At 35.0% G+C, this 72089-nt stretch overlaps 4 protein-coding genes across 7 annotated transcripts; 3 read left to right on the plus strand and 1 right to left on the minus strand.

Annotated features, from left to right (window-relative positions):
• Positions 1-6: 6 nt before the first annotated feature.
• On the minus strand, positions 7-15089 carry LOC110113906 (UPF0676 protein C1494.01-like). Its single transcript, XM_020846624.2, has 5 exons — positions 14936-15089; positions 14548-14740; positions 5633-5713; positions 5378-5429; positions 7-4138 (listed from the first exon to the last, which is right to left on the minus strand). Exons 1-5 carry the CDS (start codon positions 15011-15013, stop codon positions 4087-4089), a joined length of 456 nt encoding a protein of 151 aa, XP_020702283.1. The 5' UTR covers positions 15014-15089; the 3' UTR covers positions 7-4086.
• Positions 15090-26246: 11157 nt separating this feature from the next.
• LOC110113904 (phenylalanine ammonia-lyase) lies at positions 26247-29345 on the plus strand. Its single transcript, XM_020846621.2, has 2 exons — positions 26247-26735; positions 27363-29345. The coding sequence occupies exons 1-2, from the start codon at positions 26338-26340 to the stop codon at positions 29104-29106; spliced, it is 2142 nt and encodes a 713-aa protein (XP_020702280.1). The 5' UTR covers positions 26247-26337; the 3' UTR covers positions 29107-29345.
• A 21181-nt stretch (positions 29346-50526) lies between these two features.
• Positions 50527-54428, plus strand: LOC110113917 (coatomer subunit zeta-2-like). 2 transcript variants are annotated; one of them, XM_020846639.2, is made up of 6 exons: positions 50527-50622; positions 51734-51893; positions 53374-53521; positions 53628-53705; positions 54067-54151; positions 54285-54428. In XM_020846639.2, exons 1-6 carry the CDS (start codon positions 50611-50613, stop codon positions 54342-54344), a joined length of 543 nt encoding a protein of 180 aa, XP_020702298.1. In that variant the 5' UTR covers positions 50527-50610; the 3' UTR covers positions 54345-54428. The 2 variants fall into 2 exon arrangements, with proteins under 2 accessions (XP_020702298.1, XP_020702297.1); XM_020846638.2 differs by lacking the exon at positions 50527-50622 and adding an exon at positions 50675-50971.
• LOC110113918 (ras-related protein RABE1c) lies at positions 54373-61260 on the plus strand. 3 transcript variants are annotated; one of them, XM_028699799.1, is made up of 8 exons: positions 54373-54435; positions 59694-59766; positions 59882-60012; positions 60086-60151; positions 60236-60333; positions 60505-60567; positions 60721-60813; positions 60914-61260. In XM_028699799.1, the coding sequence occupies exons 4-8, from the start codon at positions 60103-60105 to the stop codon at positions 60995-60997; spliced, it is 387 nt and encodes a 128-aa protein (XP_028555632.1). In that variant the 5' UTR covers positions 54373-54435; positions 59694-59766; positions 59882-60012; positions 60086-60102; the 3' UTR covers positions 60998-61260. The 3 variants fall into 3 exon arrangements, with proteins under 3 accessions (XP_028555632.1, XP_028555631.1, XP_020702300.1); XM_028699798.1 differs by lacking the exon at positions 54373-54435 and having other exon boundaries at positions 57898-59766; positions 59882-59996; XM_020846641.2 differs by lacking the exon at positions 54373-54435 and having other exon boundaries at positions 57898-59766; positions 59882-59952.
• Positions 61261-72089: the final 10829 nt, after the last annotated feature.

Genomic DNA, 72089 nt, shown 5'->3' on the forward strand with positions numbered 1-72089 from the left:
CGGCCCTCCCTCTGCCGGTCGGCGGCGGCCCGCATCAGATTACAATAGAATTTTTTGTCCTAGATCTTAGCTTGTTAACAATTGCTATTTGAAATTGACCAAATGGTCTCCTTTATATGATGTTGGTGTTGAGTCCCCGGTCATCCCCATCTGGATTTCCTTCTCGAACCTTTATCCCCACCTCTTCTCCCCCCGCATCCTTCATGGCTTGGGTTTAATTTTTGGCAGGTCGTTAAAGGTTGATAATACTACTTATGTTGGCTCTCATCCTTCAGTGGCTCGGGTTTTGATTGAGCTTGACATAACAAAAACTTATCCTTATAAAGTTTTACTAGGGCCAGAGAAATTTGGATATATTCAGCAAGTTGTGACAGAAGTTTTTCCCCCATTTTGTGCTTCCTATAAGTGTATTGGGCATTTGATTGGGAATTGCCGCCCTCATCCTTCTTCTACCCCACATATTGGTCCTACTAATGACACTAAACATGTTAATATTAATACATATTGTGATGGTGTTTAAGGTAATTTAGATATTCCTTCTATCCCTTCCTTGTCCGCTCATCCGCCTTTTATTAACGAGTTGAATAATGTGAATTTTTTTTGTGATGAAATTGATAAGGTTTTGGTGTTGGGTCCTACTGATGCTGATGCGGGTTATGGTGTTGAGGTGGAAGTTGCTTCTTTGGGAGTCGATGAACAACCGACTTCTGCTTTTCCTTTGGGTAGTCATGTTGATGTTGAGGGGGAAGTGTCTGATTTGGTTTTGACTATCACTGGCGATAACAAGGAAGGTGGGAATGAGAGAGTTGATGATAATAATTGTCTCATTAACCTCATTGCTAGTCCCATTAGTTTGGCCTTGGATAGCTGGTAACCTTGGTGGTATAATATTGCCTTGTGGGTTGATGATTCTTTCTTGTGCGATATTCGGCTGGTTGCCTTGTGGCTTGCTATCTCCAATGGATGGTCCCTCCTTGGCGGATCAGTGGTTGCAGGATTTCCATTACTAAGACCGTCTAGGTTGTGGTATTTGATTTTTTGTTCGGATCATTTCTTCTTGGATGTTTTGTAGGCTTTCATATTCTCATCTTAGCTATTTTCTTTTGGAGATTTGGTTCACAATCGTTGTATTGTAATTTGGTGTTTATGCTCTCAAACGCTATAATTGGGTCGTTGTATTTCCCTTTCTATTGAATACAATTTGGGCTTGTCCCTTAAAAAAAACTATTTTTCAAACATACAATCTAGCAAATCTATTTCAAGCATGATGTTAAACTTTTGTAAACTCATTGAAATCTTTCCACGGAAGTTGTCATGAAACTTTACACTGCATATAAGAAATTTGTGTCCAACACAAAACATAAGTTTGAAAGAAAATCTGAAATTTTATTGAACTATGGAATGAAATTTACATGCATAGAGTCCTATTTATAGTCAAATCTAAACCCACAATTGATAGTTTCCCAAAATCCCAAAATGTGGCAAAAAACAGCAACTCTCAATTTCAACGAACACCAAAATAAGTTTAAATTTCAAAAATCAGAAAATAAGGAAGGCCAAAAGCCGAATACAAGTGAAGGACCAACAATAGCTACAATAAGTCAATAACAACAGGGAATTGACCCTAGAACAAGCTGCTAAAAGAATCAATAGCAACAGTTCATCAAACATCAACTTCCTGAATTTGCTTCAGAATAAAATAGAAACATCACTAACTTACTTTCTTTGCTACAATAGATATCACATATAGAAGGAAACAGGAGATTGAAAGCAGGGACTCCAAAAGAAATAACTTCAATGAACAATAAGCGGTCCGAAGACTTGGTTAGAAAATATTAAAAAAGATCTTTATTTTTTAGATTTAAACGAGAATTTGACTTTTAACATGATACAATAGACAAAAAGGATTCATGTAGCCGACCCCACGTAGTGGGCAAAGGCTTGATGTTGTTGTTGAACAATAAGGGGTCCGAAGACTTGTAGAGCAAAACATTTTTAGAACAAATGTTTGAACTAGTAGCTAGAGACTCAAATCAACCTATGGAATCAAACGAAACCAACAAGGATTTTAGATAATTCAACATGTTCTGATGTGATACCAAATGCAAGGAGCTTCGTAAGAAATTATAATTGAGTTGGCAAAGAAATTACAACTAATAACTTATGGCGATAGCAAGAAAATCATTAAAGTTTCGTAGTTATCAACTAGCTTAGGCGAAGAAGTATGTAGATTAGCCAAAACTTTCAGACAACCAAAAATAGTAGCAACACTAAAAGCTATTACAACAATCCGCCATTTAATAACGAGAAGTTCACCTTGGGGAAATAATCACTCAACTAGACTAGGCTTTGCGGGAGAGGAATTTCAGCATACCAAACGATGCTACGAGGAAGGGTGCAACGCCAATGGTCTTGAACCACGGAAAGGTTGCCGGCGGTGGATGACACACGGACGTCTTGCTTTCAATAGTCCACTCGTAGTCTTCAAATCGCTCGTCTATGATGTCGATGAGTGTGGGTAGGATGCGGTTCAAATAATCCTCCAATGTTTCGTCGTACCCGAATGCGACGTCAAAGAAGGGGAGCGGGTGGGGTGCATATGTCCTTCGTCGTCAAGCACCAATCCATTGTCAACTTCGGGATCCTCTATGCATAGTGGCGTGAGAGGATCTTACTCCGGAAGATGAAGAATATCGAGGAGAGGAGAAAACTTGAAGATGTGAAGGTGAGAATGAGGGAGGAGGCCGGCGGGATTCCAAGGGGAGAGGGAGGGGGTTGGCGGGTGCAAGGGGGGAGAGCTTAGGGTTTGAAAGTTTCAATCCTAATTAGTCCCTAATCAAATCTGAAATAAATTTCAGATTTAATTAAATGTGGAGGGAAATTAATTAGGAATTGAATTAGAATTCAAATTGATGGAGCCTTAAAAGGAAAGAACAAGGGGGAAGCCAAAGAGAGGGGCCGGCGGTCAATAGAGGGGAGAGGGATTTGAAAACTTAAAACTGAAATTAGATTTCAGTTTTAAGTAAATTAGGAGGGAAAATTAAGTGGAGTTAATTCCTAATTCAAGAGGATTCAATGCCTTAATGGAGCCTTAATGGGGCTCCACCCAAGCATGTGGCCGGCGGTTTCTAGAAGGAGGGATTTGGTGTGGGTGCTAGTGGGTGGCTTCCAAAATTGCTTGCATGAGATTTGAAAAGAACTAAAACAAAATCCATTTGAAATTTGGAATTTGTCATGAAACGAATTCAAAACTTTCCTAATTTGGAATTTCTAAAAAAGGAAAGATTTTGAAATTCAAATTTTGAATTTTCAAAAATCTGAATTTGAAGGGGACGGGGATTAAACCGATGATTGAAAAGTCACCATCGGATGATGGTGGTGGAGGGAGGCCGGCGGCTATGGGAAGTGGGAGGCCGGCGGGTTGGGGAGGAAGAGGGGAAATCGGATGCGGGATATAGACCACGAGCCACGGACTCTTCCAATGACTGGTGGGTGTTGCGTTTCGCCCTCACCTTGGGCTTTCACTCTCCTCTCTAACTCTCCACAATGAGAAAAAGAAGAAGACAAGGGAAATCAAAACAAAATTTCATAATCTTCATTAGCCTCATACAATGATACATGACCCCTATATATAGGTCATGAGGTACAAGAAAATAAAAGCATAAATAATGACTACATCGCCCTCGGGGCCCCAACATGACTCACTCACACACAAGGGTAAAACAGGAATACCGAAAACTGAAAATGCATGAATAACTAAAAATATAAGCTCTGAATCGTGGCCATCGATCGGCGATGCTTCCGGCGATACACGTGTCTGAACCGTTGATCGATGACCTCATCACGTTCTCAATAGGATCATCAAGGCATATTTTATCCAAAAAAAAAAAGAAGAAAAAGAAAAACATAAGCTATGTAATAGAGGCAACTAAATCAATATCCATGCACAGGATTTGTGTACTAATGAATGTAGACTCGTAGATATGCATCATTCTACCCTAGCTGAAAAAAATTCAATTCCAACGAATTAAGAATTTAACATTTTGTCAAAAAATCAAAAGCTAAAACAACTATACCTCCTGTAAATTAATCTAAGAATGGTCTAAGTGCATTTGTCTCACTAATGAACAAGAAACATCTGCAATGCAGTATCAAAAATGGATTTAAACTTAGTCAGTTAAAATAACTTTTAGAATAAGATGCATGTAATAATTGCCTAACAAAGTATCGAATGTGAATTCACATATTTATGAAAAGAGAGAAGAATAAAAAACATTGGGAGCATGTTCATGAAATAAAGTCAAATCAAATACATTAAAGACAAAACTAAAGCTAAAACTCTTGAAAATTTTGCATCAAAAGAAAACAATTTTTACTTTAATTAGTGATTTATTAACACCAAATCATGTATTTGCATGCTTAAATCAAATCATTATATCATTTAGTTGCACTAGCAAGCCCTTGACCCCAAGATGTTTTGAATCAAGAACTATCATTTCCACAGAAAATCCGCCCAAGGAAAAATGACAAGTGATTTTAATAGTTAAATCACATCGCTGAATTGGATGGTGATACGCAGTATACGGTTTCAATATTTCTCAAGCATTGGATATGTTAATACATAATTTATCTTAATGCTCAAATGTCAAATCCTTTATTGATGTTGATAACATTACAAATGAAAATGATTTACTTCAGCAGAGACCTAGATGCTTTAATCCAATTGGAAGGAAAATGAATAATTCATGTTTAATCCCATGGAGCATGTTTTGTAGAAAGAGAAGTTTTGCAAGTAAAATTCATGGAAAAATCTGTCAATAATATGAATACTGACATAGGTGCAAATGCTACAATATCATGCTTTAAGGAAGCAATCAATTTCTATTTAGTAAAAATATCTATTTTTTCTATGCAGAAGACAGAACTCAAACTAGGACATTTATGTTATTTGAATTATAAAATTTGATTGTGCAAGTACTATTCATATTTCAACCATGCAAGTAAATTGAACATGTTGACATGTGGCAATGCAGACGTCTCAAGAAGCACATCATTTGTAGCTGTTCCAGCACGAATGAAAAGCTATAACTCAGCTCATCAAAGTTTCCAGTTACATTAACGATTGCTTAAGCATTGCATAAAAAAACAAATTTGTAAGTCTTCAACTGTCTCATAAGTTTTGAAATAAGAAGCATATAAGCAAAGTAATCATTCGAAATCTTATAAATTTTGCAAGTGAACATCTGCCGTTATATGGTTACTAAATATGTTACCAAGTGCAATATACATCGATGCTAGAAGAGAAAATATTCCAAGAAGATCGTAATATGAATTATGAAGAATAGTGACAGGTAAGGGAGGTCTAAAAGTTACTTACAGGACTTTTTCATGGTAAGAAACCATTGTAGCTCTCCATAATGGCAGGCTCGCTAAAATTTCCAGACAACGTTTATTCAGATATATTAAAAAGAAATCAAAAAGCTCGAGCAAGCAAGAAAGGTAAGCTTTACAATAAAAATGATATAATATTACTACTGAAAAAGAATACATGAAAGCATAAGTAACAATTATTGTACGAACTCCTGATCCACTAGGCATATGAGAAAGGTTAAGGATGAGAATTATTTTTTACCTTCGGAAGGCCACTGATTTGACTCGAGAATAGATTTGCAGCTTTTGGCTGGACCTATGTAGAAACTCTCCTTCAAATCTCCTTATTTTCAATAAAATAAACTATATCAGTTTAGTTGCATGCCATTTATCAATTAAGATGGAAAAATAAAGCTTAAAATGGAACTTAAATTAATACCACAAGTTTTAGGAAAAACAGATAGTAAGAAAACGTAAGATTTGCAAAAGTTTCTAGCAAAACAAGCACAGAAACTGTCTTTTCGACAAAAAAAGACCTATCATGTTTTTCTTCTTGGTTCATATAGGATGCGTACAGGAACCAACATGAAATGACAATGGAGAGCTTATCGTTTAGAGGAACAGAAGTCAAACGTATAACCTTTTCTGAGCATACATTTGTTGATAATAGTCCCACCACAAATATCCATCTTGTTCCTGCTTTTTTTATTAATGAAGAATGATGAATAGCTACCAAGCACAGTAGGCAGTGGCTTTATTTTTAGTAAAATGAAATTGAAAAGTTGATGCTGTATAGATATTGTGCCCATAATACCCATACCCACTGTTGTGTCTAGGAAACAGCCTATGAACGTTGGGAGAGACATTGAAGGTAAGTCAGTCATCTCGAGCCTGATAACATACCTTACACAATCAAGAAAACAAGAGATCAATAAGTTAACCCAAGTATTTTATCCCCAATAAGACCCTTAAACACCTAAGTCAAGGATTTAGCTCGAAGGTGAAGAAAAATTGGAATTAATTTACATTTTTTTTTCCTTGAGGATAAAAGAGCGGACTCAAAAGAGCGTGCTCCTCCTTTTGAAGGCAAGAATGAGAGTTAGAAATCATTTATCTTCCTTGAAAGGTATATAGAGATGAGGATGGAGATTAGTGATTTTGCTGAGATGATTAGTTTACTGCACGTTGTCCTTGAACTCCATGCTAGATAAAAAAATGCCCTTAGCTTAAGGAGATTTTGGTCTTCCAAGTGATCTTAAAGATAAGAAGCGAGATCCCTCCCTTCCAAGATCTCTATCAGACCATTTTGCCCCAGAAGATGGTGGACGGATAAATGAGGAATTTATGTTTTAAGTCTTGTGTTATGAATAAATGAAATTAGTTTGATTTAGGCTAGAAAGTCCGATCTTGGTTGACGCCACAAGATTTGCTCTTAAGTATATGTATTTGATGGAAGGGCCTTTGAGCATATCGAGTGATCTGATGGATGGAATTATCCTATCCATATTACACGCAGACTGCAAAAGCAGACATCTTGATGGCATTTTCTGAATAACCAGAATTAAATGGTTCTCATATTTTTGTAAGGACAAATCAATTTCCAGCTTATTTTCAGGTTTCTTGAAATAAAACACAAAAATATTTTATCATAGTGAGTCATTTTATAACTCGAGTAGTAATCGAGGGGGAGTTTAACTACTATCTTTCCAATCCAAAGCCATTCTTAGGATATCAATATGGACATCCTCTTAGAGTTGCATATTGAGATAGCATGAGTAAACAAAGTGAATGTGAAGATTTTGCATATGATATTTGGAGAATTGCTTTCATTATCCTAGATTGTGGGAAGTTTATTTTAAAGTCAAACAGGAGATGGTCATTTATATTTGCATAAATCAACCTAAGTGGATTGGACTTTAGGTACTGCCCATTGAACACATTTCTTCAAAGATGGAGCCTAGGCCTAAACTAAACTTTGAAGTGAGTCAATCATCTAAGTTTGCATGGATCGGGCCATATATTTCATGGATCACACTTCATGGGTCATGCTGTAAGCAAGGTCCAAGAAGATGGCAATCTTGAGATTATTCAGCCATGATTCAAGCCCCTTTTTAGTCAATAATTGTAGTTGAAGTTGATTGCTGCCAACTCTTGTCCAAATATATAAAGTATGAGTAAGGCAGTCAACATGGTACGTGATGATGACTTCTATAAAATTCATTGTTGTGCAAAACACTCCTCCAAATAGTTAATGAGGTGTTTGCGTACTTGGAGGATGTGGTGGTGGCAACATAAGTTCATGTATCTCTCTAAGCACACTTAGAAGAAGATAGACATTCTAGTCTAAAGCTTATGAAAATGATCGGTAACCATCATAAGAGACTAGTAGAGCTATCAATGACTGATGTGGGCTTTGAAAATTCCGCACACCTACTCTCCGCGCCACTCTCTTTTCTTTTTGGCGGGGAGATTTTTAAAAGGTTTAGGTTTTGGGGTAAATTTTTAGAAGAAAGATTGGGTTTTAGATAAGACACTAGCCAAAGATTTCATCCTCATTTTGCGAGGACTTTATGATCTGAGTTCTGGTTTCCTATAAGCGCAAGCCCCTATAGTCAATTACCCCTCCCAATAACGAGAGAAAACTTTCGATTAAGGCTAGTCGTATAAATTGCAAACCCAGTATATAATAGCAATAATTTTAGAGTTCGAATTTTTAAGTTATCACCATAAACTTAAACATGGTGATGGGAGAACGAAGATGAGCCCAATCAAGATCCAATGGTCCCTTCGTCCCAGGCCGTCATGATCCCTGGTTAGTCAAAGGAGGTAGTCGGCCCAACCTTATATAAGGAACCTTGTCGGCAGCCATGGATTGCTTCGGTCAAGAATACCTTGTAGACCTGGGATGGTGTTTGTCTAAGGAGATAAATCAAAATCCACCTTAGCTGATGGACTTATGCCTATCGAATATACCCTACGATTAATTACTCAAGGGATTAATGTCATTAGATAACATACAAGCTTTGGCCATGATCGTAATATAAGGGTGCCATTTTTTGGCAAAACCACCTGATCAAAGGGCACGTGTCACGTCTCTGCTAGTAAGAGATTATTGAGATTAAATCTTCATGATACACCTGACATGACATTCGCACTTTGTGAGCTAAGATTAATTTCAAATTTATTATACCCAACAAACGGTTGCGGGATGTGGATATATTTTAGTTTTAAGTTTTGATGATTAGATTTTGAAATTCTCATAGGCTTTTGAGAATTGACCCCTCCTGTTAAAATTTACTGTCAATACGATCATCATCGGGGTGACTTCAAAGTCACTTGTATTTTCAAAAGAATTTGGGTGACATTTTAAATGTTTGGGATCCCCTCCGATTAAGATTTCCTGTTAACGTGACCATCATCAGGGTGACATCAAAATCACTTTTTATGATTTAGATGTTAAATTCAAGTTGTGTTAACTCCAGTTCTTTCAAGGAGGATGAAACTTGAATATTTGATCCATGCAGCATTCTCAGATTGTTAGATTTAGAAATCATAAGTGACGATCGGAGCACATACGAGATGTGTTTTCAGCATATAGATTGGAGCTATTATACAAGTATTGCCATCTGTCCGCTTGTGCGAATATTGTGGATCAGGTGGCATCTTCAAATATGGCATTTCGAAGCTTTGGCATAAAGAATGGAGCATATATGGAGCCTAATATAGCTTCAAGTGATATGGGTGAAAACTTACTTTCACAGTCCCATAATTTAATGGAACCCCTTTGAATATTTTCTCTAATAACTTACTGACGACGGCTCAAGACTCTTTAAAGAGAAGATATATGCAAAGTCGAATTAGTTTGATTCAAAACTATTTGAATATTTTGATACATCTTTCATGTTGCCAAAGTATGTCTTTTACATTAAACTCTATGTTACGATGATATCAATTAGCCTGTTGTTTCATTTGATTTTGCATAGAGTTCAAATTTTACTTAAATTGTTGTTGGATGGTGATAGGAAACACTTATGGATTTCAAGTGAATCATAGCAAGAAAGACAAAAACAATCAAATAGATCGGAAAACAACAAGATACAAGTGATCCTCTATTCGAGAGGAGGATCGATCTCTCTCAATCTCTAGACGAATCTAGAGCCCAAAACCTAAACCTAAGAGATCCCAAAATCAGCCAAATTTAAGATGCCCTACCTAACCCTAGGAGAACAATCTATTTAATGCATACAAATCAAAAGCAAAATCCCTAAACAATCCCCACATTCAAATTCCCCTCTCAAATCCCTCAAAATTCCTTCCAAATCTGCTCTTTGGACTCGGCGGCTTGCGCACTGCGTACAGGAGAGGCGGACTTCTCTGCCTATTTTGCATGTAAGCCGGTCTCGCCTGGACCAGCTGGACATGTCCAGTGGACCGGTGTAACAATACTCCCCTCCCAAAGATCCACCTTGTCCTCAAGGTGGAAATATACTCATGTTCCGTGGAGGTGGCCATCCATGAGATGACTGAAAAACCTTACCAAATTCCATAATCAATGGCTGCACTGAAAGAGAAACATTCCTTCTCTCCTCAAGTCTGATCACCTCCAACCTATGTAGTCCCACCAAATAATCTTCCCCCGCCTCTTGTATGCTCCTAACCATGGTCTTAAGTGATACCATGGATTTGGATAGTCTTGCATCTCCCCTTATAACCATCTTTCTCCCATCCACTATTAATTCCATCATGAGTGCTCCCTAATTGTCCATGGTTTCCCCAAGGTTTACAACCACTTCATCCCAGGACGACATCAGTACTTCCTAACTCTAGTGGGAGAAAATCATCCCTTACTTGAATCCCCAAGATGGTTAACAACACTTCTCTATAGATCCCCTGGCCTTTTTTTACCTTCCATGTACCAATCATCACCCCATAATAATTGGTGTCCACCAATTTCACTCCAATTGGTTGACGACCTAAGTGGAAATGAAATTATGGGTAGCCTCATTGTCAATCAATACTACCACCTCCATGCCTGTTATTTCCCCCTTCACCTTCATCATATGATTTGAAGTTACCTTCATCGTATGATTTGAAGTTAATCCTACTACTGATTTCAGGGAAACCTCCATCACATCCAGATGCAACTTGTCATCCATCTCTCGCTCACCTCCCTTTTCAGTTTCCTCGTCATCACAGACGTGAGAACCTAAAGAGTTCGATCCCTACACCTATTCCCTAGAGTATACTTCTCGTCACACCGGAAATATAACCCATTTGTCCTCTTCTCCTGCATCTCATTCTCTGCCAGCCTCTTGAAATTTTTCCCACTCCCTCCTCCTATTGGCTTTTCTCTGGTTGTCTCATTAATGTTGCCTGATGCAGGCTCCTTGGGTGCTAAAAGAGTGGTCGTCGTCCTATAATAGCCTCCTAAACTGTTGCTCCTGGCTACCTTCTCTAGATTTTTCTGATTTTCAACCAGCTGTGCTAACTTCATGGCCTCCTTAAAGTCCCGCGGCATCAGGACTTTCAGTGCCGCTCTGATTTTTGCCTTTAGCCCCTTCATGAAGTTCCCCTCGAGTACAGTATCTGATAATCGCTCCACCCTACTGGCCAAGTGCTCAAATCGCTCCCGATAATCCGCTGCTAATCCCTCTTGCACTAAAGCAAAAAAATTGCTTACAGAAATCTCCTCCCTGGTCGATTTGAAAATGTTCTATTAAGCGGTCCTTCAATTCTCCCCAGCTCTAGATGGGCCTCCTCTAATCTCTCCACTGATACCATGACAGCGCCTTTCCTTCCAGGCATAAGCTTGCAGCTGTTAATTTCTCATCATCTGTCAAGCCATTGACGGCAAAGTACCTTTCCACCTTATAAATCCACCCATAAGCATCCTCCCCTTCGAATATAGGCATCTTCAGTTTCCTCACCCTCTGATCTCCACCATTCCCCCTTATTCCTCCATAGCTTTCCCTCTCCCAAGTGCTCGACCCACCCCACGTCTCCCAATCTTCCCTTGCCCTACCATAGCCCAAACCCCCATTCGAATTACCCTCTTCTTCCTTCAAAATCAATACCTCGGTGACCATAATGTCCCTTCCGACATTCCCAATCAGCACCCCTTTGCATCGCCTCTCCATACCCATGCCTTTCCCCATACCTGCCTCCTTTATCCTCCCTCTAGAAAGGCTCCATATAGGGTTTCCTACTTTCTCCCTTGACGATTTCCACCTCATCTTCCTCCTTACGAATTTCAAAATTCGTGTTTTTTCCTTCCTCCACTTTTGCCACAGAAGCCTCCATTTGGTTGTGAATTTTCAATAATTTCTTCATCATATCCCAGAGATCAGCTACTTATCCTTCCATGGAGGAAATCCATTCCTCCACCGTTGTCTTAATTCGGTTCATCTCCCCTTCAAGCCTTTCTTCTAGCGCATCAACTTTTTTGGCCCGCCCTCTCGATCCGGAATTTCATAAATCCAAAAACTCTGGATTTGGATTACAAAAACAGCAACTTTCTCCCTTACCGACCAAAACTCAGCCACTGAAATTTGCCAAATCAGCCCACGAACGGTTCCAAGACTTACTCTGATACCAATTTGATAGGAAACACTTATAGATTTCAAGTGAATATAGCAAGAAAGACAAAAACAGCGAGAAAACTCTTCCAAACTCCAATGAAAACCAGAAAAAATAGTAATTTTATTGCAAAAATCAAATATATCGGAAGAAAGCAACAAGATACTCCTGTATTCGAGAGGAGGATCAGTCTTTCCCAATCTCTAGACGAATCTAGAGCCCAAAACCTAAACCTAAGATATCCCAAAATCAGTCAGATTCAAGATGCCCTAATCCTAGGAAAACAAGTTATTTAATGCATACAAATCAAAAGGAAATTCCTAAACAGTCCCTACATTCAAATTCTCCTCTCAAATCCCTCAAAATTCCTTCCAAATCTGACTCTTTGGACTCGGTGGCTTGCGCGCTGCGTACAGGCGAGGCGGACTTCTCCGCCTGTTTCGCATGTAAGCCGGTCTCGCCTGGACCAGTTGGACCAGTCTAACAGATGGTATCATTTTCCAACAAAAGGGTGTTGATAATTTCTTTTGGTGAAGAATATGACAAGTAGCAATAAGGGGGCATTCTACCATAGATAGTTTGAAATAGAGTCATTCCCAAATCTTATAGAGATTACCATCATCACCAAAATACATGAGATTGCTAATTTCATTAGCAAAAATCACTATATTCACATCAAATTAAAAAGATTTATTTAAGGACTTTTCAATAATGATGTGTATACAATGATTCATATGAACAAGTTTGATACCCTTATCAAATTCTTAGCTTTAGCTTATATTCATTGGAACTAATATAAACATCTACAATGAGCTTCCAATAGATGTTGTGATTCCCTTGGCTTTAAATTTGTGGCACCATTGACACCTATACTACCACAATCAAAGCCTTTGTTTTTATATCAAAACATAACTCCCATCTTGAAGCCATATTACATGGGAATATTATCCATACTATTACTTAGGAAACTCTAAAGTTACCTTGTCAATTAAAAGGCTAATCGCCATTTGACAACCTTGGTTATCTATGAAGGAATCTCAATATCTTAAACCAAAGAAGATGCTAAAGAAGACTAATTTGAACGTTGAATTATACTTTATTTTCTTATTCCAGCATAGTGCAATTTATGTGGGTTTAATGACATGATGATATTTAACATACAGCAGATAATTGGAGAATTACATTATTTCAATTTGACTTTTAAAAGAGTTTTTGTATATCATTCAATTACAATCATTTAAGAAAACCATTTTTAATTTAATCATGTGAAAGCATTTTTTGCTTCGTTCAAAATTTCGGCAGCCTTCCAATGTCCCCTCCCCACAAAGGGAGATTGGGGAGGCACTTGCCTTTCAATCATCTCGTCCGGATCTAAGATATAACGACGCGAGCTCTTCACATTTGCAACCATCTCGCCAAGATCTGAGATACAACTGCACCGGGCCTTCAAATTTAAAATTATTCACTCGGATCAAAGATCACAGCATAGATCTTCGAATTTAAGAATCATCCCAGCCAGATCTAAGATCAACGACGCGAGGTCTTCAACTTCTATTTAAATTTTTTTTATTATCTCTTTCATCTTCTTTTTTTCTTAATTACATATCAATGTATTATATATAAACACAAACAGAGAGAGAAAGGGAGACGGCTCAGACTCGGTAGCTAGGATTAGTGAACGGGAGCGAAGTCCGCGTCGGAGTCATGCACGATAGCGACAAGAGCAGGATTGACGTACGGGATGTCGGAGTCGAAGGTCGGGGGCTTAGCCAAGGGTGCTTGTGTATGCGGATGAAGGTCTAGAGGTCGGCGGGCTTCAGCGGTGCAGAGAGACGAACGAGATCATTGGTAAGGGGCTTCGGTTTCCTCTGTGTGTGTTCGGATGCTTTCCTTCTGTGTGTATTTTTGGTTTTGAAGAAATGAACAGCAGTTGGAGGGAGTTACGTGAGAGGCAGTCTGTGAGATCGTGGGGGAAGTGGAGTATTGGATCGTGGGTGGTTGAAGCCAGCCGACAGTTAGAGGTCAACAACTGATCAACTTGTGAATACTTTAGCTAAATGCTAATATATATCATGAATCAAATTAGTAACATAGACAATACTCTTATGACAATAAGGCTATAATGGTGATTGCAGTATGAGGTTGATTTATAATAGTGAGGAAACATATATTAATATAAAAAAATTAGTAATATTATGAATCAAATCTGCACACCTCCATATATTATGTTCCTATGTATGAGCAAGCACCTATATGATAGTTTGATGATGAAAGCTATGGAAAGTTAATGTTTACTTGTAATGGAGCCGGCAATAGCACAAAAACTAGAAAACACTTTTATCTCCATCTATAGAGCCTTGATAAGATCTACAAGAGTAAGCAAAGTGATTTGGACAACATGGAGGGTCGTTTCAACAATTGGAGAATGCATGAACATCAAATCCGATACCAAACAGCCCCTTAAAGTATCTCTTCACTAAAATACCATTTAACTGACAGTTGTCTAATTTATGGTCGTCGACATAAGAGTTGCACAAATAAAATGTTAAATATCTACTTCAGCTAGAAGTAAAATTCAAGCTTAATAAACAAAAGATTAACCTTTGGATTTAGAGGATGGGTCCAGATTCTCAGCATAAGGAGGAGTATATCCTCTGTGATCATCGTTGCGTTGAAGCTTCATCTTCTCATCAAAAGGCAAAGAAAAAAATTTCTCGCTCTCGCGAAAGACCAGCTGGATCTCCCTATCGATTCCATGATTTTTTATGTAGAAAAAACCATATTCCAAGCAAGCCTGAGGTTTTCAATAATTAAAATCTAAAACACTCGATCAAACTCTCAGAACTTCGATGGAAGAACAAAAAGGTTGCAGAGAATCTAAAATATTTGAGTAATCAATGAGTAGTACGCTGATAAACAAAGAAGCAAAGTTGTTTTCAAGGGTTTTTTTACAAATGATTATAGGTAAATGGATTCGAGAAATCAGAACCTCACGGATTGATTGGACGGCAGCAGCACGGTCGGCTGAGAACAAGTCAACCAAAGGGAGCTGCAAGCTTCCGGCCATTCGCTTTGCCGTTCATGCTGGAGGAACGGCAACATAGTTTTTATGCAGGGAAAAAATATAAATATAAATATAAATAAAAAAACAGAATTTTGTTTATAAGAAAATATGCCGAAAACTTCCTCTTAAACTAAATTATATCTTTTGAATAATTGGAATCGGATCGGTTGGTTCAATCAGTTGAACGGTAAATTGGTTGGCCAGTTTAATTCTTAAAACATGTTTCGAATCGAGTTGGTCGAAAACAGCCTTCCTGGCTGATCGGACAAGCAAACTATCAAACTTCCGCCTGTTCTTAAGAACCGCGTGGTTCTAAAAAAGTGGATTTTCAGCCATCGATTTTAGATCCAACGACTAAGGAGTATGGGGTCATGAAATTAAATAGCCTAATCCCTTTCATTCCCCTCCCGTAATTCATTTTGATTGAGAGTCTTGTGTACTTCTTTTCGTCTCCCGCTCGCCTAACTCTTCGTTGTTGATTCGTGAACTCGACAACGACCTTAAAGCATTTATGTTCACGTTTGTAAGAGTTTGATAAGTTGAGCAACTATTCTGTTCATTTTGTTGTCATCTTGGACTCGGGCATTTTTTAACTTTTAGGTTATGCTTATCTTACCATGCTTATATATATATAGTTGTATGAATGCTGGGGTATGTTAAGTTGGGAGGAGAAGCTAATAGAAGGTTGGGATGATTTTGAAATGCTCAGAAGTGATTAAATGGGCATCATATGGTAGGGAACTAGAATTTATATTAAAAAGGTGGTTCATGTGGTTTGACAACAATGTATTTTTTTTTTTATTTGACAACTACATTCAATCTCTACAATTATTCTCGATTGGGTAAATTTATATTAATAAGTTCTCTCATTTGGCATAAGATAATTAGAGCTTAGTTGTGTTTAAAATTTGTTTTGTTGTTGATATTAAAATGGAAGCTCCGACTGCTAAGCTCGTAACATTAGATCATAGTGTGCACGAAAAAATGGGTATTATTTGAAATCATTTCACTAAAATATGAGAGATTGATGGAAAGAAACAATTTAAATGCTTGCATTGTGGTACTGCATATAAGAAAGGTGGCATAAACATCATGAAACAACATTTAGCATGAATTAATCAGGGATATAGCTTACTATAAAAAGGTGTCACATTATGTTCTTTACCAAATGCAGGAAAATTTAAAGGATGCATTAAAAAACAAACAACATGAATAGGAGCTGGAGAGTGCACTATTCATATAGATGACATAGTAAAGGAAGGAATGGATTCTTCTTCTCTACCAAAATCACAAACATTTGAAGTACATTGAGCTAGAGCTGACAAAGGTAAAAGAAAACTTGATGACATAGAGGTTTTATTTGCTCCCAAAACTAAGCCTGAATCTCAACCCTCGCTTAAAAATGTCATAGCATCCAAGGAAGTAATACATCGTGCAAATATGGTTGTAGCAAGGTGGTTCTTTGATTTTTATATCTCATTCAATGCCTTAAATTCAATATATACATAGAAAGTTAATGATGTCATCACAGCCATAAGTTCAACTTACAAAGTTACATTGTATTATAAAATGAGAGTTAATCTTCTTAGAGAATGCAAAGAGGAGAGCAGGTTACTTATTGATTCATACATAGAATCTTGGAAGGTGGTACAATCATGGCTGATGGTTAGATTGATAATAGGAGCATAACACTTATAAATTTTATTATTTACAGTCCACAAGTTACATAATTTTAAAAAATCAGTTGATGCATCTACTCTCACCAAGATGCTACAACCTTTTGTGCTATGTTCACTGAGTTAGTTGAATGGCAGGCCTGAAGAATATAGTTCAAGTAATAGCTGATAATGCAACTATAAGAAAACTAGTGAGATGTTATATGAAAGATTGAGTAGCATTTACTAGTTACCTTGTGCAGCACACTATTTGAATTTGATATTGAAGGATATAGGTAGCATGGCCCACATATAAAGGCTTGCTAGAAAAGCATCAAATGTGATGATCTTTATTTTTAATAATGTATTTATACTTGCATGGCTTAGAAAAAGATCATATTGAAATGATTACCAAGAGCTACAAGATTTTCTAATACCTTCATTACTTTAAGAAGTGTATGTGATCACATGCATAACATGCAAGCTTTAGTCACTAGTAAATTCTGCACATATTCAAAGTTATCAAAAATAACTAAAGGAAAGAGATTGTCTCTATTATGTTGGATATGACTTTTTGGAATGAGTGTCTTGTTATCTAAACAATATCTAGTCCATTGATTAGATTGATCTATATAGTTGATTCAGATGAGAAACCCTCACTAGGATATTTATATGATGGTATGTACAGGGTATGAAAGGTAATATAAGGCCATCTTAAAAAATGTGAAAAGATTGTATAAGATATATGCCACTATCATTAAGAGAAGATGAGATTCTCAACTTAGGAAAGGTATCCACTCAGCTACATATTTCTTGAATCCTTATTTTCATTATGATAAAGAGAATTATTGTTATAAGCTAAAAATTATGCAAGGCCTTGTTCAGTTGATTATGAATAAAATTATTTGTTTCAAGCTTAAATTTTTAATGAATGATATCATAATTTTTTGTGATGCCTTGAAATGTTTTTGAAAGTTGGTCTCTCTCACAATGACAAAAAAAAAATATAACATGGTAAATTTCTTTTTAATGTCAACATATACAAATATTTTAATGTTTAAAAAATAATAATTCATTAAGATCTCTCTCTTGATATTTTGTAGATGAGTGGTGGAAGATGTTTAGATCAAGTGCTCCAAACTTGCAAAAATTAGCAATAAGAATTCTAAGTCTAACATCACCCTCCTTAGGCTATGAAAAAATTGGAATATTTTTTAACAAATTCACTCAAATAGGCACAACCATTTGGAGCATCAATGGTTTAACAATTTATTATATGTTCGATATAATCTCAATTTGAGGAATAGGTATAGCTTTTAAGTATATTTATATAAAATAAATTTGTTTATATCATATGACAATACATTAACTAAAACAACACCTCCACTTTTAAGGTTTATACATATAAAAAGAAATTATGTCCTCTAAATTACACATTTGTTAAGTTGGTTAATTTCTGGATATTTGATGATGAGCCAACTCCAGAGATTGTCTTAGAAGTAGATAATAAGCTCTATTCAAGGGATGTAACTCCACCTGTTGAAGAACAAAACATATATTTGACTCAACAAATATATAGTAATTTGATATTTAAAATTAAAATATTATTGGATAAATTCAAAATTGAAGTCTTATTTTATGTTTCTTATTTTCTAATGAAGTGGTATTGATAATGAAGGGGATGGAGAAGATATAATCGGGTTTGATGCTATAGAAACATTTGGAGCAGGAGATTTTGGAGGTGTGACTTGGAGAGTCAATCTTTGGGGCTAGTTTTTATTATACAAATTTACCTAATTTTGTATTAGCCACTTGTAAAATTATTTGAACTAGTTAACTTAGAAATGTTGTTATTTGTTATTATTATCTATATATCATTAATGTATTTTAATGTTTTCTTTATGTTAATAGATAGTATAACACGCACAAGCCTTTATATAAATTATGTTGTTTTCATGTTTAATTAATAAATGCATTTTGCTTATTTCTTCTATATAATTATATAAGTGTCCTAGTAATTTTCATATCTATTTTTAATTTTTAGAGTTTTGCCAATTAGAGGAGGAAATTACAAGATGAAATGAAAAAAATGGATTTCATCATTCAACTCTCAACTATAAAGAGGTTAGTTACTCACAAAATGAATGTGTTTAATTTTAAAATTACTGCATTTATTTATTATGTATACTTTTAGCTTCATATTATGATTTTATTAATTTTTTATTATATTTGTGTAAGTGATTGTGTTATTATTGTATAAATTATATTTTTTTAATATAATTGGTATTTATTACATCATCTAGTTAAAACCCAGTTGAACCATCTAACTGTGAAGTCCTCCTTCCAATTCGTTGTTTGATCCAGTTTTCACAACCTTGTAAATAGGTGGGACACTCATGTTTCCTTCTTATAAGTGTCCTAGTAATTTTCATATCTATTTTTAATTTTTAGAGTTTTGCCAATTAGAGGAGCAAATTACAAGATGAAATGAAAAAAAATGGATTTCATCATTCAACTCTCAACTATAAAGAGGTTAGTTACTCACAAAATGAATGTGTTTAATTTTAAAATTACTGCATTTATTTATTATGTATATTTTTAGCTTTATATTATGATTTTATTAATTTTTTTATTATATTTGTGTGAGTGATTGTGTTATTATTGTATAAATTATATTATTTTTTAATATAATTGGTATTTATTACATCATCTAGTTAGAACCCAGTTGAACCATCTAACTGTGAACTCCTCCTTCCAATTCGTTGTTTGGTCCAGTTTTCACAACCTTGTAAATAGGTGGGACACTCATGTTTCCTTCTCTATTTTTGGTGTTACGTGATTATTCATCTATTCCTTCTCTATTTTTGGTGATTGGATAGTGTGCGTGTAATGAACTTTATCATATTATGTTCGCCTATAATGATCTAAATTGAATCTGATAAGATTTTAAAGTTCATTAAGTACCTATTAATTTTATGTGAAACTTTAATAATTTTTATGTTTATTTTTGTCAAAAAAAAAGGGTTGCAATTATGACACCTCTAGGTTCAGCATTTGGTTTCAACGGTTCCCACCCAATTGAAGAAAGGTAATTCTTTGAATTTTTTAGTTTTGAACTCATTTGCATATCTTTTAGGGTATTTTAATGCATGAAAATGATTGCATATAATTTACAATGAGTCTCAAGTGTTTTGTGTGAATTTTGACAAAATATAAAAATGTCATTATTTGAGCACCTCAGCACTAGGTGCCTGAGCGCCTTAGTGCTGCTACAGCACCCAGGCACCAAATAGTGCTCTAGGCTTGCAAAATGGGATTTTGAACTAGCGTCGTAGTTCTAGGTGGTAGCACCACAACATTAGGACATTAACAACATTTTATGTATATATATTAAACCCACTATACAATTGCCATTCGTTCAATCACAACTGTGTAGAGAGAGAAAGAGATGGTTTTGGAGGCTTTCAAAAGAGAAACTCTATTTTGAGCCGCTTTTGGTCATTTTTAGCCATCGAGTCAATTGGAAAAGTTGTCTGGATCATGATAGATCACATTATATCTATGTTAGTTTTCAAAGATATGATTTTTTTTCATTAAATTTATAATTTTATTAGCGAAAAATACATATAACTTTACATCAATAAAATATTCAGCGTATAACTTCTTATATGTTATATATATTAAGATTATAAATATTTTTACTATTTTCTAAAAAAATTATACTGATGTTTTAGAATTTGTGCTATTTTAATTAAATAGAAAATAATTTGGGCACTAAAAAATAATGTCATACTACAATTAAAATATTGAAACAATGTTAAACTATTATTTTGTTTTTAAAGTCAAAATCTATGTTGCCTACCGTTATAGAAAACAATGAAATTTTAATACATACTCAAATATGCTTTAACTGCTATAATGTGATTAAATTATGAATACTGTGAAATATAATGGGGCTAGAATTTTTCAAGATTTTATATATGTTAGGGAATATTCTAGTACCTATAAGACATGTAAGGTAGCTATAAAACTTTATTCTAGTGGTTATAAAGTCATTTTCTGGTGCTGACGAGCATATTCTGGTGCTTAATCCTTTGAGATTATATCTAGGTTTGAGAAATTAAATGTGATATGAATTGCATTGTAATATGAATTTCAATTTATTTACAATGAATGCACCGACTATATTTTATGGATTTGATGAATTGGATATTTAGGAAATATTTGAATCAGTTGATTATTATGTTTATTAATGATATCTTCGTGTAACTGAGAATTGCAGAAGATCATTGAAAGCATTTGATGTTGTTATTGAAGACTTTAAGATAACATCAGTTATATGCCAAGTTCTTGAATTGTGAATTTTAACTGAAGTCCATAACCTGTATGAGTTGTGGTAAGTGGTAGTGAAATAGCTGTGGATTGGTTGGGACGAACTTTAGTTTCAGAGGTTCATAGCTTTTTTGGCATGACAAGATTTTATTGGAACTGTATCAGGATCTTTTCACATAATGCATATATTCCCTTTTATGAGAATGATATGCATTTGAAGATCTTTGTAAACTAAATTAGATTAATTAACACCTATTAATAGTTATATATCTAATGTCTTATATCATATAATTTAATTAGGAATAAGAAACGTGTGATGCACATCTTGCATCCACTTGCAAAAATGCCAGTTGTACACCAAAATAGCCCCATTGGTTGAATTATGAGTAAGTTGGTACGATTTAACAAATCAATTCCAAGGCTTGTTGACTTGGTTATAGAAGTCGGCCTATTAAAGTTGCTATAGTTAATGCAAAATAATGAATTCGGCTTATGGAGCCAACCATATAAATTCACCCAAGGGTACTCACTCATTGCTACTTGCCTAAGGGTACTTGCTAACGAAAAATCTCGCAAGGGAGCTTACTCATGAGAACTTTTTTTTTTTTTTTTGGAAATTTACATACATACCACTTTATAACATCCTATTTACATATCTAACACCTAAAATTTTAATATTACATCCATACCACCCTATATTATTTTAATATCAAATATACCACTTATATTTCTTTCCTACCACTCATATATTTCATTTCTACCACTCATATTTTGTATGAAAATGAACTATGGGTGGTATTTATGTAATATTAAAGTTTTAGGTGTTAAATATGTAAATAGAATAATATTAAGTATGTATGTAAAACTCCCTTTTTTTTGTGGGGACATTTAAGCCAATTAAACAAATTCACTCACACATCACATATGCAAGACTCGAACTCAAGACATTTTGATTAGTAGCGGATGCTCCAAACCAACAGACCAGATTGAGTTGTGTCACTCGTGAGAACTCACTTAAAACTATTTGTCCAAAGCTCGAAACAACTTGCTCAAATTTTAAAGCTACTTGCCACCTTATGCAAGATTTACATAAGGTTAAAACGCGACTTCTGAAGGATTTCATTTCACAATTAACATAGCAGTCTATGAACTTTTTCGGAAGCAGTCCAAAAGCTGTCCCAAACGAAGCCTTAATGAAGATATTTCAAAAATTTTAACTAAAGTTTCGTTTCGGATGGCTTTCTCACTGCTTCTTAAAAAGGAGTTTTAGAGCAATTTTTTTTTTAATTTTTGCACTAAAACCGTTTTAAGAAGCAATAAAAAAGCCGTCACAATCATGCCTAATTTAAGCCCCAACCAAAAATTGGAATATCTATTAATCCTTACCAAACAATTTTTTTATCATTTATTTCTTTTTTGAGTGGTGTTAGGTTGTTTGGATGGTTCATATTTAATCACATTCCAAACTTATTGAGGGACCAACTTGCCATAGCGACTTCTTTGAATTTAATTACGTTAATGCCCTTTAGGTCTTCTTCTTCTTAATGACTGTTTTTTTTTTTCTATATTCTTCGGAAAAAAATATTCATCTTATTTTTAATAACAAATAAAATAAAAATTACGATACCCATTTGATTATTTTAAATTATATTATATTTTATTAAAAATTATAACAATAATTTATTTCAGCATTAAGTTATATATACATTAAAGGAAATCAATATTATTTTTAAATATACAAAAATAAATTTCTCATTTGAAATTTACTAAAAGCAAAATAATAATTAATATTTTTAAAATATATTTTTCATTTATTATCTACCATATGAGCTCAAAATAGAAACACGTGTCACTAAATCTTTTTTGCCTTATCAAAAATCAGCAACGGGTCAGGTCTTGATCTGCTACAGTGAGCCACCTACTTCCTTGGGGTAGCTGAGTAGCATCACAGGATGGTTAATTAGTTGATTCAAATAATTTCTGAAGCTCGCTCAACAACAACAATATTAAAAAATTCAGTATATGGATTATTTTTCTCTATTATATTCTATTAAGAGCTGAATTTTTATTTAAATCTAATAAAAAAATCTTTTTTATTTATTTTTTTAACAAAATCATTTTAGGTTTATCTTTACCTTTCTTAAGATAGCGGATCTAATGTATCTACTCTCCTAACAGAGTCATCAGAAGGTTGGTGTTTTAAGTGACCAAATCATCTAAAACAATTATCTCTAATTTTTATCTGCGATTAGAGCTACTCCAATATTATCACATTTATATTTATTTTGCATTCTACCTCTAGGTATATAACCACTCTTCCACCGACCATTTTCATCTATGTAATACCTAATTTCTGAAGCTTGCCGATCAATATGAAAAAAAGGCAAATCTCTTGCTCTCACAACGTCAACATCATATACCAAATATTGGGAAAAATTATTGGCTGAAAGCCATGTCTCATCGGTGGAAATGGCCGGAAAGTTTGGTGTGAACAAAACTTCTGTTAATTGTCATCTTTTCCATCTACACGATTCAAAACTTGCGTATGTATGCAGTGCATGTAAGTTCAATTACATGTGGAGTTATGATCGAATTGATAACATGATAACGCAGTTAGCACTTCATCAATAGGAAATATAAGTGGCACAACGGTGTTGACATTCAATGGCGAGTGTTGATCAAGATTGTTAAGGTTTTAAAAGAGAGAGTCTATCAATGTTTTTTTGTAGACTTTATTGAAGAGAGAAAAAAGATGAATTCATCAAAAATCATAATGAACTCACTAGGAACTATTTGCCAAGGTTAAACTAGGCTAACCTATCTAGCCATAAAACCTACTCACCTAATCTTAGATTCCACTCATCCCATCTTAAGGGTTACTTGTTTAAGGTTATGAACTATTTGTCAAGGTTGATGAGTTCAACAGAAAGATAGTGACTACTTTGAGTGCTAATGACTTCAAATATAGATCAGGGACCTTATACTGTTATACATTTAATCGGCAACTCTACTAAAGACAATTCACGATGATTGTTCATATATATATATATATATATGCCTTGTTATGATTTTTTTTTATTTATTATTATTCATTTTTAAGAGGTTAAAGTGTAGCTTTTCTCATAGCACCAAAAACTCTATAAATAAATAGTCGAAGGTTAATTTTCACACATAAAGGTTCTGAACAATTTTTGGCACGAGCTAAATTATCTCTGAGATTCCTTCTCTAATTACATCTCCTACATCATCACCCCCATCTTCTTTTTCAATATTTTCTTTATTCTCTATTCTGTGAGGTTTGTAAAACTTGTTACTAAATACTAATTATGACATTACCCACAAACAAATCTGCAATCAACATTCTAAAAAATGCAATGAGCATGAACCGAAATGTGAAAAAGTCTGTATTTTAAGTGACCAAATCATCTAAAATGACTCTCTCTAATTTTTATCTACCACCGAAGCGCAATATTTTCACATACATGTTTATTTCGCATTCTGCCTATAAGTATACAACCACTCATCCACCTGAGCATCCTCATCTATGTAACACTTAATTTTTGAAGTTTGCCGATCAATATGAAAAAAAAAAAAAAACCAATCTATCACTCTCACAGCATCAACACCATAGATCAAATACTTGGAAAAATTATTTGTTGAAAGTCATATCTCATTAGTGGTAATGCTGACAAGTTTGGTGTGAAGGAAACATCTGCTAACTGTCATCTTTTCCATACATATGATTCAAAACATGTGTATTTATGCAATGCATGTGATTTCAATTATGTGTGGAGTTATGATCGAATTGATAACATGATAGAGCAGTTAGCACTTCATTAATAATAAATATATGTGGTTGGTGTGGGTACAACGATGTTGTCATTCAATGGTTGCTGTTGAAGCTTCGAAAGAGGGGGTCAATCAATATTTTATTTATAAACTTTATTATTTATTTAAATATCTTAAGGACCTAATTCAGTTAGGATCCGACACGAGTTGGTTGGATTGAAGAGAGGAAGAAGATGACTTCATAAAAAATCATAATGAACTCACTAAAATACATTAAAGTCAAGGTTTATCTGGGCTAGCCTATCTAGTCATAAAACCTACTCACCCAATCTTAGGGGTTACTCGCTCAGTACTAGGAATTATTTGTCATGGTCAGTGATCTCATTAGAAAGATAGTGACTACACTTGAATACTAATAACTTCAAATATAGATCAAGGGCCACATCCCTCAAATCAGCAACTCTACTAATAGAAATGTCACGATGATTGTTCACATATGCTCACTAATATTCTTATCATATATATTCTTACAAATATATAGAGGCCTTATCATGTTATTTTTTAATTCATTTTGAAAGGTTAAAGAGTAGCTTTTCTCATTGCACAAAAAACTTGTTATTAAGATTATGACATTACCCACACGAGCATCATAGTAAATGGTGGAGAATTTGTCAATATGAAAAACCAAGAGTTCTTGATCAATATACAATTTATAAAAAAATGGAGGAAAGTATCAAAAAGATGATCTAGGAGATAAATGTATATAAAAAATTTGGCTAATATTTAATAAAAATATATATTTTTTTTCAATTAATAATATTTTAAAATTTCATTATCAAGATTCTCAAATAGAATTTCATTTATACTAAATTCATATTATCACATTCAATTATTTAAAAATAAAATAAAATAATATGTAAACAATTAGCACAAAAATATAATATTACAAATCAAGAGTTGTCTATCATGCAAAAAATCACGCTACCTACCCTCGCTTACCTAAATTTTATCGGCTGTTTGGTAATTATTTATTTGTACGAATATGAGAACGCAATTAATACATCTGAACTCAAAAACAAAATAAAAAAATATTTAATAAATCGAAGCCCACCACCACCCACCCACTCACATATCAAAAAGACTCTGAATAACACCAAAGCCCACATGCAGCATACCCATGTACGTAAAGTCCGATTCAGAGTCACTTTTGCAGGTGGAAATATGACCGCACACCAAACACGAAAGGAAAGTGGGTAGCGACGGCGTGCATACAAGAACCCGTCTCGCCACCAACCCAACCCTTCTGCATCTCTACCCCAGCCTCGTGATCTTTCTCCACGTGTACATCATATTGACCATCCATTCAGCTCATCTTTTTGGACGCCAAGGATTTCTCCTCAACTAACCCCGACGATCCCTCTCTATTTAAATCCTGCTCTACCTGTCCCAACTCAGGAAATTCGCTCCCTTCGAGAGCTGATTTTTCCTCTCTGTATACACCCACTCTTCTTCTTCTTCTTCTTCGTATTGATCCTCGAGAGATTCGTTTCTATGGAGCATGTGAAGGGAAATGGTTATGCGAACGGCGCCAAGGCTATGGAGGGGCTCTGTCTGAAGGGGCGGGACCAGCTGGGGTGGGCGGCGGCGGCGAAGGCGTTGGAGGGGAGTCATCTCGACGAGGTGAAGCGGATGGTAAAGGAGTTCCGGAGTCCGGTGGTTAGGCTTGAAGGAGCAGAGCTGAAGATATCACAGGTGGCCGCCGTAGCTGCCGGCGCCGCTTCCACCGTAGAGCTCGCAGAGTCCGCTCGGGCCGGCGTGAAGGCCAGTAGCGACTGGGTCATGGAGAGCATGGATTCAGGAGGCGACACCTACGGCGTCACCACCGGCTTCGGTGCCACCTCGCACCGCCGGACGAAGCAGGGCGGCGCACTTCAGAAAGAACTCATCAGGTACAAACAATGAAAAAAATTAGAAAAAATATAATCTCATCATTGATTCAAACCAAATAAAAACGTTAGGTAGGGTTGGTTCAGTGTGGTTGGTAGCGGACTGGCAGTTGGCTTAAATTGGTGATGTCATGATCTAAATTTTCACCAATTTATTTTTTTCTCACCATCCCCACCTAACTCCTTCGCTTTTTAATTTTTAATGAAAAATGTATTAGTTTTCTTTTTTGGATTATATGTTTTCCAAAAGGTAATTTTGGACAGTTGCAGTACAGATGGGCAAAAGAATTTTTCTTATTTTTTAACATTTAGGCTAAAGAAGACAAACATAAATAGAAAATTTTCAGCCAATAGATCAGAATAGCGTAGAGTAATTACCACATATGTTATATTATATGTTTCATCTATTCAATTAGAATCTCTGTATCTTCTTCTCTGGAAACATTTCGAGCTGTCTGTTTTCTTGCGCTTGTCTTTTTCCACAGCTCATTTGCCAAATAATTCCCCTTTTTTTCCTTTCTCGAGTGTTTAATTTAGTTGGATCAGAAGTTGAGAATCTGCCCAAGTTTGCATATTTTCATGATTGGCTGGAAGTGATGTCGTTTTAACGCAACAATTTTTTTTTTTCAGATTCCTTAATGCCGGAATCTTCGGCTCCGGGAAGGATAACACGCTGCCACCAGCTGCAACCAGGGCGGCGATGCTTGTGAGGATCAACACGCTCCTCCAAGGCTATTCCGGTATCCGCTTCGAAATCCTGGAAGCCATTACCAACCTCCTCAACAACAAGATCACGCCTTGCCTGCCGCTGAGAGGAACCATCACTGCCTCCGGCGATCTTGTCCCCCTGTCCTACATTGCCGCAATCTTAACCGGACGCCCCAACGTGAAAGCTATTACCGCCGAGGGTGCCACCATTGACGCCGCTGAGGCCTTTCGCCTTGCCGGAATCTCTGGCGGGTTTTTCGAACTGCAGCCTAAGGAAGGTCTCGCCCTCGTCAACGGTACAGCCGTCGGTTCTGGTCTCGCCTCCACTGTTCTCTTTGAAGCAAATATCCTTTCAGTAATGGCGGAGGTTCTCTCTGCTGTCTTCTGTGAGGTAATGCAGGGGAAGCCGGAGTACACCGACCACCTCACCCACAAGCTGAAGCACCACCCTGGCCAGATCGAGGCAGCCGCCATCATGGAGCATGTCTTGGAAGGAAGCTCCTACATGAAGGTGGCGAAGAAGCTCCACGAAATGGATCCTCTGCAGAAGCCGAAACAGGACCGCTATGCTCTCCGCACTTCACCCCAATGGCTCGGCCCTCAGATTGAAGTAATTCGTGCAGCAACCAAGTCTATTGAGAGGGAGATCAATTCAGTGAACGATAACCCTCTGATTGATGTCTCAAGGAACATTGCTCTCCATGGAGGGAACTTCCAGGGCACCCCCATCGGCGTCTCCATGGACAATACAAGGCTCGCCATTGCCGCAATTGGGAAGCTCATGTTTGCTCAAATCTCAGAACTTGTAAATGACTTCTACAACAACGGTTTGCCATCCAATCTCTCCGGCGGGCGAAACCCGAGCTTGGATTATGGTTTCAAGGGCGCAGAGATAGCCATGGCTTCCTACTGTTCTGAGCTTCAGTACCTGGCGAATCCAGTGACGAACCATGTGCAAAGCGCCGAGCAACACAACCAGGACGTGAACTCTTTGGGACTGATATCATCGAGGAAGACGGCGGAGGCGGTAGAGATACTGAAGCTTATGACTTCCACTTTCTTGGTAGCGCTCTGCCAAGCCATTGATTTGAGACATTTGGAAGAGAACTTGAAGAGTGCTGTGAAGAACACGGTGAGCCAGGTGGCTAAGAGGGTGCTCACCATTGGGGTTAAGGGCGAGCTCCACCCCTCGAGGTTCTGCGAGAAGGATTTGATCAAGGTGATCGACAGGGAGTATGTGTTTGCCTATGCCGATGATCCCTGCAGCTCTACTTATCCTCTGATGCAGAATCTGAGGCAGGTGCTGGTTGAACATGCTCTAAACAATGGCGAGAAGGAGAAGGAAGCTGACTCCTCCATCTTCCAAAAGATCACAGCTTTTGAGGAGGAGTTGAAAGCAGTCTTGCCGAAGGAGGTGGAGGCCACAAGGTTGGCTTTTGAGAATGGAACGTCGACGATCGGGAACAGGATCAAGGATTGTAGGTCTTATCCTATTTACAGGTTTGTGAGGGAGGAGCTAGGAACCAGTTTCCTCACTGGCGAGGAGGTGAGATCTCCTGGGGAAGAGTTCGACAAGGTCTTTAACGCTATTTGCGAGGGAAAGGCCATTGATCCCCTACTCGAGTGCTTACAGGAATGGGATGGAGCTCCTCTCCCGATCTGCTAGGCTTGTGTTGGGCGGAGGAGATGATCATGCCAAAAATGCTGTTTTGATCTCTCTTCTTCTCTGTACCTATGGAATTGTTGTGATCTCAAAGTTGTATGCCAGTTTATGTCGTTTAGTTACTTCCTTGTTTTATGTAACAAAGCATCCATTCGATGCAAGTCCCAATGTAGCATAAAAGAACCTTAAAATTAAGCAATATGGTGAAATTAGTTGTGGGCTGTTTTTTTAAGATTGGAAAATGATGACCTAAGTTTTTTTTTTAATACCTGAGTCCGGCTTTTTTTGTTTGCCTCTTTACTCTGGTTGTAATTTTGGTGCATTCTTTTGTGTCCCATTGTATTGGGGATTGGTTTTTTTTGTAATGGTTAGTTTTTAATATACGGGCAAATGCCTAAAATTTCCAAAAAAAAAAAGTTTTTTTTTTTAAAAAAATTTTGGACTAAGCCCGTATATTAATCAAAAGAAATTACAAGTGAGTAACAAAAACAAAAAGCCCCAAAAGGAGGCAGGCTCAAGAGAGCCCAAAAAAGAACACCATACAAACAAGTCAACAAACAAACCGCAACAAGTAAATCCCAAAAAATTAGAGCATATTCGCCAAAAACAAATATTAGCCAAAAACCAAAACAAAACTATCACAAATGCTTTATGCCTGAACTAAAGGATAAAATTTGTAAGATCATTGAGAAATCGAACCCCTGGTTGCCCGAAGACCATCCAAGGGGCGCCTGTATGAAGGGACTCATCATTGTCCAACGCAAATACTAACATCCACAGGAGAGGCGCAAAAAGAAATCTGTTCATCATGAAAGATGCAACAAAGGCACAGCTCGAGGGTCTCATTTTATAACAATTCCATGATTTTAGAAGCATGCTTTCACTTGAGCACTTTCTCAAACACAACTCTTTTAATACTAATAGCAATAGTAGAATGGCTATTGGAAGTGGTTCTGATTCTATTTTTGTTTCTTTCTTTCCAAATAAAGTATGTGGAGAAACAAGCCATTAATAGATAAAAGTATTTAATCGGCTTCTGAGCAAAAAAATTGTCATCAATCCATTCAAGTAAGTGCAAAACAGTGGGTTTGAGCAATAGACCATTAGTTGTCGGAATAAGGTGGGAGATAATAGAGAAGGAGAATGAGCATTCAAAGAACAGATGAGGCGTGCTTTCAGGGAAGGAAAAACGCAAACCGCAGGTAACAGGACTTAGATATTACTCTTGAGCAAAGCATTAGCCATTTTTAAACCTACCACAATAGAAAGCCACACAAAAATAGAGAATATCAATACATACTTTGAGTGCCAAACAAGCTTAACAATTTAGCAATTGATTATAAAAACCTTTGACTTAAGCACCAAAATTGCCATCAGTCGATTAATCCCAAATTAATCAGGAAATATAATTTTCGTGGATGGGGATTTCACAGATTGCCTTGCGAACAAAGATGGGAAGGAAATCAGGAAGACACCACTGATTCCCCAAAATAAAGTATTTTAGAGAAGTATCAGGTTGAAAATCATTCAACAAAAAGTGTCTATCAACAGTATCATGTAAAGTAGCATTGTTGCACCAGTAATACCAGTGCAATGAAATAGGAGCTGTGGCAGTAATTCTAAATTTAAAGAAAGATTTAGCTTCAAAAGTTGTTTTACACATTGATTTCCAGAAATTATAAGCATAATTTAGAGCAGGACGCCGCGGGGATTTATATATTTGAATAAGCCAAGAGGATAAAGAAGAAGCCCGGTTGTACATTTTAGAAATCACAGAGCAATTGAAAGCATACTGAAGAGCAGCCAATGAAGGAATACCCAAGCCCCCATGGATTTTAGGCTTTCAGACATTATCCCATGAAACCATATGAATTTTTTTGTAGCTGATGACAAATCACAAAAAAAAAACAAAAACAAAAATCTTGAAGAATATCTCTTAAAAATTTTGATAACTATTTTGGATAGGATAGATCCTCGGATCCAATAAGCAATGGAATTCAAGATAGTAAACTTCAAAATTATAAACAACCAACAAACGAGAGAAGGTTAACTTTCCACCATGATATCTTTTTAGTAATGCATTCCATAAGAGGCATAAAATCAGTAACATTTAGTCTATTAAAAGAGAGTGGGATGCCCAAGTAAGACATTTCAGGATTGATATTATGAATAGAGATGGCTTGACATATATCATCCTGATTTCTCAAATTCTTAGGGAGCATAATAGAGCTCTTATCAAAATTAACATGAAGCCCAATGGCATTAACATATGTGTTGAGAATTCTGGACAATTTGGTACAATTGTCAAAGCTAGCTTCACCAAATACCAACACCCATCAGCATAAAGAATGCGAGAAAGAGAGAATCCATTAATAGAAATCCCCTTAAATCCACCTTTATTTAAGAGAGAAGAGAAAACATCCATGATCAGACAGAATAGGTAAGGGCTAAGAGGACAGCCTTGCCTCAAACCCACGGATAATGAAAAATACCCTTCAAGAGCACCATTTATAATAATGGAGAAGTTCACATCATAAATATAGGCTTTGATATAGCTAACAAATTTATTAGTGAAACCTTTCTGAACCAACCATGCAATACAAAATTCCCTAGAAATAGTATCAAAAGCTTTACGAATGTCTGATTTTGCACAAAAGTACTTTATGCCACCCCTTTTATAAGAAATATTAAGAATTTCATTGGTAAGTAGAATGTTATTAGTTGACACTCTTGATTTAACAAATTATGTTTGATTACCTCTGATTATTAAAGGAATGATAGTCTTAAGCCTGTTAGCAATAATCTTAGAGATAATTTTATAAGAGACATTGCATAAAGCAATGCCTCTAAAATCGAAGCAACAAGTTGCATACTTGTGTTTAGGGATATGAGGAAGAGCCGTAGTTTTGCCCCATTAGGAATAAAACATTTAAAAAAGAATGAACTTACAGCCTTAAAAACTATAGGACCAATAATATGCCACCCTAATTTGTAAAAATGAAAATTATAGCCATTCGGTCTAGGAGCAGAGGAAGAAGATCCAAAAAAACACTTTCTTATCTCTGCCTCAGAAACCTGCTAAGTGAGATAAGAAAATATATGATCAGAAAAAGAAGGGCCAATAAATAAAATAGCCATATCCATTAAGGAAGGAGGAGCAGGGTTGTATAAGGCTTGAAAATATTAGATAATAGAATAAATCACATCAGATCTAGAAGTATTGGAAGTAGAGCCAAATAAGTTCACATCAGCTTAGGTTTTACTGTTCTTGCTCCTGATTTTGGCATAGAGAAATTTTAAATCACCCTCTACATGCTTTATCCATTTAACTTTTTCCCTTTGGATAATCCATGATGCTATCATACTAGAAAATTCAGAAATTATGGAGTTAATCCCTTTAAGAGAGGCATTAAGCAATGAGTTGTGTGGGACAACATGAATCTTCCCTAACCAATCCATTTGAAGTTTATGGAGTTCATCAAGATGAGAGTTAATATTGGAAGAGCTGGCCCAAAACTCCTTTCTAATATCACCTTTAAGCTGTCTGAGGGTGTTGCAAAAGAAAGATAAAAGGTTACTAGTTAAAGGCTTTGGGAAAGCCTCAATAAGTAAAACTCAATACTTATCAAAATTGATCCAAAATTTTTTGAAAAGAAATATGTGATTGGAGTGAATAGTTTCCCTAGAATGTGAGACAATTGGACTATGATCTGAGCAAGAAGGGCTTTGAAATGAACAAAAAGAGCTAGGGAAGGAACTTTTCCAAGCTTCATTAACTAGAGCCCTATCTAATTTGACATAAATGGGATTATCAGTGCATTAATTGAACCAGGTAAATTTACATCCAACTGAATGCAAATCTATTAAATTATTACCAAATATCATAGAATTGAGCTTGGATAAGTATCTATTAGGAAGAGTAGAGCCTCCCACTTTTTTAGATGCATAGTGACAACAATTAAAATCACCCATAAGAATCTAAGGGGCAAATTTGGGTAATGAGAGCCCAAAGGGCCGAACGGTCAACACTACTTTTGGAGGCATAGATGACAATGGGGTGGAACTAAGGGAAACTTCCAACAGAAATTGAGCTCAAAATAAGCTGAGCAGTAATATGAGCAGACTGAAATGGACCTAAGTTAATCACTTAACCATTGGTACGTCTTTAAAACACTTGCTTCGACACAATTTTTAGGTCAAATTTGAATTAAAAATTTTTAAAATTGATTTCATAATCATCAAATTTTCAATTTAAGTAAATTTATAGTCAAATAAAATATCTCCATAAGATAAATTAATCAACACTAGTGATTTATATTGAAGAAATCAGAGAAACAAAAAAAGAGAAAATGCTTGATCATGTACAGAACATTTTATTTTTTAACTTCAATATCACGAACAGAACTAAGAGTTAGATCACATATATTAAAACTTAAAAACCAACTAATACAAAAGAGTCAAATGACACATTTTTTCACAATCAAATCGTTTAAGTTTTAATAAAAAATGCGTAAATAATTAAAATTATTTTGTATTAATTCAAACATAACCCTTTAATGCAAAATTCCTACTCTAAGATTTGATTGAAATCTCTCAAATTTTTTAAAATTGAGAGCTTTTGTGAATCCATCAGTAGCTTGATCTTCTGTAAAATAATACTTGATTGCAATAGTTCCTTTTGCCACAACTTCTTTTATAAAATGATATCGGAGTTCTATATGCTTTGATCTATCATGAAACACTAGATTTTTCATCATAAATATTGTGAATTTATTATCAGAAAATATATATGTTGTCTTTAATTGAGGTTGTTGAAAGTCTTTTTTTTCTCCTCATCTAAATTGCTTGGCATATAGCTGATGAAGCTGCAATATATTTAGCTTATGAATATGATAATGTAGTACTAGCTTGCTTCTTCATGCTCCATGATATTGCTCCAAACCCAAAATTGAATATAAATTCACTTGTGATCTTCCTATATTCTATGGAACCTACCCAATCACTATCAGTAAAACTAACTAAATTAAAGCTAGAAACTTATTTGTACCAAATCTCATAATTGGTTGTCTCCTGAATGTAGCAAATAATGTGTTTGATTGCTTCAAGATGATGTACAGATGAATTGTGTATGAATCTTGAAATAAGATTGACTGAGTGCATAACCTGATATGTGTCAAATACATAAGACCACCCATAATTCCTCTAAATATTTTCTCATTTGCTTTTATTGTACCATCATTCTGAACTAACTTGTTATTTTTTTCATAGGTGTTGAAAAAGTCTTGCAAGTTAGCTTGTTATTCTTCTTTAGTATTTCCAATGACTTTTTTTAGATATAAAAATTCCATCATCTACTTGAATAATTTGTAAACCTAAAAAATAGTGTAACAATCTCAAATCAATCATATCAAATTCTTTCATCATATCTACCTTGAATTTTTCAATCAACGTATTAGATGATTCAGAATAGATAATGTCATCAATATAAACACAAATAATAAACAAATCATCATTTTTAACCAACACATACAAAGTAGGCTCACTTTCATTTCTATGAAATCCCATCTTTTAGAAATATGAATGAAGCCTCCAATACCATGCTCTTGGTGCTTATTTAAGCATAAAGTGTCTTCTTTAGTTTATAAACTTTTTCTACTTTGCCTTTAATAAATAAACCTTGTGGTTAATCAATGTATATATACTCTTCCAAATCACCATTCAGAAATCCAAATTTAACATCAAATTGAAAAACTTCCTACTTCATTTGTGTAGCTAATTAAAGCAATAACCTAATAGTTTCAAACCTAGCAACAGAAGAAAATATTTTTATGCATAACCTTTGACAACAAGCCTTGCTTTGTATTTTTTTATACTTCCATTTGAATTGTAATTCACTTTATAGATCCACTTCACACCAATTTGATCTTTTCCTCGTGGCATATTAACAAGCTCCCAAGTATCATTCATCTCAATACTTTGAATCTCCTCTTTCATAGCATTTTTCCAATCATCTTTTTTACAAGCGTCTTCATAACATAATGGTTTTGTAACCATAAGGGCAAATGTATAATAATACAACTCATGCAATGATCTCATCTTTCTATGATGCATTTCCTTAGATGTGCTTGAATCAATTGATCTTGACCTTGAAAGATATGAATTATATGACAAACCATCACTACTTGATTATTAGTGATATAAATTTATTGATTTTCCTCAAATTCAATTGCTTTTTTTCCTTTATCATGAATTATAGATTCACTCCAATCCCACATATCAGCTTCATCAGAAGTAACATCTCCACTGATAATGATCTTCTGAGACCGTGGATCAAATAATATATATGCCTTTGACTGAATGTTGTAACCAATGAATATCAATTTTCTAGATTTACTATCCAACTTGCTTCTATTATGACCATCCTCCAATGCATATGCAATACTTTCAAATACGTTTAAATGATTGATGACAAGATTTGTATCATTTCATGCTTCATAAGGTGTAATATTTTGAACAGCCTTTGTTAGAGAAATATTCAAAATATAAATAGCAGTTGCAAGAACTTTAGCCCAAAATGTTTTTGGTAAATTCTTCATCATCAACATACTTCTTATCATCTCTATAACAATTCTATTCTTCCTTTCCACAACCCCATTTTGTTATAGTGAATTAGGAGCAGTTAATTATCTAAAGTATCACAAAATTTGTCAAATTCATTTGATGTAAATTCTCCACCTCTATGTGTGCGTAGAATTTTAATATTCTTGCCACTTTGATTCTCCACCAATACTTTAAAATGCATAAAATTTTCAAAGGCTTCTAATTTATGCTTAAAAAATATATCCAATTCATTCTACTGTAATCAACAATAAATAGAAGAAAAAATTGACACCCACCATGAGACAGTGTATTCATTGGGACATATAAATCTGTGTGATTTTTCATATGAAAAGACTTTTTAACTTGCTTTCCCATAACACAAGCTTCACAAATTTCACTATAGTCAACTTAGGCAAACCTTAAATCATCTTATTATACAACAATAACAACAACATCAAGCCTTTGTCCCACTATGTGGGGTCGGCTACATGAATCCATTTTTGCCATTGTGCCCTATTAAAAGTCAAATTCTTATTTAAATATAATAAAGAAATATCATTTCTAATATTTTCTAACTAAGTCTTTTTAGGTTTACCTTAATATTTCTTAACATAAATAAAATCTAATACCTCAACTTTCCTAACTAGGTCATTAGAAGGTGTGAGAAAATAAAATCTAAAACTCTATGATATAATTTTTTATTTAAAAGATTCTTTATAAATAATTAATTAATTTAATAATATAAAATAAATGAATCTATTTTACTTAAATAAAGAAAGAAAAGGAGGGAGAGAGAGAGAATAATTTTAAAATAATTTTAAAATAAAATATATTTTTATTTAAATATAGAAAATAGTTTGCTTTACTTATATTTTGAATATTCTCCTTCGATTGAATCCGTATAGTCGGATATTAGACCGCCTCAAAGGACATACTAATATCTTTCTATTGATTCTAAAGAAAGAGAACGACGATTCACTTTCCTAATCAGGTATGGTATAAGGAATATACAAATCATCCGAAAGGATGATTAATATCTGCCTTATTTACCTAATTAAATTAGTGAATTGTTGATTTATTCCTAAAATCAAGCATACAGACGATATTTGATTTACTTGTGAAAGTAAATCAGATACCTATCTATTTCTTGACTGTAAGAAATGAATCTAAACAAAATATATGCGTAGCAAGGTTTTCTTTTAAAAATAACACTTTTTATTTTCTCACACGATTCGCTTTATTTATATTTAGAATATCCTCTCCCGATTAAATCTGCATAGTTGGATATTATACTGCCCCGAAGGGTAGACTAATACCCTTCTATTGATTTTAAAGGGAGAAGTAGTACAATTCGTTCTCCTAATCAGGTGTAATATAGAGAATATTCAAATTATCCTAAAGGGATGATGAGTACATTCTCTAATCGATCCGATTAGATTAATAAATTGTAAATTTATTTCTATAAGCAATTATATAAGATATTTGATTTGTTTATGAAAACAAATCAACTATCTATATATTTCTTAATGATAGAAATAACTCCTAAATGTGAATAAAACCTAATCTACGTCCACAGATCTTCCCCCCACCTGAGAAAAGAACTAAGGTAGGGTTTAGATTATTCTGGGATCTAGACTCCCTACAGGGGCAAGCCCTTGTAGTTAATTACATCTTCTAAGAGAACACTCTCGATTTAAATGAATACTAAATGATTTCTAAAATTATATATATATTTAATTAAATATTCGGGCATAATTAAATTTTCATGATCAGGCTTTAGATTATATAGTTATTATTTGATTTTAGAAGAACCTAGAATTGATTGGAGGAATAAGAATGTGCAGAAAGAAGTGTATACAACCTGGACTTATCACCTGCCTAGAGTGGACTGCCAGCTAACAATCCTAATCACAACAATTCATAGATGATGCAAGATTTTAAGATGGCTCTATCCTAGGAATCAAGGAGTTATTAAAGAATATAAAATAAATGCAAATGAATATGCTTACAAAAACCAAAAATCTACTTGTATGCGAATGATGTATGAAACAGTTATATATGAAAGAGCTAATTTTATTAATATAATTTATCGGTTACATCCCAGAAATTTGCAGTAAAGTAATGGTGGCCAGGTCCCACCGACAACAAACCTGGGTTCTAAGCCTACATGAAAGTAGAATTAAATATAACTACTTATGGTCTTCAGGCTCTGGGTATTCTGTGGAATTCCAAAAAGGAACGTCCTCTTAAAGGAGGACATTACTTTTTGGAGCCCCATTTGTATATATAAAAGCAGTTATTTTTAATTCTTTTATAGACTTTAGACGCTGTACAGACTCAATCTATATACAACAATCTAGAAAATAAAGCTTTACATTTTCATTTATGAGTACATCAGATCCTAAGAACATTCTACTTTTGCAGTAATATAAAAGACAGGAAATAAAGCAGTTATATAATGATGCATGTTATGAGTGCGTTGTGTATAGTTATAAATGCAGGAAAGTAAAGATATAAAAGTAAAGTACACGACCCTCGCTTTATTCACTCTGCGCTCTGGTGTACAAACAAAAAAATAGATATGCATGCTTATGCAGTACAGAAAAGTAAGCAATCACACATAGGTGCCCTCTAGGCAAGACACCCACAAACAAAGCACAACAAACCACCGGCCTAACCTAGGCTAAAGTTGGTAGTCCTAGCAAGCATCTAAGTATGTGAAAGAGGTCGTGAAGCTTGGATAGATCCTAATAGGTTTATTTATTTGAATTGCATGTATTATTAGAATTGATTTATTATAGGCCCAAGGGAGTTTTGTTAAAGTTTAAATAAAGTATATTTGGATTTATTAATAATTATTCCAATTTTAAATGTTGGAGTTATTTAATTTAGTTATAAAGAACTTATAGATTAATAATTCTCTAAGTGCTTGAAATTATCAATTTATAAGTCCTAGGACTTTCAGAATGAATACCCGTTATAGATAGAAGATAGGTATTCATTTTGAGAATCCCCAAAATTTATTAAGGAGAGAGAAAGGGACCTTACAAATGTAATACAACGTGCCCTCCTGAAGGAATCTAGCACATCGTATAAGGTCAGTAGTTTATTATTTTTGTTTGGAGATCTCCAAAATCCAAATGGATTAGTGCCTTCCTAAAAGGAGTCGAGCACAATCTATAGGAGACTTTTTGTTATTTAAATGTTTTAAGGATCTTTAAAAGTCAAAATGTCCAAAGTCTTCCAGAAGGAATCAAACTTTAGGCATAGAAGACCAGAATTCGTTTAATCTAAATCAATTATCAAATTTGATCGATTAAGATAAATCTTAATCAATCAAATTATCTAATTAATTTAAGTTAAAGGAATATAGAATTTAATTAAATAATTAATAGAATTAAAAAATTATTAAGAATTAAAGGTTTATTGGATTATTAATGATTTGAGATCAACTTAGAGATTTAATTTTAATGTTGGTTGGATATCACCTTTGTTTCACATCGAGACCATAAATTTTATTTCACCTTCCTTGGGGCTAAGCTAATAACCTCGTAAGTCTGGGTTACCCAGTGGTACTCGATATAATTAAATAGCTTAAGTTGGTTAAGAATTAAAAGTTAATGGATTTTATTTATAAGTGTTAGATTGCTGACTTGAGAAGTTAGTTAGACATTTCTGGAGTTTTTAGAGCAATTTTGAATTTTTTGAATATTTTAATCATTTAATTAAAGGGTTAAAAGTTAATTTCTTTTATTTAAGGTCAAATTCTAGAAAGTTAGCATTTTATTAAAATATTAAACCTTAATACAATCAGTTAGAAGGTAAGTATGCTGAAATTGGATTTTTCTGGATTTAGTTATGAAGGTTTAAAGTTTTGAACTAATTTTGACTTACAATTGACCATTTTGTTGACTTTTCAGATTTAATATTTTTTGGAAATTTAGTATTTTTAATAAATATTAGGCCTTATTATGAGTTGAATGCGACTGAGTTTGGTCAATTTGGATTTGTTTTGAATTAGTTATGATTTTTCAAAGTTTGAGGTATTTAATGATTTTTTGAAATTGTTTAATTAAGGCCCTTTTTTATGATTTTGCTCCAAATGGATCCCAAACTTCTTGAAATCAACTCCAAAGGTCAGGAATGACCTAAGGAGGGACTTCCAAGTGTTTGGGAATTTATTGGAATTTTTAATTATTATTAATTAATTTAATCAATTAAATGTTGAATTTCACTTAAAATTAAATTAGGCTTTAAGTTGCTGTCAAATCAGTTTGGTTTTATTTTTCATGAGTTAAGGATTTAATTTTGGTCAAATAGAGGTATTATTTGTAATTTTTGTGTTTAATCTTGATTTATTATATTTTTTAGATGTTTTGAGAGTTAATTTAGGGTTGGTTTAGCTTAATGAGATTTAGGCTTTTATTTTGAATTTTAAGGATTGTAAGTTTGATTTTAGACTGGATAGAAATGATTAAGATTGATTTTTAGAATTTTAGGAGTTTTATTAAACTTATTTAGGTTTTGTTAAAATAAAAAGAAAGGATCCTTAATCTACTAGTTATTTTGAAATTGATTAATGTCAAATCAGTGTGTAGTTGATCAAGGGCCTATGCCACTAATTTTCTAAGTTTATGTTTAATACCAAAATGGATGTGAGTAGTTCTCCCTAGATTTGACTAAGTTTAGCTAAGACCAGATCCTTAATTATTGTCCTTACATGTCATTAGATTATAGGATACAATCAATTTTTTCTAACCCTTGGACACTAATTACAATCTAACCATAAAACAATCATGAGCATAGTGCACTATATCTAAAGAAATGAATGAGATGGTGAATTTCCAAATATCAAGATCAAAGACTGATCCTGCTATTTGGAAATTCAATCACAGGGCAGGAATGATGCAATTGTCTTCTAAGCCAAAGAGTATTCCCCATAATTTCTATTCACAGGCTACTACCTACATTTAAGATTTCAAAGGAAGATGAAAAGAATGCAGATGAACTTAATTATATTTATAACTTAAGATTAATTTTAAAATATACAATATAATTATATATATACCCATATAGTTTAAAAATTAATAACCATTGAAATATTGCTTAAATAATTATACAAAAATTACTAGATGTCCCTAAGACTATCTAAAATATGCCACATAAATTTGGTATTTATTTAATAAATAAATAAATAAATATTAATAAAATATTGAAAAGATTTAAAGTTAAATAACTCTGTATACATTCAATGTTCTTATCTAATTTTATTTTTAAAATAAAGGGGATGCAAAACTGAGAAGAATGAGATATTACACTCATTTTTTGGGTTTATATTTTATTTTTTGTGATTTTTTGAAGTTTCAATGAGTTAAATGAATTTAAAATTATTTATTTTAATTTTAAAAGAAATGGCAGCGCCGGCGGGACAGGTGGTGGCTTCTGATTTGTTCAGCCAAAACGCGGAGGCGGTGGCACCACGTGGAGCGATCGGGTTGGTTGGATCAAAACCGCTGCGGCGGCATTTAATGCCAATCATTGGCGACGGCGGGATGCGGTTCACTTAACCACGTCAGCCGCTGCCGCGCACTGGCCGATCGCCCGCTGTAATGAATCAACGTCAGTGATTCAACCGAACGGGTGATAAACCGACAAATCGTGAATACACGGTTAAACAGACAGTGGAATGACAAACTACAGACCGTTGATCATGAGATCAACGGTCAGGAATTTTTACTCCTGAGCTTGAAGAGGAACCGAAGCCCTAAACGTAAAAAAGACTCGTTTGAAAGATTTTCTTGATCATTTTAAATGAAATTTTAAATGTAGATTGAGTTAGTGAACAGAATTCATGGGGAATTGATCTAATGGATTAATATTCACTATATAAAAACTTATTTACATAGTGTGTTTAGACTGGGGTTTAAGTTTTACCTCGATTTAATGGATGGTTTGGACCATTTAATGGATGGTTGAGCTTGTAGATTGTCCAAGTGTAGATCCCTAGCACAAAACCTAGTCTGAAAAATGCCTGGATCGAGCACTATGGGGCTGGGACGGACTAGGTGGTAGACTCGCCAGAGAACTCGCCGCCGGTGACGTGCAACCACTTAGATTTTTTAGTGGGAAGGTAGAGCAGGCCTTGGAGAGCTGGAACGAAAAGAGATTTGGATCTTGGAGGCTGGAAACAATGAGAGAAGGTAGGGATTCGAATCATGGCTCAAATGAGCCTTTTGCCCTATTCAACTTATTCCAGGTTGAATGGAGGGTTGTGATCTGCTGGGAGGGTTGCTGGATGGTTGCCAAGTGGCCTGGGGGTTGTTAGGAGCAGGGAATCAAAAGGACATAAGGACATGCCATGTGTAAAGGCTTTTTGGTCCCCACTTGGACACATGGCTCAATAGGGGCTGCTTGATCATGATCAGAGGGTTGAGCTGAGCTCTAGGAAGCTTCTAGACTTATTTCAAATAGCTGGAAGAATTTAGGTTAGGGTGGATTAGCTTAAGGAGTTAATTAGAGCTCTTAAGAAGCTCATTTGACCACCCATTGATTGTTTGACCAGTCAATGGACCCATGGCTGTTGAGGTGGCAGTTAAGGAGTCTTAATGAGCTGTTTGGATACATTGGACCCAATGCCAAAGTAAAGAGATGGAAATTTAATAGTTTTTGACCATTTAAAGCTCCATTTAAAGCATTTGTTGACTTTTTTGACTGGTCAAATAGTCAACCTATACTTAGGTGAACATAGGGAATATTTATAGCATGTTTTGAGTGTTGGAGGGCAATGGCTTGGGGTTTAGATAGGTTGTTTGGGTCATAAAGGCCTATTGGGCCTTTGAGCCATAGTTGGTTAACTTGGTCAACCAGGTGGTTCCAGGGTATGAAAATAGGTTCCACATGTTTGAAATATCATTTTGAATCTATTGGGTGTGGTCCCAAGGTCTAGGGAGGTCATTTGGTTCAAAACACTTATTTGGTCCCTTAAAGTGCCTTTTGGGTCAAACCTGTTGACTTGGTCAACCAGGTTGACTCAGGGGTTGGAAATGGGTTCAACGTATTTGAAATGACATTTGAAACTTGCTGGAGCTGGTTGCATTCAATTTGGAGTTCATTTGGTTTGAAATCACTATTTGAGCCCAATAGGGATATTTTGGTCATTTTGGGCTCATGACCACTGGGGGCAAAAATGAGTCCAGAAAAATATAGTTTACTGATCAACATGTCAGGTTTGGTGGTCTGGAAATGATTGTAGGCTTTGGTGAAGGCTCCAGGGTCAGGATCTAATGAATGGCATGTTCAGTGGCATGGACTGTAAATATTTGATGGTTTTACAGCCTTTGGATTTGGATTTAGTTTATGGGGTTAGAGACCTCAGAATGGGCTCAAATTTGGAGGGTTGACTCTAGAGACATGTTCCATCAGTATGAAACTGACAGAGCTTGAATCAGAGTCTATTTGACTAGGTTTTGAAGTTCTGAAAAATTCAGTGGAAAAGATCTTTAGAACTAAGCCTTAGGACATGAGATCTGGGTCTGGAATTGGATTGACTTGATTTTGGATTGATTTGAATTTGAATTGATTTTAGAGTCTATTAGAGACCTCATATAAAAATGAGGTCAACAGAAAGCCTCCATTGAATGTGACCAAACCATCTAAGGTGACTCTCTCTAATCTTATCTTCCACTATAGCTACTCCAACCTTTTCACATATATGCTTATTTCGTATCCTATCTCTAAGGGTAAAGCCACTCATCCACCTAAGCTTCCTCATCTCTACAACACTTAACTTAGTATTATGCTTATCTTTTAATGTCCAACATTCGGTACCATGCATAAAGCATTGCAGGTCTCACCACCATCTTATAGAATTTTCCATTAAGTTTAAGCTGAACTTTTCTATCACACAACAAGCCCGATGCATTCCTCCACTTTAACCAACCAACTTGAATTCTGTTAATAATATCCCCATCTATTTCACAATCACTTTGAATAATAGATCCAAGATATCTAAAACATGTACTCTTATTAATAACTTGATCGCCCAAAGTTATAATCCTCTCACTAGATCTATTACAACTAAAATTACACTTCATATATTCAATTTTAGATCTACTCAAGCAAAAACCTTTAGACTCTAAGGTTTGCTTCCATAATTCAAGTTTATCTTCAACTCAATCTCTAGTCTTATCAACAAGAAGAATATCATCAACAAAAAGCATACACCAAGGTACATCCTCTTGCAAAATGTCTAGTGAGCACATCCATAACTAAAGCAAAAAATATATAGACTGAAGGCTAATCCTTGATGTAATCCAACCAAAATAGGAAAATATTTGGTCAAACCACCTTATGTTTGAACACAAGTAATAGCTCCTACATGCATATCTTTAATGATTTGAATATAAGCATTATTAACTCCTTTCATTTCAAGAACTCTCCATAACACTTCTCTTGGAACTTTATCATATACTTTCTCTAAATCAATAAATATCATATTTAGATCCTTAAACCATCTTCCTATGATACAATGATTTAAAACCTCCTATATATAAATGACCACATCTAAAATGCCATAATTCTACATCAGATATCTTCTTAATTATCAATACTTTTTCTTGAATCATTGAAATATTAAGTGGGAAAAAATTATTTTGTGCCATCTGAATTATTACAATTTGTTGCATACATTTTTGTTTTTAATTTTACAAGCTCCCCCCCCTTTCAAAACTCCCTCACTTCTCTCCTCTTGTTATAAATACCCCGCTTTGGGGAATAAAAAAATAATTGCACCTCCCCCCTTTTCTCCTTTCTTCCCCTTCCCTCTTATAGTAGAGGTCTTCCCTTGATTATGCATAGGTGGTATCTCCTATCCAGTTCCAAGGCCCCTCTCTATTGAGAGAAGAATTCTTCCCCTAGAAGTTTTTGGATAGATGACATCCGCTATCAAACTTCAATGCCCTTCTATAGGTAGAAGGAAATCTCCTCACCTTCTACACTTCTTCCCATCAGATATTTTCCCACACTAGAGGCATTCCACTATTTTTAATAATTGGTATTCTCTATCAAACTTTAGTGCCCCACTTTTGTGTAGATGGAGGTGTGATTACAAATTTATGGTAGCAATAGTACTCAGGATGAGAAGTAGTGATGTCAGTACACAAGTAAAAGTTTGATTATAATTAGTGATGGTCGACAGCTGGGTGGAGAACTGAATGAGATAGTTGGAGAGTGTGCTGCCAATAGTAGTAGAGCAAAGGGCCAATATTATTTGACATGAAGAAGGGAGAATGATGGTCACAATCGAGTCATACTTTCTTGAAAGTACTCTGCATCTATGTTAGTGGGATGCTAATAAAAAATAATATAATTGAGGTGGTTAGGTGATGCACCAATGACAGTAGCCTAATAACATAATATCAAATAAGCAAAGACATCTTGGGGCTTTTATTATTTTAAGATTATTCATCAAATAGCTTCTCGATGACATTATCATGTGTGGAAATATTGATAAAACCCATTAAGGATGCTTCACATATCTAAGGTTGAAGGTCAGAGCGTTAGTCGATGATGTTAACTTATATGAAAGAGGTCAAGAGAATCCATTGCAAAAATATGACCTATCTAAGTTGTATGTCAGAGCGTTACTCGATGACGATAACGTATATAGAAGATGTCGAGAAAATCTAATAATGTTGTATGACTTATACGGGGTTGTATATCAAAGAATTGCTTGATGATGTAAACCTATATGAAAGAGGTCAAGAGAATCCACCAAGGAACATCTAAGGTTATATGTCAGAGTACTGCTCAATGATGTTAATCTATATGTAAGAGGTCGAGAGAATCCATTAAAGATGTATAACCTACCTAAAGTTATATATCAAAATATTACTTAATAATATTAACCTATATGGAAGAGGTCAAGTGAATCTACCAAGAATGTATGACCTTTTTGAGATTGTATATCAGAGCATTGCTCGATGACGTTAACCTATATGGAAGAGGTCAAGAGAATCCACCAAGAATGTATGACCTATCTGAGATTATATGTCCGAGCATTGCTCGACGATATTAATCTATATGAAAGAGGTCGAGAGAATCCACCAATAATAAATGACCTATCAGAGGTTATATATCATAGTATTGTTTAATGATGTTAACCTATGTCGAAGAGGTCTAAATAATTCACCAAGGATGTATGACCTATACGAGGTTATATTTCAGGGCATTGCTTGATGATGTGAACCTATCTATATAAAGGAGGTCGAAAGAATCCACCAAAGATGTATGACCTATCTGAGGTTGTATATCAGAGCATTACTCAATGAAATTAACCTATATAGAAGAGGTCAAGAGAATCCATCAATAAAATATAATTTATTTGAGGTTTTATATCAGAGCATTACTCTATGATGTTAACCTATATAGAAGAGGTTGAGAGAATCCACTAAGAATAAATGACCTATCTAAGATTGTATATCAAAGTACTACTTGATGATGTTACCTATATGGAAGAGGATGAAAAAATCCACCAAAAAAATATAACCTATCTGAGGTTATATGTTAGAGTATTATTTGATTATATTAACATATATAAAAGAGGTCGAGAGAATCCACCAATGATGTATGACCTGTCCTAGGTTATATGTTAGAGCACTACTCAATGACGTTAACCTATATGAAAGAGGTCGAATTGAATCCCCCTTGGATCGATCATCCGGTGATTGAGACACATTAAAGATTACATATTTCTTGAATCATAGATTTTAAGATTTGATTCACATCCTCCTAGGATGTTTGACCTATCTAAAGTTGTATGTTAGAGTGTTGCTCGATATTGTAAGTATAAAGCTTGAAATTTATTTGAAGCATCATTGCATTAGCTATAAACTTTATGATATGAAGATATCATCATGGATATTAGAGGAATCTTCTTAACCACAGCTATAGTCAAATTTACCTCCAATCCATATTTAATTCCCATGAAATTGATGCAATAATAGCTAATATCAAGATGTTAACATAAATGACCTTTTGAGGTTGGAGCAAAAATTATCCCTAGTCGGGAATCACGTTCCCACAAACGGTGCCAAACTAGAATACTCAAAGGTGTAGATAAATATAAAGTTTAGCATCTTAAATTTGCATGAAGATCTAGTACACATTCAGATAAAAAGAGAGGGTGTAGTATTTAAAGAGATACCAATATTTTTATGTGGAAACCCTAAAAAAGGGGGTAAAACCTGGGGCCTAGCCTAGTTTGATGGAATCCACTAATATTTGCAGTCAATTACAAATGAGGCCCTTCCTTGGGAGAATGCTTTAGCTTGATGTAAAAAATATACATCATATAGAGTGCATTACATGGTATAAATTAGAAGAATAATTATTAATATGTTCATTTAGTCAGCAGTATCATAGTCGCTAGATGACGGAGGTCAGAAAGATCATAGTCGGGTGATAGTGGTCAATGGGACTGTAATTTGCAGGCAATAGTAGTCAGAAGGACTATTATCTGGTGATGGAGGATGGAAGAATCATAATCAACGGACGACAGAGATTAAAAGGACCATAATCTTGTGACATATGTAGGAAGGACCGTAGTTGGGAGACAAAGGTCAGAAGTACTATTTTTCGATGGGCGACGAATGTTAGAAAGACTGTAGTCGGCAGGTAATGTAGGTCGGAAGGACCATAATCTGGAGATGGAGTTTGGAAGGACCATAGTCGATGGGTGATGGAGGTCAAAAGGACCATTATCGGTGGGCGACGGATGTTAGAAAGATCATAGTCGGCAAGTGACAAAGGTCGGAAGGACCATAATCTATCGACGGTGGTCGGAAGGACAATATCCGAGGGGTGGCGGAGGCGAGAAGTACCATAATCGGCATGTCACAAAGGTCCGAAGGACCATAATATGACATGAAGATCGAAAGGATCGTAATTGTGAGACAGAGGTCAGAAGGACTGTAATATGGAGATAAAATCGAAAGGACCAGTGTTGGTGGGCGGTAGAGGTCGGAAAGACCATAATCTGTAGGTGACGGAGGTCGGAAGGGCCACAATCTCGCGACGAAGGTCGGAAGGATCGTAGTTTTCCGAGTGTAAGTCCGACATCAATCGGTGGTCTGGCAGAAATCCGGACGTCGGGTGGTGGTCCGACAGAAGTCCAGGCAGTTGTCGAGGAGAAGCTAGGTGGCAAGAGCGATCTTTGATCTTTTTCTTGCTTCCTTGCTTGAATGTCTTAATGATATCAGAATTTGACGATCTTAAGCTCATTGGATTTGTCTCATCGATCCGCTCAATTAGACTATAAGCATGTCATGTTTAGAAACTGTTTAGTAATCCAAATTATGGTTTGAACCTTTCAAATATGCTCAGGGTCTTTGATTTGGACCCATTTGGGCTCGGATTGAGTCGAATTCGGTGTCGTTGGATTCATATTTTAGAGACGATAAGTTCGTCTATAAATTTGCTGAAATCACAATTCACAAGGCTCCAAATTTAATTTTTGAAGTTTCTAAGTTGATTTTGCCTCGAGATTTGTGCCCAATCAAGATATTTTTTTTATGATATATTAGTACTAAAATCAGCTTTATAAAAGAGTATAAAAGTTATCTCAGACGAAATCTTAATAGGATACAATGGAGAAAAAAGATTCATGTAACCAACCCCACATAGTGGGATAAATGCTTGATGTTATTATGGTTGTTGTTAAACCCGACCTAATTAGGTCGGCTAAGTGGGTAAACCAATCAAGGATGGCACAGGCTCACTCAATTTAGGTTTGTTAGCATGACATGTTAGTTAAAACGGGTGATTCTCCTCTTTCAGATCATGTGATATATTGACTAAAATATATATGTATTTCAATTAGCAAATCAATCAAATGAGCTCTAAGGAAGTTTCAACGGCATGGTAACGAACTAATAGGCACATTAGCAATAATTCAAAAAATTAAGAACGAACGGGTATGAAAGGATTTAAAAGCAAGCAATTTTTGTTATATTTTTTAAATAATTCCGTTATGTTTAAGAACATTTTTGACAATAGAATTAGGTTTCATTTGGAATGACTTTTGTAATGCTTTTTGAAGTAATTTTTCAATATAAAATTTTAAATTTTTTTATTAAAAAGTTGCTTTAATAAGTAGTAAAAAGGAAGTCCCAAACGAAGCTCTAGTGTTTAATACCTTAGTTCTTGACAAAAATCTAGCATGTGGGGAAAAAGTTGTTAGTGACTAGCAATTTTTTTACATTAAAAGTCCTCAAAAGGTAAAAACCAATTGTAAAAATATACTATAAAGTAATAGATACAAAATCATCTCTTGCTCAGAATTAAAAAAGATGATAATATTTTGAGAACAATTAATTGATTCCTGTTATAGAGATTATAAATTTTAAGGAATTTTTACATACATAACACCTAAAATTATTAAAAACATATATTTAACACAAACTTCTATATTTACTAATATACCACCTAAAACCCCTTTTTACTTATATTTTACCACTCCATTGAAGCGATGAGATACTTGTATTTAGTGTGAAAGGATGCCATTGACAAGGAAGACAGCCGTTGATAGTGATTTTTGATGGAAGATTTAAATGGAATGTTAGAATTGATTAAAATAGGGGTCTTAGGTGGCATATTAGTAAATTTAGAAATTTAGATGGTAAATATGTATTTTCAATAGTCTTAGGTGTTATTTATGTAAAAATCCCAAAATTTAATTGTCCACATGCACATAATTAAAAACCCAACAACAATGTTAGATCTTGAAATGATTTTAGAGATGGTGGGCAGCAATTATTGGTGGTGTGGTCATCGACAGAAAAGGTAAGATGGTAATTTAGTTATCTCAACTTCTCTTTCTCTAGAGAAATAGATCATATTTAAAGTCTTTTGGAGATGAACATTTTGATAAATTTAACCAGAATTCAAAGCACTCAATTGTAATGTCTATATTAATCATTTTAATCATACATCATTTAGCAAATATTTTAATGACTTAAAGGTGTCAAAATTAAGTGATATTGGGCTTGTTAGATTTGTCTCATCGATCCATTTAATTTGATTATAAGCATGCTATATGAGCAACCCCTACCCGCCACGTCACTAAAGACGTGGACAGTTGGTGTTGATAAGACACCGCGGCGGTTGTATTTGTTTTTCTCCCACCACGCGCACTAAAGGCGTGCTTGGGGTTTTAAAAAGTATTTTTTTGAAAAGCAATTTTGATTTCCCCCCGCTCGGAGGTACTTATAAGCGTCCCCGCCTCGCCGTAGGTGCAGCACCGGGGTCCCATCCCACCACGCACACTAATGACGTGCTTGGTGCAGTTTTCCGGTTCGCCACGAACATTGAAGCAGGGTTTTGAGTTTAAAAAGATTCATACCTCCGCGGGGTTGTCGTGGTTGGCACGTGGATGGAGGGGTCACTCGCCTACCTCGCCGTGGTTTGTCGGTCCGACATGAATGCCGAGGAAGGAGAGAGGCACCTTCGTTCTCTTTTTTTGTTGAAATATCTTTTCATTTTGCTTTTCTTCCTCTTTTATTTTTTATACAAAGACACCTTCTCACACACACATATACATATAGTCAATAATAATACCTTTAACTATATTAAAATTCCAACAAAAATTAGCATAAGTGAATGGATAGAACTACACTTACTGTTTGCATTAAACCAGGTGAAATTAGGCTAAAGGGATATTGGAGTCTAGGTGGGTTTTTGTTTTGGTTTAAGTGGAATGTTGTTTGGCTTGTTGGGCCTTGGACCTAAAAGTGGGCTTTTATATTTGTGATAGCTAAGGAATTAGCTGGATGCAATTTTATAAGAAAGGGAGAGAGGCACTTAGTAGGCCTGCTGCTTGAGGAAATCGGGTAGAGGAAGACAGCGGCTAAAATGGGAGGTAAGGTAAATCCCTCTCTCTCTCTCTCTCTCTCTCTCTCTCTCTCTCTCTAAGCCGGAGAAACAAGGGATCGATCAAGTCTAGGGCTCGGTTTGGCTAAGGCTTTCGGTAGAGAGGAGAACAGGCGATGGCTTGGAGACTTCGGTCGTGGCTCTGGAGGTCGAAACTTGACGGGATCCAGGCACTGGCCTGAGATCGGCAGTGGGAGAGGAAGGAGGTCGCGGGATGAGAGGCTTCGGCAGAGAACTTTCGCGTGTGTGGAGTGCTGTCCCGAAGGCTTCCTTCGTTCGGTATTTAACTATGAGAACGGTCGTGGATCCACCGGTCTCTCTGTCTTTGGTTTCTTTTACAGAGGTCAACAATAGTCATGCGTATTATTGACATCCCTGTTGATGCTTTGCTTTGATATGTGACATTTTTTCCATTGCTTTTTAGATATACTTAATTACGCATCTCAACACTTCAGCCCTTGCTTTTCATGTTGGATGCTTGCACCTCCAAAGTTTATTTTGTCCAATCCTATCTATAATGATATTCCCTATATGCAAAGAGTCACTAAAAAATTTTCCGTAGATTTTCTTATTTTTGCACAATTATATTTTAGCAAAGTCTCTTGTATAAATTATATTTATGTGATCTTTCGTTCGTATTTTATCACAGAAAGAAATAGATGTAAAAAATCAACTTTGGAGACCATCTCACATTGCACCTGCTCTTATATTAAAAGCATATAGTAAATTGCAAATTTGCATAACATTCACTACGATATGCATTATGCATTTCAGTTTCAAGGACGGAAACCTCATGAACTTTACTATCTGTATCAAAACATATATGTACTCTACAATTTGTTTTGCACTTTAAAGGTGCCTAGTATATTTTTAGTGCTTTTCCTTGAAGCTTTGAATGCTCGGCTGCTTTTTTGCAAACTTGCATTTGATTGGTTTCTTAAAATAGTCTCATCTGATGAAAATACGAGGCACTATAAACTAATGCATTGATACGTATATGACAATATCAACTTGTGATATGGTAAGAGGTATATATATATATGTGTGTGTGTATACTTGAAAATTGATTTGCAGATTTCCAAACTATTTTTTGGTTTGCATGTAGGAGCCTTACCCTTCGTTTAAAAACATTCTTCTTCTCGACTCCGAGGGGAAGCGTGTTGCTGTTAAGTACTATGCTGATGATTGGCCCACTCAAGCTGCAAAGCTAGCATTTGAGAAATCTGTTTTCACCAAGACTCAAAAGACAAATGCTCGAACTGAAGGTGAATACTTGCTATATTAACAATTATATTTTTTTATACATTTTCAGGCACATGTTTATTCTTCCGCTTGATCATGTTCAACTGTATTTGCTCAGCCCAATGTACAGCTATATCAATTGAGTCATATAGAAGATTAGATACTTATTACAAATTGCTTAGTGTACATTGTGTTTGTTTTATAAGATAGGAGTGTGGTAGTGTTTTTAATTGTTTCCTGAAAATCTTTAACATCTGCGCAAGCTTCCTTCTTAGTTTTTTTCAACCCAACAATAGTTCTCATGAGAAATAAGTCTCTAATCTTAGTATGTTTATTATTGGTCATGCTTCATACAGTGCATCTCAAATGGTACCCGACCGGAGAAAATATGCTTTTTAATTTGATGTTTTGTGTCAAACTATTTTTAGATTATAGCTTCATCTTTTAGCAAATTCTATTGCGATCTAAACCTTTTTGGGTTTAGGGCTAAGAAAGAGCTGAGATTTTGAGCTGATTTAGTCCTACCTTGAAATAAGCTCATGACTTGAATTAGTCCGATTTGTGTTGGTTTGACTTTAATCGGTTTTATTTCATGCCGTTTTGGATTTAATTATTTTAACTTATTTATTTAATTTTATATGCATTCTTATACCTATATCATGGTCTAAAGACTTGATAAAAATTGATATGTTTTATTTGTTTTTTTGTTTATAAAAACTTTTTTTTGGGGCCTTTGAGTCAATTAAATCAAGCTAACACACAACCCATGCACAAGTTTCGAACTCAAGACCACTTTGTTTGTAGTCAAAGCTCCCAACTAACAGAAAGATGAGTTGCGAATCCGAAACAACTTTTTTGGTCTTCTTTTGTTTCACCTGGTATTGACGTGTAATTGGTAGTTTAACCTTATTCAGGCAATTTCTGGTGACAATTATTAAGTAGCTCAGCCTGTTCTATCTGTGCTAGGGCTTGAGCTTAAAAATAATTTGAAATTGGTGCTAAAATTCCAAAAAATTGATTTGTGTCTCAGCTCTTTGATATTTTCCTGCTCATTCGGCTTGACTAGAGCCAAAAATTGATATAGTTTTGTGTTCATTAGCACATGAAAATGAATGGCAATATAGCTTTGTTAAACTTTTTTGCTCGTCTATAGCAGTTTCATTGTCCATGTTGGGAAGCATAAAACTAGCAAAGCTCTCAGCCTCCAACTTGCTGCTATGACGAAAATACTTGCATGATTCCACTCAAGCACAGATTTAATCAATCTTTCTTTTCAAGTCAAATTGCTTCTACATTAGAGTGATTATAAAATACAAACTAATAGAGTTAACCATGTGGAAGAGATTACAATTTTTTATAGCAATACCATTATTGTATTTGTGTTCTCCTGGTTTCTAAGCGAATTGCTGACACTTAAATGCATCTTGTTGCTTTTACCTTCCTTTATGAAGAATAACTTTTTAATCTTTTTCTGGGTTTCTGATGTTCACCTGATCTTTGCAGCTGAGATAGCTATGTTTGATGGCTACATTGTTGTGTACAAGTTTATTCAGGACCTCCATTTTTTTGTTACTGGTGGGGATAATGAGAATGAGCTTATATTATCAACTGTACTTCAGGGATTCTTTGACGCAGTCGGTCTTATTCTCAGGTCTTGAAAATTGTAGCATTTGAATGTTTTTTATGTTTGAAGCCATATAAAATCATCACTTGTATTAGAATTTGATGATTAATTGTCGGATGCTATCTCTTTTCAGGAACAATGTAGACAAGAGGACAGCACTTGAAAACCTGGATCTGATTCTTTTGTGCCTCGATGAAATTATTGATGGAGGGTATATATAGCTTTCTTTTGCTCCTTTCGCTATTCGTGAACAAACTTTAAGCTTTATTACTAATTATATTTCTTGTTGGTTGAAAGTCATTTGCTAAGAAATTCTTATTAAAATTGCAACTATAGCTGGTTTTTCAACTGATAGGAGATGAAGAAATTGAACTGCCAGGAAAAGAATTGTTATTTTAGTAGAATTTTCTTTGAACAGTAAATTCGTTGACTAAAATTTTATCAAATTGAAAAATAAATTGTATCCATTTATCGTAGGCATCATTTGTTTATTGTGTAATGCCATATTCCTTGGTGAATGCTTCAGATTATTCACAACTTAGTTGCTTTTTTTGGATCTCTTGGGCTTTCAGGATCATATTGGAAACCGAAGCTAGTGTCATTGCTGGGAAGACTACCTCAGATAGCCTTGATGGGATGTCTTCATTGTCCGAGCAGGTGTGTTAAAACTTCATCATCATATGATTATATTCACACCCCTCTTGCTTTGAAGAGAGAGAGAGAGATAGAGAGAGAGAGAGAGAGAGTTTATGTAGCGGTTTATCTAATTTTCCATTTTTCCTTTCTACAGACTATATCTCAAGCCCTTGCAACAGCACGAGAACACTTGGCAAGATCCCTTCTCAAATGATGAGATGAGACTGTCTCTTCCATTTGAGTTGATCCATGGATTGAGCAGCCTCTGAAGATTTCATTCGTCATATTTGTTTCTTTTGAACTATGTTAGGATTAAAGATGATTTTTTCGTGCAATGCTTTTAATATTACTTGTCTTTCCATCTTTTTAATGCATCTCATCTCCATTCTAAATGCCCAGATTGCCTAAATCTATCTTGCTAAGATTAAATAGCATACCATTGTTTGTCTTCATATATATTCTATTTTGTGATCTATATCTTCTTCAATTATGTGATTTTAGTCATTTTAATTGTTCACTTATTGATTTGTTAGCTTCAATACCAAAACTTTCTATTTACCTATCAATAATCAGCCTTGTAATTTTGAGTATCAATTCCAGTGTGCAGGAGGCAAAGATATTTGTTTAGTGTATAAGTTTAATGGTTTTAATTATCAATCTCTTAATGTTATCTAATACGCTCACAATGAGAGGTTGTAATGCTTAGGTAAAGACTTTTGAAATTTTTTGGAGGTTCTTTATTCGTTATTAGTCAATTAAAGCCTTAAAGGCACCTCTAGTATTATTCACGCTGTAGATGAGTCCCTTCTCTGATTTGGACTTCACCTTGCTGTGGACGGCAGCATGCAAACTTAAATTTGTGGCTTTCCTGCTCTGCACAGCAGCTATGTTGCTGCTTTCTGCACTTGGTTAATTACAGCAATCTGGAAAGTTCAGTAGCAACGGCAGAATAGCAGTGGAACAGCAGCAATGTTGGCAGCAGGGCCAATAGCCAGGCAGAAATAGGCAACATCACACAATGCAAGACAGAAGTAGAAGATAGAGAGCCAGGGCAGTAGCTGGTAGAAGGCAGCAGAAAGCCAGCAGATGCAGAGAACAGCAGGAGGGGTCTCCCAAAAGCAACAACTGCTTCTACAGGAAAATAAGGTGACCTAAGATTATGTCTATAGTACACTGAACCAAAAAAACCAAAAGCAGACGAAGAGAGGGACATTGAAAGATTCTTAGGGGAATTCTCTAGGTTCTCAGTTGAAATTCCTGCAGAAATTGAGAAATTTAACTAAAATAAGATCTAATCCTGTTTAATACAAACTCACAGAAATTCATAAAATAGGGAAATTGGAATTTTGTGAAGATTGCATCCTCGGTAAAAGCTGTTGGATTAACTTTTGAGCTACAGTTCATATAGAAGCTTGCAATGTCCCTGAAGATTGCATCCTTTAGTGCATCTTAGACTATATTTACAGAGCTTTATGGAAACCGTTAAGAGTTCAATTGAGAGGTGGTGCAAGGTATTTCATGTCTATTATAGTTGATTTTTCCAAAAGAGTGTAGGACTATTGTCTCAAAGCAAAAGACCAAGTTCTTAATCCCGTTAAAAACTAGAAAACTCTTATGAAAAATCAGGTATGAAGAAGAATAAAAAAGCTGCTAACAAATAATGAACTAGAATAACGTTCAATTTTATTTGACAAGTGCTGTGGAAAAAGAAATTTCTAAAACACAACAGTAAGGGATACCGGTTGCAAATTGGGCTGGCTGAACTGATGAACTGAACGTTTCTTGAAAGAGTGAAGCATGTTAACAAGTGCAAGTTTGAAGGAAATTTGGGCAGAAAGTTTGAAGATTGCAAGTTATTTGGTGAATAGTTGTACTTAAAACAGCTTTACAAAACAACCATGGAATATTGGACTTGTCATCCTCATGATTATGCAAATCTGTCAGCATTAAGATGTATAACAGATGCTCGTGTTAGACTAGATAAATTGTAACCACAAGCATTGAAATGTGCATTTCTTTGTTACCATGATGGTGTTAAATTGTTGTTCCATGTAGACCTCCCAATATTGGACCCAACCCGAAAACCCGACCCGAACCCGACCCGAAAATTTCGGGTTTGGGTTTACCCGAACCCGAAGCGGGTCGGGTTTGGGTTCAGAAAACTGACCCGTTTGAAAAATCGGGTCGGGTTCGGGTTCGGGTTGACCCGGAAACCCGGGAACAACCCGAAGTGACCCGAATGCACACAAATAAATGTCTGTCGGTCTACCCAGAGTGACCTGCCCGCTTCCCGGCTGCCCGGTAGTTGCGTCCCGAGGCTGCCTCGTCAGTCGTCACGTCGCTTCCATGCCATGTCTGCGGACATCTCGGGTCGCGTCCAACCGTCCACCGTCCACGCCATGTCCGCAGAGTCGCAGACCGCGGCAGTTCTGCGCCACGTTCAGCTTCCGACGTCCGGTGTCCGGCGGTTCCTCGTCCAGCGGTTCTGCGACAGTTTCGCGTCCGCGACAGTCTAGCTTTCGGCGTCCGCGGCTATTTCGCGTCCGGCATCAGGCTTATGCGGGTCGGGTCGGGTCGGGTTGACCCGAACCCGAAGCTGGTCGGGTTCGGGTCCAGAAAATTGACCCGTTTGAAAAAAACGGGTCGGGTCGACCCGAACCCGAATAGTACCGGGTCAATTTCGGGTTTACCCGAACCCGACCCGTAACCCGAAATTGACAGGTCTAGTTTCATGCGGTGAAAACATAATTGGAAAGTCATAGGTTTAGGTGGGGTCTGTGAATGAAAGTGATGAGGAGCTGATAGCTGTAATGCAGCATTCAACCAATCAAGAAGATGTCTTGCAGCCACCCGAAAAAAGGAAGACCAACAAGAATATAATCTCACGAGAGAAGGGACTAAGCATGCAATAAAACCTCCACAAAGATTTAGATTTGCAGACATTATAGCGTATGCATTTATGCGATGTTAGTTTCAGAAGAATGGGAACTAATAACTTATCATCAAACATTTAATTATGAAGACCTAGCTCATTGGCTACTCTCAATTAATGAGTAAACGAATTCATTGTATAATAACAATGCCTAGATTCTTGTTTACTACAAGTCAAACGTATCATAGGTTAATAGGTTGTAAATGAGTATTGAAGAGGAAAGATGAAAATCTTGGTATTGAAATGCCTCAATTTAAGACAAGATTGTTTGCCAAAGGCTTTAGATAAAAAAGAGGGATTAGATCTCAATCAAGTATATTGTTCATGCCGTTTAAAATTGCGCAATATGAGGCTCGCCTTTGCGCAATTCCAGTAAAAATCGCCTCGATGCTTATGCCTCGAGTTTTTTTTATGAGGCTTACGCCTCAACTTTGTGGAGGCCCACATTGAGGCCTACCTTGCCTCACTGGCATGAGGCTTACGGCTCACGCTATATATATTGAAACTTACATAAATCTTGAAGTAAATGTCCGACAATTGACTCTATAGGTGTGGAGGAAGGGGAGAGAGCAGTTCGTCATAATGATGATTCAAATGAAGAACCCATTAGTGATGACAATGCTGATGACTTATGAGTTCTTATGTGATATGTCATTGCTATTTATTTTTGGAAATTTGAATTATATGTTAATGAAAAGAATATTAGGATTTGGGAAAGATAGAGTTTTGAGTTGAACTATATTTCATGTTGTCTTATTATTGGGATATTTTGATTTCACTTCATATCTTATGATTTTTTATGTTTTATATTATTCGCTCATTATTATATAAAAAATTTATCATGTTATGTTTACGCAATCTTTTGATTTTGAGGCTTACACCTCAAAACGCCTTGAGGTTTATGCCTCGCCTCATGAATGAAAAACGCCTCAATACCCGAATAAGCAATTTTAAATATTTCGTGGTAAAACAAACATTCATTAGAATAATGGTATTCATCGTTGCTAAATTTGATTTATAGCTCGATCAAGTTTATGTTAAAACTGCCTTTCTATTTGGAGATGTGGAGGAGATATTCAACATCCTGAGAGTTTTGTGGAAAGAAATCAAAATCAAGTTTGTTTCTTGAAGTAATTCATTTATGGTCTTAAGCAGTCGTCTAGATAATGTTATATTGGGTTTGATCAGTTATGAAGCAAATTGGTTTCAAAAGGTGCAAGTTGGATAGCTGTGTCTACGTCATAAGATCAATTGAAGGTAATGTTTTGGTGTATGGTCTGCTCTATATTGATGACATATTGATGAAAACGAAAAACATTAATCTGTCATCTCAAGAATTAGTTGTGTCTGGAATTTGAGATGATGGATAGGGGCACAACTAGTAAAATTTTAATAATACAAAATTAGAGGAGAGAGAAAAATGTCCTACTCACAAAAGAAATAATTGGAAGAGGCAAGGTTGAAAAGCAAAATAGCTAGGCAGTAAAACCACTTTTGGCTTCTCATTTTAGCTTAACAACTGATACTGCACTGAGGAATTTCTATACGGATGAGGTTACTTACAACTTTTTCGGTAATTTAATGCATAGAATGATATGCACAAGGTTAGCCTATTCAATCGGTGTTAGCCATTCCATGGAAAATCTAGTATGAATGCATTGGCAAGCATTGAAATGGATTCTTAAATATGTTTCAGGGCTCATTAAATTTGGGTTACTTACAACTGTTTGTGGAGGCATTGTGAGTAAGAAATTACCCTTGCAACATATAGTGAAATTATCCATAACTAAAGTTGAGTTCATGCATTTATTGAAGCCATCAAGGAACGACTTTGGTTACAAGGTTTTATTGAGGAATAGGGTACTGGAAGATATTGGTTACAAGGTTTTATTGAGGAATAGGGTACAGGAAGATATTATAATATTCTGTTATAATGAAAATGCTGTACATTTTATGACGAATTAAATTTTTTAGGAGCATTCAAAATACATTGATATCAAATAACATTTCTTGAAGAGGTGTAATTACCGAAGGGACTATCAAAATAGCAAAGATTGATACATGCAATCGTACTAACATGTATTTATAGGGAGGGATAGATGCACGCAATATTACTATCCTGCATTAATAAAGACCTTTCCGTGATTTCAACTTCGGACATTTGGATTATAACTTTAGCCAATTCTCCAAGCACCCCCTAAAACAAAAGAATTTGAATTTGTAAATTCATCATTTAACAACAAAAGTGCAAATTTACGTGGTTTTTAAACTTCATCCAACTAAATGAGCATTTAGTAGAAACCAAATTCTGATTATCATTTTCCTTTCTAATATAATTTCTAAAATATTTTTTTTTTCTTGGTAACCTTATTGTGTTGCCGTGAGATAAATGAAATTTGTAAAGCTCAAGCTACAGTTAAAACTTGTATGCATTATTTTCTTGATTTTGACTTTATTGATGCTTGCTACCATCACAACATCATCATCAATTTCTGTCACTCTTTTTTTTCTTCATTTACAATCTGTGTGATCAGGGTTAAGATCGAATAAGAGCTTTGGTTTTGAAATCTTAGATTGGACTATTTGGTGCTACGTTACATTATTAGTGTAAACTGATTGCTTTCTTTGTAGGGGTTGGCAAGAGTTGTCTCCTTCTACAGTTCTCGGATGGCTCCTTCATTACTAGTTTCATTACCACAATTGGGTATGTTCTACAAGGATCTACTTTTTGATTGCTTTCTAATTTTAAATTTTCCCACCTTCAAGCAGTTTATTTACTTTCAACATTTCTGATTACTTTTGCATGTTTTTTTTTGTAGTATTGATTTTAAAATAAGAACTATTGAGCTTGATGACAAACGTATTAAATTACAAATTTGGGATACAGCCGGTCAGGAACGCTTTTTACAACTGGCATGCTTTCTATTTACTTCGGTGACCATTGAATGCGGCATGATCCCAACCCTTCCCTTGATATTTGGAGTTGCTAATAAATTTTTTTGTAACCTTCTTTTCAACTGTAGCTTACTATCGAGGGGCCATGGGCATTTTACTTGTTTATGATGTAATTGATGAGTCATCCTTCAATAGTAATAACCGCTATCTTATTCTACTAAGATTTTATTTAAGTTATACTTTTCAAATTCTTATTGTTCTAGTTTGTCAATATGCAGACATAAGAAACTGGATCAGGAATATTGAACAGCATGCATCTGATAATGTTAACAAGATTCTAGTTGGTAACAAAGCTGATATAGACGAAAGAAAAAGGGTACTATTTCCCCTCATGACTAACCCCGCACCCCCACACCCATCGCAGCTCAATCTATGTAGCCAGAAGGCTGACATGGACCATATGCACATAAGTCATGATTTTTGAAACTTTTTGTCAAACGTAAATGTGGATTTAGCTCTTATGCTTTAAAACATTTGTATTTCTCAGGCCGTCCCTACTTCGAAGGGTCAAGCCCTCGCGGATGAATATGGTATCAAGTTTTTTGAAACTGTAAGTGTCAAGAAAAATATCCTCCTTTTTTTTCTTTAAAAAAAGTTAGGAAAGCTCTTCTATATGTTCTAAGATGAATTCAATTGATAAATATTTAATATTACACTACTCTCGTTTCCATCCGTTCTTACATCTGATGGAATTCCCATGCAGAGCGCAAAAACAAATCTAAATGTGGAGCAAGTTTTCTTTTCAATTGCTAGAGACATTAAGCAGAAGCTTGCAGAATCTGATAACAAACATGAGGTATGCTTCCTTGATCATTACAGGACCACAATGGTCTTAAAATCCATGGTTGCTCTTCGTATTCTGCATTCCTGAAATTTGTCAATTTGTCAATCAACAGGAACGGACAATCAAGATCAACAAGCTAGACCAGTCCGCCGGTGACAGCATTGCTCCAGAGAGATCGGCCTACTGTGGTTCTTAAAAAAGTTAAGGATTGGAAGCGGTGCTTTTGGGCTGGTTGCTGTTTGATCTTATTTTGAACTAATATGAGAATTATAGTTAGTGATTTGGCTGATGCTTTGTATTTTAATCCGATCATTCTTTACGCTTGCTGATCCTGCGTGCAATGTTGTGCTTTGCTGTGCCGGGAAAATTGGTACTATATTGACCACTTCTATTGCTCTTTTCACTAAGCATGTTGCCCCCTTCTCCATTATGTTATGATTGCGTGTACGCATAGCTGAATCCTCTGTTGTTTCTCAACTTTTTTTTTTTTTTTTTTTTTTAAAATTTTTTTTTTTTTTTTGAGAAAATCATCCTTATGATACTTTGAGGGAAATCAACAGTAAATGCTATCTGTAATTTTATTTTTTTTTATTTTGTGCTAACATTTATGTTTATTAACATCTAGGGATTGCTTTGTTCATTTCTAGTTATCTATATTCATATGAGCTTGTGGTTGCCTTTTAGTTCCAATTTTTGAACCCATAGATAACTGATTTTTTAATAATATATTTCTTTTAAATTAAGATTTCGTTTGTGACAACTTTCTTACTGCTTCTTAAAGCATATTTTTATTATAAAAAAAATTAAAATTATTATACTTAAAAGCTGCTTTAAGAAGCGATAAGAAAGCCGTTCCTAAACGAAACCTGAATCTGATTCTCTCTCATGTTTAAATTTTTTTAATGCTATTTGACAAGTGGTAAGGGTTATTTGTGTAAAATCATCAATGATTCGTTTTCACTAAATAAATAATGGGTTTTAAAATTTTATGTAGAAAATAAACAGCTAACCCATCTTTTAAACAAAAATGACTGCCCCTGTGTTTATGCGAGGGTTTCTTGATGTTATGATATCATTGGAAGGGTTTGTGAAATTTTGATATGTTGAATAGTGCTCATTCTTAAATTTTATTATGACATTGTAATATTGTATTCCATTTTATGACAAAATTTAGTGATATTTTTAGGTTTGAAGAAATATATTAAAAAAAGATTAAATACAGTTATCATTATTTACAAAATAAGTTAAATTGTTCTTCTTAACTATAATATTTTGAAACTATTATTCGTTTAATAAAAGCCAAATTATATATATATTTTACTACAAATACAAATATGCTAACCTTTATAAGTGATGTTAGATAGAAAAGCTTATTTAACTTGCAAGCACACCTATACAAAAAATATAATAAATTATAATATTACCAACTTTTGATCATCATTGAATCTTATATATTTGTTGTGCTTAGAGTTTTTTTAAAATTAATAAATAATCTATGAAAATAGTAGTTTGAGAGGAATATCAGGGCTGAAATTTTATTTTTTTGTTGATTATTCAAGTCAGTAATAACGACCAAAAATATCATAAAATAGCAAGCAAGAAAAATAAAATGTTAAAAAAGCAAGAGATGATAATTTTGCTGAGATTGAACTCAATGTAGTCTATACTTAAGAGATGCTCCTCACTATATTTGATTTTCTTACTTGAGTAAAACTGTCCTTCATAACAAGTTGAACAAATGGGTAGAGGAATCAATGCACCATTTATTCAAAGGAGAATTATATATTCATCACAATAATGTATAAGGGCATCACTTTTAAATCTTCTCAATAAGGTTTGACTTAACAAAAATTTACAAGAAACTCAAAAATAAATTACTTAAAATGAAATAATCTCACAGTTTGATCTTAGATGAGCAAAGAATAAATAGCAAATCAAATTTTAAAATAGAGTCACAAAATAAGCTAGAACTTTTTCAAGATTTTCTTTAAAGATCCTATATTACAATGATTATAAATATATTCTTTTTTTTTCATATAGATTTTGATGAAAATAAATTAATTAAATATGCGTTTTAAAATTTTAAATATCTTGCATATCATTTTAGAAGTATCATAATGAAAATAAATAGGATATTATATCCCAAAAATGTTCTCACTTGTCTATAACACTTTATCAAATAATTTTTTTTTAAAAAATTTAGGGACGAGGGCATTTAATGGTATAAACGAGTTGAGTCGAATCAAGTTTTGACACTATCTAGTTTAGCTCATCAGTCTGAAGCTAGCTCGTGAGCCTCGGGCACGTGCTCCAACAGCCTAGTCATTGTCGAGCTCCATCCAGAGCTGTCTAGCGACCGTTAGTAGCACACGAGCTCGGTCATCCCGAGCTCCGCCGCATCTGCTGTCATCTTGAGCTCCTTTGAGCAACACGCATATTTCATTTTCCTGTCTCGATCACCTCCGTGAGATGCTTGACGAGCTGACGAGTCGAGAGAAGGTCTATTCGAGCTCGAGTTCGATAAGTCGTCGAGCTCGAAATTTTGTTCGAGCTTGACTCACGAGCTCAATAAGCTCGACTCGTTGAGCCTGTTACCTAGTCCAATTCGAGTCGGGTCATGAGTCAGCTTGACTCAGTTACACTCCTTAGAGCATTTGATCAAAATTTGGTTGAGAATTTATATTGAAATAAATATGATATAAAAATTATCTATTTATCTATATCTTATACTCATCTTAAAATAAGTTTAAAAAGATTAAATTATCTTAATAAAAAATTTTGATGACCCAATTCTTTCCACCAAAGAGGTTATAGTGTAATTAATAAAATTTTATGGGTATTTAGGTCAAAGAAGACGCCCATGTGATAAAGGTCAGTGTAAGGGTTGGCTCAATTTTCATTTCTACTGATCTAATGCTTCGACATCAGTCGGAGATCTGATCGGTAATAATCGTCCTTCCTCGGATCTCTCCGACATCAATCGCTCCTTCTAATTTCGGAGATCTCATCCGCAAGCGTATTCTGCTTTCTTCTAATGGTAATATCATTAACTTATATTCTCCTCTTGCTGCCGATCTGGATTAATCGAGATCAACATTCATCTTTTCCTGAATCATCCAAACTATGATTTGTAAACCCCAGCTTTTCTCTCTGTATTGTTTGAAATTTTGATGGGATCTTCTAAACAAGATTTGGCATCGAATTAGTTTCCTGGATCATTTTTTTTCTCTTGTTCTTCTCGAATTTTGTTGATTAATTCTTGTTTTATTTTAATGTTTCGATTAAGCTTACTTTGAAATTGTTGCTGGCGTGTTGATCTACTTGAAATTTCTCCTTATAGATCTTCTTGGTGCTAGATAGACCAAAGTGATAAACCTAGTGAAAAATATAAGCTCCTTGATTGAGATGGTTCTTAGCTTGAACGCTGTAATTTAGGTTTAGAAAGTAAATTAACTCGAAGTGAGATGTTTGGGAAAAAAACACATTATGTCTAAAAATCTATAAACTCGCTGTCATTCTATTTTTAAGCTCTAATGTCTTAATTAAGTTTTCATTACAGCATGAATAGCGTTGAAGTTGCATAATTCAGGCAGCAATAGCCTAGGAGGGGTCAAATCTTACTGAACTTTATTTCCTTTCACACCAAAAATATCTTCTTCTTTCCAAAACTTCTCTCAAGAAGTACCTTGAATCCAATGGTACTGAGGTGCAGGCTTGCTGAAGTAATCGTGTGAAATCCCCTCCACACTCCCTTGAAATCCCCTCCAAGGATCTTCTCCCTCTCTCAAACTCCACCCTTTCCTCTCTCTCTTTTTAGTTCTCTCTTCAAGTTTTCCCCAGAAAAATGAAGCTTCAAAGGATGCAAAAGACTCTTATAAAGTTTTATGAGAAATCTTAAATAGTGGGCTTCAAAAAATCCTAAAAAAAATCAATTCAAACCTCAAAGATCGTGTAGTACTATCTTAGGATCATCCGGTATAATGTGCAGAATTTAACCTGTTAGTATTGTACGATCACTAGTTAGTGTTGCACAAACAGTTCAATTTGCATGTTCGTAATGTACGATGTCCAGTTAGTATTGTACGAACAGTCCAATAAAAACACAGTTCATCCAGGACGAAGCATGGGATGGTATACACAAAGATCTCAAAATTATAAAGTTCACATATACAATTAGAAAGTCATATTCATAATAGAAATATCTTAAAATTCCCAATTTACATGAAAGTCGATTGTCAATATTGAGCTACTTTTCATATAATATTGTATATTTGTTTGACTACATCTGAATTCTTCATCTTGTTCATTCCGACGTCAAATCCTCAACACCTTCTCCAAACCTAGGAAACACTCAGTGATAGTACTTGTTGGCTTGGAATAACCATGACATACATGATTGGTAGACTCACTATGTTGGGTTCATAAAATGCCAAGGTTAAAACAATCTTTGTTGAATGCAGTTGATCACTTCTCCCTGATTTTATAGAGATCATTCAAACATTGATGACTTTGGCTATTTCCTTCTAAGATCATTTCAGTCCACTTTCTCCCAAATTCCTCCACAGAATCACACTACTTGAAACAATAAAAAAAATAAGTATTTTGACTCTGTTGTTGTTGTTAAAGCACTATACTTTTGAAGGAGCCTTCTTGTATAGATGTCATTGGCACAATCGATGCCGTGTATTAGGCAATGCAATCTCTATTATCCTGACCATGGCTTGGTCCTGATTAGTAAATATAATAATGGGATGTTTGTTATCCATAATTCTTAGAAATGTTCTAAATAGCCAGGTAAAAGAATCAATAGTCTCCTCAGATAAAAATACAACTCCTAATAGAACATTTTGCCAGTGATTATTCACTACGACAATTGGGGCACAAGCTAAGTTATATTTATTTAAACGATAACTTGTATCGAAAATAATTACGTCCTCAAAAAAGTCTAATCAATTCTACCAAAATCATCAACCCAGAAGAAATTCAACAAACCATCGTCTTCATCAGTTTGCACATCCCAGATAAACATGTTGTCATCAATTGTCCGTTCTTTAAACAACTTGATCAGTGAATTAGTGACTCCAGTCTCAATCTTGGCTCTTCTTTCCTTTTGGATGTAGTTGTATACATCCAGCTTGGTGAACCCCAGATTACAAAAACCTCCAACTTCATCAGATAGTTATGTAAATGAATCAACAGTTCTTATCCCTGCTTGTGACATGGATTTCAGAACAGATGCATTCTCATCACTAACGCTCCTAGATGACCTCAGTAAATGTTGATCATCTGGCACAGCCAGTTCGTGATTGTGACTCTCTATAGCTTTATTCACCCCCCAAATCCTATCTTGACTCACAAAAAATCTAACCATGGCTGGACATCCTGTTCTTGTACATGATTTTTGATATTTAACCTTTGTACCTATCTCAGTCTCCTTCTTGAATCCTACTTTAGAACACACAAAATCCTTTGATTTGATTTTCCTTGTATTTGGCCAAAAATGGTGATGATCTTTTTGAACTTTAAATCATGTTGAATGCACGTAATGACAATATTTTTCATATGCTTCCTTTTTAGAGTTATAAACACCCTGTGAAAAAAAGATTCATACATCTAGTTTAGCATTATATCTACATATCAATACCAAGCAGGTTGAATGTTCGGTACTACGAAGTAATAAGGTTTATTAGCTCGGTATAAATGTGCTCTGAGTTTATAACGAGCTATAAAAATCATTACCGAGTTTATGCTGAGCTAATTGAATGATCGGTTTCATGTAATGATCAGTATTATCTTATACCGAGCGAAACTTGTCAACTATAATGATCGGTACAACTTCAACCAACATTTGATTTGCTCAAAACTTATGTGCAAATAGTTCATACCGAGCAACACTGTCTAGTACCGATCAGTACCGAGGTATGTCAAATCCTGTACCGAGTAAATCTAATGGATTTTTATGATTCTGCTGGGCACAGGGTTTTACATATTCTTCATCTACGCTAATGCCCAGTTCTATCCGTAATGAAATAGTAAAAAAAAAAATCAAACATTATAGATAAGGAATTACTTGTATTAAATCAGAAAACGGTTAATCAAAATTTAACGTCGGAGTTTCCTCAAAATCTTCGAAGTCTTCCAAATGAGTAGCTTCATTTGTACCTTCCATCTCCTCAAACGCTTCACGATTTCTTTAGTTGCAGTATATGAACCCTAAAGACTGTATAATATCTTAGGTTTAATACCGAAAAGATTATTATACCTCTGGTAAAAACCGCATATTTTTTTTATTTTTCGCACCCAATTCATAAACAATGCGAGGAGACGACCTGAAATATTTAAAAAAAATGTGCTAAAGTGTATGGGTTGCCGTCGGGTCATTACGGGTTTAAGGACTGCTTCCTGGCGCGTTATTAATCAATACCGAACATAGAGCTGCATGAGCTAACCAGAGGCAATAAAAATTCAAGCGTAAGGGTTGTCTCAGATTTCATTTCTCACCGATCTATGCTTCGGCATGTATCGTCGCTTTGAGTCGGAGATCTGATCGGTAATAATCGTCCTCTCTTGGATCTTTCTAACATCAATCGCTCCTTCTAACTTCAGAGATCTCATTCGCAATCATATTTTGCTTTCTTCTAATGGTAATATCATTAACTTTTTTTTTCCTCCTCTTACAGCTGATCTGGATCGATCAAGATCAGCATTCTTCTTTTCTTTAATCATCCAAACTATGGGATCTTCTAAAAAAGAGCTGTCATCGAATTAATTCCCTGGATCATATTTTTTCTCTTGTTCTTCTCGGATTCTGTGGAATAATTGTTGTTTTATTTTAATGTTTCGATTAAGCTTGCTTTGAAATTGTTGCTGGCGTGTTGATCTACTTGAAATTTCTCCTTATAGATCTTCATGGTGCTAAATAGGCCAAATTGATCAACCTAGTGAAAAATGAAATCTCCTAGATTAAGATGGTACTTAGCTTGAACGCTGCAATTTAGGTTTAGGAAAGTAAATTAGCTGGAAATGAGATGTTTGGGAAAACAATGTACATTCTATCTAAAAATTTATAAACTCGCTGTCATTCTATTTTTAAGCTCTAATGTCTTAATTAAGTCTTCATCACAGCATGAATAGCGTTGATGTTGTGCAATTCAGGCAGCAATAGCCGAGGAGGAACTTTATTTTATGAGCAAGGGCTTAAAATGTAGTATATATGAATATTTGAGTAGCTTAGCAATCATTGGATTATTTCAGCAGAACTTTTTGATAGGAACTAGTTAATGCGCAAAATATTGAAAATATTTTTCCATAGGCTGCCTTCAGAGATGGAAGGTAGAGCTTAGGTCGAAGGATGATGGAAAAAGCATTTTTCTCCATTTTTTGAATGATGTAAAAGCTATTTAGTTGATGAATTTTGACTTGAATATCAAAAGGATGATTCTATGAGGTGCCCTTTATGAGGGGAAGTTTAAAGGGTGTTGGATACTTAAATATTTACTCTTGTTCCTGCCTATTTAAGTTAGGTTAGTCTGACAGTTATGGGTGGTGCTTCAAGTTCAAATGAATTTCAAAGCCTTTTTCTTGGAATGATTTTGAAATATCAATGCTATCAAATGATCTCGATTTTAGGATGCTATATTTTGCTTTATTTAGTACATTGACTGTATACTTTACTGATTTGGTTGCATGAATTTGGGATTTAGACTTGTGTGTCAGCTCGAACACCTTATCTGCATTGTTTGATTTTCGTAGAAAGCTTTCAAGACCATTGCCTATTGAAAAGTAATTATATGAATGATTTGCTAGCATCTCAAAATACATAATGAATAGATCCAATTTTGTGTCACTACTTCTGAAAAGCTATGAAGATTCATATTGCATTATGTGCTTGGCTCAATAAATACTAATTTCAGCTTGATTTTTTTTTCTTCTACGAGAGGAATGGGAGTTTATTCTTTATTCAACACCAAGGATTAGTTGTGTCCTACAATGCTCGCATAATACAAAAAATATTAGAGGAATCAGCATTCAAGAATAATAAATTTGACGTAACCTTGATGATTTGTTATTTTTTGTGCTATTATCAGGCCCTATTATTGGTCATTCGAAGGGATGTTAATGAGTTAAGTATGAGTTGATTAAGAGGTCAATCCATTTTTTATTATAATTGAAAATTTTTTGGAGTTAGTTGTGATCAGGATTGACCCAGATCTAATAAGAGGCCATATTTCAGCAAATTCAATTTGTATACCTGACTTGAGTTTCTTTCTCTATTATTATGTAAAATTTGCTGCTACACTTTACCTATCACTGATGATGGTCCCTTCAACTCATGTTTCATTAGTATCCAAGGATGATATGGATGCCATCATTCGACTACTTATGAGCTATGCTCCGCAACAGAAGGAAAGTCTGCACAAGATGGCTGACATTATGCGTGGTGAGGGTCTTGTGATGGTTGGGGTTAAATTTCAATTGCCTTCTCTAGTGAATAAATAAGATAGGATTTTAATACAATATAGAAATGCCATATTTGAAATGTGTGATCTTAGTAAGATTTGTAGAATGTGACTATGACATCAAGGGAGGGTGAGTATAAAATGGATTGCATTAAGTGAAGAGGAGGATGCTGCAAGAAAAGAGAATGATAACACTTAATTTTGGAGTGCAGATTTGAAAGAAGGGATGTAAATGACTATGGAAGTAAGGAGGATGATTACGAAGGCATTTTTTTAGGTTGTGATAATGACAAAAAGTAGTCGTATTGAGGCTATGCAAGCTGACGATAGTGTTGGTAGGTTGGGGGAAAGGATGCTATGCAAATGAAATTAGGGAGGGATATAAATATTGATGCAGTGGATCGGCGAAAGAAACATATCTGCTCGAAGAAAATCCCAATTCAGGGAACAAGCACAAGCACTAAGCTTCAAAATAATTAATATTCATCAATGCCTACATTCCTCTTACACAGTCTATATATAACAATCAAGTAGAAAACTATAGAAATCTAGAAAGTTCTAGAAACCTATAACAAACTAGTAACAAACTAAATTTGATAGCTTAAGGAACATTTTAAGCTAAAATGCTCCGCATCAAATATGACTCTATTCTAGTTCAAAAGTCTGCCAACATAATTAATTAAGTTCATTTAATTTGACTAAGTTAGCCTAGACGTGAAATCTAACTTTAATTCTAGGTTAGGGTTATACATTTAGATTGAATTTGATTTAATCATGCCAACTCATGTTATTTAAGTAAAAAATTTAACTTAGGATTAGAAACAATATTGTTTAAAAGGTTTAAGTACATGGGTTATTAGGTTCCCAAGAATATGACCATTAGCTAGATCAATTATGGCACTGAATGACCAATATCTATGGCATCATTCATTACGTAGAAGATGCTTTTGCAAATTATGATGATGTGGTGTTTTATTTCTATCTTTATAGTTCTCTTTTGCTGCTATTCTTGAAGCAAGATCCTTTGAGCACTTCTATTGGCTTAGGCTTCACAAAAATATTGTTGAAAAATTCTAGCATATACTTTCACATTTATGGGTTATTGGGTTCACAAGAATATGACCTAAAAGCTAGATCCATTATGGTACTAAATGACCAATTTCTTGATCAATTGGAAATCCATTCATTAAGCAAAATATGCTTTTGCAAGTTTTGATATTTTAGCGCTCTATTCTTATCTTTATAGATTTCTTTTGTGACTACTCTTGATGAAGCTCCTTTGGACACTTTCTTTGGGTTTTGCGTGCAGTTAGTGCTGCTATTTAAAGCCCTTTTGTTTCTATTCTTTTACAAGTGCTTGCTATAGCTATTTAGGTTCCTTTGGTTGCATCTATTCAATGGACAGTTATTGTGTTAATCCTTTATCTCTTCGATAATAGCTCTTTGCAAGTGGTTAGTTGTGATTCATATAGGTTTATGTTGTTTTACTACCTCCTTGGCGGTTGCTTCTACCTAATTACTCCTACATAAGGTTTATAAATTTGTCTTTTGACATGCATAAAAAAATATTTGGATTAATAGAAATTTTTTGGAAACATAAATCATTCTTTTTTGAGGATTCTAGTCTCTGATCAAGTTTGAGCCTTAAAATATTCCAGGAGAGCTGTTCTTATTATTTTAGTCTGAGGCTTATTTTGTCAATTATTTTGTTCTCTTTACTTTATTTTTTCCTCTCTTTTTCTTCATCTTTAAAATTATTAATAATTATTTTAAAACTAATAGTTTGCTTTTTCCTTAAATTGCATGTTTCTTGTATTAGTTCATCTTCATCTAATTTTTTGTTGTATGGTGGGTGTGAATTAGAAATCCAAGATGCTAAAATGTCCTATATCAATTGAGTTTATGACCTGTTTGTCTACCTGCTTCAACTCATAAAATCTTCTAATGGTGCATGATAAGTTATGTGCAAGTACAATATATTAGCAAGCAACTTGTTTACCCTTTTTTCAGTCACCCATATGTAGTTTGTTATGTGCTTGCTAGTTTTTGTTTTAAGTGCAAGTTGTACCATGAAGCACTGTTTAAGTGAACTATATAATTCATTATGCTTTTCTCTGATGCATCAAACATAGTGCTCTTTTTTCTTTAATTTTTTCTAAATAATTATAATAAATATCAAGGGATTTTGATAAAAAATAGAATCATTAATAACATTTATCATTAAAAATCATTGAAAAGAAACAAAAATAGATTTTGATACATTATCAAAAAATTATCTTAATCAGACACGAATCTCGCAGCAAAATTGAGTTGACAGCTTCCAAAATTAAATCAAAGACCATATGAATTCCAATTTTAGCAAACTTACAGTCGAGCTGAGCATCTTGGAAGCACGAACCCAACGACACCAAAATCAACCCAATCTGAGCCCAAATGGTTCAAAATCAAAGACTCGAAGCACTTTTGGAATAATCTAACCACAATTTGGATTACGAAACGGTTTTCAAATATGGCATGCTTATATTCAAATCGAGCGGCTTGAAGAGACAAATCCAACGAGCCTAAGATCACTAAATTATGATATCATTAAGACATTAAAATGACCATTAAACGATCTGTGATCAAAGGGGTCAATATCGACCGTCCATTCAAATACTCTCATTTGGACCTTGATCTTTCACATATTTACAAGCTATGCCACTCTCAAAAAATTATAAATAGCCCCCACTCTTCTCATGAGAGGGGAGGAAGAAGAAGGAAAGGAAGGGAGGAGTTTGGGATTTCTCTTGCAATCGACCACCGCCGGAGTTCTTCCCGACCACCGCCGAG

Source organism: Dendrobium catenatum, unplaced genomic scaffold (assembly GCF_001605985.2).
Source record: "Dendrobium catenatum unplaced genomic scaffold, ASM160598v2 fragScaff_scaffold_1392, whole genome shotgun sequence".
Classification (NCBI taxonomy): domain Eukaryota; kingdom Viridiplantae; phylum Streptophyta; class Magnoliopsida; order Asparagales; family Orchidaceae; genus Dendrobium; species Dendrobium catenatum.

Bases quoted from the DNA above. Each gene is read 5' to 3' on its own strand.
- LOC110113906 (XM_020846624.2), bottom strand. From the start codon at position 15,013: ATGGCCGGAAGCTTGCAGCTCCCTTTGGTTGACTTGTTCTCAGCCGAC. The intron at 14,741-14,935 runs GTTCTGATTTCT...TGAAAACCTCAG, and splicing joins CCGTCCAATCAATCCGTGAG to GCTTGCTTGGAATATGGTTT. The intron at 4,139-5,377 runs GTAAGTAACTTT...ACTGCATTGCAG, and splicing joins TCTTACCATGAAAAAGTCCT to ATGTTTCTTGTTCATTAGTG.
- LOC110113904 (XM_020846621.2), top strand. From the start codon at position 26,338: ATGGAGCATGTGAAGGGAAATGGTTATGCGAACGGCGCCAAGGCTATG. The intron at 26,736-27,362 runs GTACAAACAATG...TTTTTTTTTCAG, and splicing joins CTTCAGAAAGAACTCATCAG to ATTCCTTAATGCCGGAATCT.
- LOC110113917 (XM_020846638.2), top strand. From the start codon at position 50,843: ATGAGAGGCTTCGGCAGAGAACTTTCGCGTGTGTGGAGTGCTGTCCCG. The intron at 51,894-53,373 runs GTGAATACTTGC...TGATCTTTGCAG, and splicing joins GACAAATGCTCGAACTGAAG to CTGAGATAGCTATGTTTGAT. The intron at 54,152-54,284 runs GTGTGTTAAAAC...TCCTTTCTACAG, and splicing joins TGTCTTCATTGTCCGAGCAG to ACTATATCTCAAGCCCTTGC.
- LOC110113918 (XM_028699798.1), top strand. The intron at 60,334-60,504 runs GTACTATTTCCC...TGTATTTCTCAG, and splicing joins ATATAGACGAAAGAAAAAGG to GCCGTCCCTACTTCGAAGGG. The intron at 60,568-60,720 runs GTAAGTGTCAAG...ATTCCCATGCAG, and splicing joins GTATCAAGTTTTTTGAAACT to AGCGCAAAAACAAATCTAAA.